This window comes from Sminthopsis crassicaudata, chromosome 4 (genome assembly GCF_048593235.1).
Source record: "Sminthopsis crassicaudata isolate SCR6 chromosome 4, ASM4859323v1, whole genome shotgun sequence".
Taxonomy (NCBI): domain Eukaryota; kingdom Metazoa; phylum Chordata; class Mammalia; order Dasyuromorphia; family Dasyuridae; genus Sminthopsis; species Sminthopsis crassicaudata.
In genome coordinates, this window is record NC_133620.1 from 403,556,094 (window position 1) to 403,627,323 (window position 71,230).

At 34.7% G+C, this 71,230-nt stretch overlaps 1 protein-coding gene across 2 annotated transcripts; it reads right to left on the minus strand.

Annotated features, from left to right (window-relative positions):
- Window positions 1-5,690: 5,690 nt before the first annotated feature.
- On the minus strand, window positions 5,691-60,008 carry FBXO28 (F-box protein 28). 2 transcript variants are annotated; one of them, XM_074262640.1, is made up of 5 exons: window positions 59,703-60,001; window positions 47,732-47,841; window positions 34,926-35,064; window positions 17,295-17,490; window positions 5,691-11,450 (listed from the first exon to the last, which is right to left on the minus strand). In XM_074262640.1, exons 1-5 carry the CDS (start codon window positions 59,967-59,969, stop codon window positions 11,056-11,058), a joined length of 1,107 nt encoding a protein of 368 aa, XP_074118741.1. In that variant the 5' UTR covers window positions 59,970-60,001; the 3' UTR covers window positions 5,691-11,055. The 2 variants fall into 2 exon arrangements, with proteins under 2 accessions (XP_074118741.1, XP_074118742.1); XM_074262641.1 differs by lacking the exon at window positions 17,295-17,490 and having other exon boundaries at window positions 11,295-11,450; window positions 59,703-60,008.
- Between the last annotated feature and the right edge of the window lie 11,222 nt (window positions 60,009-71,230).

Here is a 71,230-nt window from a genome sequence, read left to right on the forward strand (position 1 = left end):
ATTTCCACATTTAGCATGCTGCACAAGAAAAATCAGATGAAAACAGGGAAACATGAGAGAAAAAAAAAGCCAGCAAACAGCAACAACAAAAAGATGAAAATACTATGTTTTATATCCAGTTCCCATAGTTCTCTCTGGGTGCAGATGGCTCCCTCCCTCACATTGGAAATGTGTTTGTTGTCTATTGGAAGTGCACTGAATCATCTCATTGTTGAAAAGATCCACATCCATAATCATATATTGATCATCATATAATCTTGTTGCTATGTACAATGTTCTCTTGGTTCTGCTCACTTCACTTTTTATGTCTAAATCATGAACCCATTTTGACCTCTGGGTATATAGGGTGTGGGTCAGTGCTAGTTACAGTCATACTATTTTCTAATTTTCCCAGCAATTTTTGTCAAATAGAGAATTCTTATTTTAGAACCTGAAGTCTTTGGGTTTATCAAATACTAGATTACTATAATCATTGACTATTTTGTCCTGTGATCCTAATCTATTCCACTGATCCACTACTCAATTTCTTAGCTGGTACCAAATAGTTTTGATGACTGCTGCTTTATAATATAGTTTTGGGTCTGGTACAGCTAGGCCACCTTCTTTGTTTTTTTTTTTTTTTTTTTTTTTTTTTTTTTTTTTAATTCCCTGAAAATCTTGACTTTTTGTTCTTCCACATGAATTTTGTTATTATTTCTTGGCTATCTGGTATAGCACTGAATAAGTAGACTGATTTAGGTAGAATTGTCATTTTTATTATACCCATGAGCATTTGATATTCTTCCAATTGTTTCGATCTAACTTTATTTGAGTGAAAAGTGTTTTGTAATTGTGTTCATGTAGTTCCTGACTTTATTTGGGCAGGAAGACTTCCAAATATTTTATATTATTTATAGTTATTTTGAAGGGAATTTCTCTTTCAACCTCTTGCTGCTGGACTTTGTTGGTAACATATAGAAATGCTGATGATTTATGTGAGTTTATTTTAAACCTGCAACTTTGCTAAAGTTGTTAATTGTTTCTAGTAGTTTTTAAGTTAATTCTCTAGAATTCTCTAAGTTTATCATCATCTGCAAAGAATGATAATTTTGTTTCCTTATAACCTACTTTAATTTCTTCAATTTCTTTTTTTTCTTTTATTGCTAAAGTTTTTTTTTTCCCCCTGAGGCAATTGGGGTTAAGTGACTTGCCCAGGGTCACACAGCTAGGAAGTGTCAAGTGTCTGAGGTCGGATTTGAACTCAGGTCCTCCTGACTTCAGGGCCAGTGCTCTATCCACTATGCCATCTAGCTGCCCCCTATTGCTAAAGTTAACATTTCTAATACAATATTGAATAGTAATGGTGATAGTGGCAACCTGGTTTCACCCCTGATCTTATTGGGAATATTTCTAGGTTATCCCTATTATATGTAATGCTTGCTGATGGTTTTAGATAGATGCTACTGATCATTTTAAAGAAAGTTTCATTTATTGTCATGCTCTGTAGTGCTTTTAATAGGAAGGGGTGATGAATTTTGTCAAATGTTTTTTCTGCATCTATTGGTATAATCATATGATTTGTTAGTTTGGTTATTGCTTATGTTGATAGTTTTCCTGATATTGAACCAGTCTTGGTTCTTGCTATAAATCCCACTTGATTATAATGTATTATCCTGGTGATAAGTTGCTATAGTCTCTTCACTAATATTTTATTTAAAATTTCTGCATCAGTATTCATTAAGGAAATTAATCTATAATTTTCTTTCTTTGTTATGGCCCTTCCTGTTTTAGGTATCAGCAGTATATCTGTATCACAAAGAAAATTTGGTAGGACTCCTTCCTCTATTTTTCCAAATAATTTGTATAGTATTGGAATGAATTGATCTTTAAATGTTTGGTAAAATTCACTTGTAAATCCATATGGCCCTGGAGATTTTTTTTTAGAGAGTTCATTAATAGCTTGTTCAACTTCTTCTTCTAAAATGGTATTATTTAAGTAACTTATTTCCTCCTCTGTTAATCTGGACAATCTATGTTTTTGTAAGTATTCACCCATTTCATTTACATTATCAGACTTATTGGAATACAGTTGGGCAAAAGAGTTCCTAATTATTGCTTTAATTTCCTCTTCATTGATAAGTTCACCCTTATCATTTTTGATACTGGTAATTTGATTTTCTTCCTTCTTTTTTCTAATCAAATTAACTAAAGGTTTATCTATTTTGTTTTTTTTTTTTTTTTTTTCGTAAAATTAACTCTTAGTTTTGCTTTTTTGTTCAATAGTTTTCTTACTTTCAATTTTATTAATATCTCCTTTTATTTTCAGAATTTAAAATTTCATATTTAGTTGAGGAGTTAAATTTTTTTTCTTTTTAGCTTTTTTAGTTGCATGCCCAGTGATCTTCTCTTTCTCTATTTTATCAATGTAAGTGTCTAGAGATATAAAATTTCCCCCAAGGATTACTTTAACTATATTCCATAAATTTTGATATATTATCTCATTATTGTCATTCTCTTGAAATTATTGTTTCTGTGGTTTGTTGTTTCACCAATTCATTCTTTAGGATTAGATTGTTTAGTTTCCAATTAATTTTTGGTCTATTTTTCCAGCCCTTTATTACATGTAATTTTTATTGCATCATGATCTAAAAAGGATGCATTTACTATTTCTACCTTTTTGCATTTAATAGTGAGGTTTTTATGCCCTAATACACAGTCAATTTTTGTGTAGGTTCCATGTACTGGAAAAAAGTATATTTCTTTCTGTCCCTATTCAGTTTTCTCAAAAGGTCTACCATCCCTAACTTTGCAAAAATTCTGTTTATCTCCTTAACATTTTTCTTATTTTGTAGTTTAATTTATCTAGTTTTGATAGAGGGAAGTTGAGATTCTTCATTCATAGTTTTGCTGTGTATTTCTTCCTTCTAGGAATTTGTATGCTATACCACTTGGTGCACAAATGTTTAGAATTGATATTTCATTAAATGTAGTACTCTTTAGCAAAATGTAATTTTCTTCCTTATCTCTTTTAATTAGATCTATTTTTGCTTTTGCTTGATCTGAGATCAGGATTGCTACTCCTACTTTTTTTTTACTTCAGCTGAAGCATAATAGATTCTGTTTCAGCCTTTTACCTTTATTCGGTACAACTCTGCTTCAAATGTGTTTCTTGTAAATAACATGTTATAGGATTCTGGCTTTTAATCCACTCTGCTATTTGCTTCTATTTTATGGGAAAATTCATCCCATTCACATTCACAATTAAAATGACTAACTCTGTATACCTACCAGCTTATTTTTCCAAGGTTATACTTTTCTCTCTCCTTTCCAGCTGGAAAGTTCTGATGATTCAGACTGGTAGAACTTCAAGAAGGTGGCACTTGACCTGAATCTTGACAGAAGAAATCATCCTAAGAGTTGATGAAGAGTGAGTCCATTCCAGGCTTGAAGGATAGGCTCTACAAAAGTATGGCAATGGAGATGGAATAGTGTGAGAAGCAGCAAGATCAATCTGATTGGAACTTAGAGTGAATGGAGATACAGTATAATAGGCCTGGTATGGTTAACTATATTCAGGCTGTCAAAGTTTTTTGGTTTTTTTTTTTTTTTTTTTTGAGGCTGGAGTTAAGTAACTTGCCCAGGGTCACACAGCTAGGAAGGCTGTCAAAGGTTTTAAATGTCAAGCAGAAGAGTTTATATTTGATCCTAAAAAAAACAGGGAAATAGCCACTGGAGCTTATTGAGCAGGGGCTGTGATGGTCAGATCAATTGAAAGTTTTTTTTAAGTTTTTGAAAAACTCACTTGGGAAGATTTACACTTATTTTTCTTCACCCCAAACAGCAGAACTGGTAGTAATAATTGGACATGTTTTCTAAAAGGAGCAGCTCCCTAACCAGTTGTAGAGTTTTCCCAAATTGGAATGGGCTTCCATGTTAGGTTGTGGATTTTCTCTCAATAGATCTTCAGCAAAGGTTAAATAATTACCATAGAATCTTTTATAGACAAAATTCTAGTAAAGGTATAAATTACATTAGGTGGTCTCTTGTAATATTCTTCTCTAAAATGTAATATTCTCTGTGGAGGTTTCTTGGGGTCTTTGGAAGCAGCCTTCCTTTCAGTTCAGTAATCACCATAAATGCAGCCAGGAGTTAAAGTCCAAATCCTTTATTGTCTCTTTCCAAGTCTTGTCTCCTACACTTGGGGCTCGACTAGTTTTTCTGGAGGCCTTCCAGATCTTGGTTTCAGGGGAGAAGTGGAGGCCAGCCTGCCATCACTTCTGTGTCTTCCCTCATTCTTCTTCTGGCTGAGTTTAAACTTGGACAGTTTATATCCTCTCTCATCATAGGTGTGAATCTTTGTGGAACTATAGTAAGTATTAAGTACATGTACTGAACTTCCTGTTAAGCACCAGGCTAAATTATTTGTCACTATCAATTCCACTGACTTACCACCTTGTTTCAAGTTCTGGCCCATAACAGTCTCTGAGGTCCTTTCCTTCTCTGATTTCTCAATTCTGATTTGGTTCAGTGTCTAAGTGGTGCTTTTTTTTTTTTTTTTTTTTTTAATCAAGTTGGAAGCAGGGGATAAGAAAGAATTGTGAATGAGAAATAAGAACACTTGGGTTCTCACTCCAGCTTTACCCTTAATAGCTGTGAAATCTTGAGTAAATCATTGACTCTATCTTTTTATTTCTCAAGTAACTTCAACTTCTATGAATATAAAAAAGCTCTTGAAATGTTTACTCCAAGGTAGACTATTATAAAAGTAGAAAGTCTCCAAGTTTAGATGTCCATATAACATATTTAGGGCTTCTTAAAATGTTTGCTATTATTATTTTCACAATTACACTTAATGTTGACAAGTTAGGTCAAAATCATTAGAAATAACAGATATTTACCATGGTCAAAAGGGGGGAATAGATTTTAAGTTTATTGAACTTCTAAAAAGCACCATTGCTTTATTCTAGTCACATCCTCAAAATTTTAAAATGTCAAAAAAAAAAAAAAATGAACAAAAAGTTGAGAAATCAGGGATCTCTGGCCATTTAGATGTTTCTGATAAAATATATTAAATTTAGTTTGTACCTCTTTAATTCTTTACAACTATTACTTATTTCATTTCCCCCCCCCCCCTAACATTTCTTATTCTTTGAGGAAATGCTTTACCAAAAATATAAAGAATTCATATAATACAGCTACATCTTTTGGGGATGTGACTAGAATAAAGCAATGGTGCTGGACATTCCTACTCTATTTTGAACATCTAGCTTGGCAACTAGGAAAAGCACACCTCAGCAAGTTGCTGCTAGAATATTTTTCTTTTTTTTTTTTTCTCATGGACCTTAATCCTAAGTAACCCATCATCAAGGTGAAAATCCCAAGAAATATATTTGGAGGTGTTCATAAAACTGTAATTTCTTGGTTTCATGTTAAGTGCATATGTCTTGCTACTTTTAGCACTATGGGCCTTGACAGCTTTTCTTCTGAACCAGGAATTAATCTAAGGAATTTGAATATATTGTCATGGTTTACTGCTATTCATCTTTCAAATGGTCATTATCCACTTCTGTTTCTTTTACATCCTTTTTCCCTCCCTCCCCCACCATTTTAAAAGTCTGTGATTAGGTCACAGACTTTAACAATAAAGTATATCTGAATGGTCCATTATCTCCATTTTCTTTGTGTACAAAATAAAAATACAACTAAAACTGGTAATAACACATTTATTGAAGTACCCTGATGTATGACTGGGAGGTGTTTCTTACTTTTCCAATGATTCCATTAGGTCAACATTTAAAATGCAGAAACTAAACCTCTAGTTCATTGTGACATAGGTAAACAGAAATGGTACCACATTAAAAATATTATACTCTTATGACCAGTAATGTCCTTTGGTATGACTCTGAATAAGGACCACATATTCTGTAAGGTCAAAGAACCTAAAGAACACACCAATACTTATCTCACATGTCCTTTTTGATTAAGACTGGTAAGTTTAGATTTAATATTCACCATATATTAGGAACTCAATACAAACTTTTTGGACATATGTATTTTTTACATATTTTAGGGGGTTTAAAAGGCCAATTTTCAAGAGACTAGTATGGACAATGAGCTCAGCCCAGAATTGAGCAGGGAGAAAAGACTCGGCTGGATCACATTTGGGAAATCATGCATACTGATCCCAAACTGTTTGGTGCTACCAAAATCCATTTTTTACATCAATATTTTCTACTGATGCTATATGGCTGTAGATCATGAAACAACTGAAAAAAAAATTCGAAGAAAACCAAAAGGGTAATGGGTACAGAATAAGTATACGTAGGTTGCAGCATATTGTCAGCAATGACTTGCCCATGAGAAATATAAAAAACATCAGTGACAACATGTACAAAGTGGGCTAGTCATGTAGCATGATGGAAGGACAAGTGGATAGCCTGAGTGCTACACTGATTACAAACTATTAAAAAAAAAAAAAAAACCCGAAGAAAGCCTCCAGTAAATGTATGGATGGATCTTCTATAGGGGGACTTCTGTAAAGACATTGACAGGAATTGCACAGGTTGAAGGCATGGAGGAGTTGCTTTCTGCATAGGTGGAGGCAATATCAACATTGATCAGTCAAAATAACCTGGCTCCAGCCTGCAATTTTATCACCAATGTACTCATTTTATCAACACTATTATTGTTAAAAGCTCTCTCAAAGCAAAAACACTATGCAGCTTTTATAGGGTAATTTTCATTATTAGCCTTTTGATTTCAAAGAAAAAGTTAGCGTTTCTTGGTTAAGGAAATTGTACCAAAATGATAAAGCTTGAAAAAGCTACTTTTATCATTAGAAACTAACTCACATGGCTTCCAAATCCAAGGAGTTTCATAGCAAGACCAGACTTCTGAGCTTTCTCCCTATACAGAAAATTGCTTTTTGGGGAACTTTTTAGTTTTAATCTCAACTATTATTTATAGCATTTTTTTTTAAAAAGGTGCCTGATAATAGGGTACTCAAGAATAGACAGAAGTGGATATATATTATGTTGTGCACTACATCTTAAGATTTATGTTGTTTTCACTTTTCCTAACACCACAAACTTACATGCTGTTTGAAATAGGGCAATATATAAGTATTCTCAGAAATCACTATAGCTATCTCAAACAAAAACTTAAAAAGGAAGTCACCTCCAAAAAACTAATTTAATTGGCCAGCATATTGTGCATTTAGTTTCTTTGGAGATTAAAGTGCAGATTTTGAAATGGCATAAATAATGTAAACAGTATCATTGACTTAAATGATCCATAACCAGACATAATGCACATTACACAATCTTTTCATGTGCCATTCATAGATTTTCATGTGATAACTAAATTGTAATATTTCTTTTAACTCTCTAGATTAAAGTATTAATTTCCTTCCTTTATTTTTACCCATGTTGGGAGCCAAATGAAGTATTTCCTTTAGAATTTTAATATTTAAGTCAAAAGCTTCTCTGTTTTGGAGATACTAAGTAGTTTAAGACCAGCTTCTGTAGAAATTTGATACTATAAAAAAGTCAAAACTAAAATCATAATTATAGAAAATGGTGCTTCCAATAGTGGCTATCAAATTTGAGTTTCGGGGAATCCTACAGGGTTCTCTTTAAAATGTGTGATTAATAACATGTTCAAATGTGTTCTGCATCTCTGGAGCCCAAGTACAATAGACAACTTAGGCTTCAGAGCAGGAAAGGATTTTAAAGACCATCTAGAGAGCTGAAATCCTTCACTTTACAGATGAGGAAACTGAGGCTAACAGGTGAAGTGACTTGCCCAAAATAACACAGGTAACAGAATTTGAAAAAAGGTGTTCTAACTCTAAATCCAATACTCATTCCTCCAAACCATAATGTCTTTTCCAATCAGGAGCTTGAAAAAATAATGCAGATAGAGATTTCATAACATGAAATTTGTAAACTATCTCTAAGAAAATAAATAATATTCACATAGAAAAACACAAATAAACGATGCTAGGTTGAAAACCCTAATTTCCTTGTGAGTGCCTTTTTTTTGGTATTATAGCTCAAAATCCATTTTAGCATAATGAACTTACTAGTAAGTGTGGTCCATAAAAACAAATCAATTTCAATGAGAAGCAGGCTCTCTTGGAAAAGGCTCTGAAAAACAGCTGGGATACTGCAGTGCAAACTTATTTATTCTGTCAAGTGATTTCCTAGTATAACATACTTACATCATACTGTTTACCATTCAAATTAATGACAATTCAGAACAATAGGATAGTTTTCTTGAAATTACTGTATATTATCAACTTTTAGTGGATCAAAGTAATTAGTGTTTATCAGAAACTTAAAATAAAAATATCTTATCGCCCAAAGAGGGGAAAAAAAACTCCTATCTTATTTTTTGTTTCCTAGAATTTTTGCAATTAAAAAATGAGCAATGGTGTCTATAGTGCCTAGCCCCCTCCTTTCTCCCTTAAGTGAAAATCTGTTAACAAATGTAATTCAGAAAGTGCTAAATTTAGATATATATAAAATCCCAATATATGAGAAAAAAATTTAAGTTCCTTTTAAGAGAAGGACCTTTTGCTGAAAACAAGTAGCATACAACAACAAAAATTAAAAACAGCATAGAAGAGGCTGGTTTCTTTAGAATTAAAGTATGTCCCATTTGTTCTTGTAAAGAACAGTTCTATGTGATGGAAATACCATGGGAAGGGTAATTTGTAAATGGTAAACTGGTTTTGATGTGCTTAATGTCAGAAGTTGTGATTTGCTGATCATCAATTATTTTCTATTATGCTGATTGCTTATTATAAAACCACCTGTTTACATCCATTAAGGAGAGATCATAATGGTCAAACAAACAGCCTAGACACTTGGGATATTACATAGAAACATAAGAAAAGAAGGTCTGAATGAAGGTGAGTTTAAGAAATAAAAAGTAAATCATAGTGAAACCTTAAGTGGATAGTGTACCAAACAAACCTTTCCCAGGAGTACAGATTTTTTGTAATTCATTAAGATCTGTTAAAGTGTTCCTCTTAATAACAAACTAAGACTGTTAAATGCATAATCATCATAATAGATAAATATATATTCTGTTACTTAAAACAAAATCTCCTGAATTCTAGAAAAGCAGTCTTTAGTAAAGGCCATGGTGTATTCCAGTAGGCCTCCACCCCAGCTATAACATTATGGATAAGTTGATAACAAAAAAGAAAACCAGCTGAGATGAATTCCAACCTGGGACTTTCACCTGTGTTGACAAAGATGTTTCATGGAAATTGTTGATTTATCTCTTCCCAAAACAAATCATCAGCTTAGCTTATAAAAGATCTTTACTTAAAACATACAGTGTAAATGGACTTTCCAAGTTAGGAGCTACTGATAACAAAGTTAAAGACAATTATGAATGGATAGGAAAAATTTTACTTTTGTTGGAACTGAGAAGTATAACTCATTATATTGGACGGATGAAAAAAGATGGTAACCTTGTGCTTTATTAAGCTAAGAGTCTTTTCCATAGACTTAAATTTAGATATCAAACTCCCACAAGGAAATAGATATTTTTCCATGCTACACCTAAATGTACTTTAATTTCACTGAAGCCCAAGTCAAGAGTTGCTTAAAAGAATTTTTAACAGTCAAATGATAGCTATCTAATACACTTAAAAATAAAATAAGGACAATGATATCTGTATGTTTCAAAAATATACAACTGGGAAAAATAATCACTGTACACAACAACTTAGAGGTTGTTAAAGTGACCAATCAGAAGATTGAACAGTGCAAGACATGCTTTTCCAGTTACAAGTTTAAAACAGGAGTGCAAAAAGAAATTAAAGCTTTTGTTTAAAGTTTTAGAATAAGGAAAGCTTAAATATAGCCATTAGTATTAAAAAGCTTCCCTAGGCTATTCTCCCCTCTCCCAATGAAATGCTGTAAATGTCTTTTCATTGTATAACCATTTTCTTGAATGGACTTTGCTTCACTGATGAAAAAGTTACACAGATAAGCAGTGTCCACTACTCAGTCATCACATTTTACCCATGGGCTGACACAGTAGTGTAGTAAGACAGTACTAGTAACCAGAGATCCTACATATACAGAAAGAGCCTTGAAAATTGGGTTTCTGCCTTTGCTAGAGTACTTGAACTCTCCAGGGAATGCATAATGCAACAGTTTGAGTACTGTTCAACCTCCATATAAATAGAGGTCTTATAAAAAAACTAGTACATTTCCCCATTAAAGACTCAAGCTCACCTCTGATTGCTGTAATGAGAGCAGCTGTTAACTAGGGAACTAAGAACTTAGGAACTTCTTTATCAATGGGAAAATCTAGAGGTTCAAGGTCAATACCAGTGCAAGTGCTCTTGAGTGAGCTATAAAGGCAGTGCATGCATCTATCCATGCAAATGTAGGACCTGGTTCCAACAGAGAATTGTAACTGTGTATATAATAGCTGGATGAGTCCCTTGCCAGTAGTCTACAAAAATATATAGTCAATACTGTAGAGGTTTCTTCTGCAGTCAATACTGTAGAAGTCCTTTTCAATCACCCATTACTTCAATACCAAAAAGTATTAACTACTTTTCAGACATTCCAGACAAAGGTCACTTGTAACAAAAAGTTGACTTGTTTTTTACACAAGATAGTGTCCATTTAAAAAGTAGGTCTTTTCTTTCAAGTGAACAGGACATTTTCTGTACTTAAACTTCATTTCTAGTCTGTCAAGATAGGGTTTATTTAAGATCCTTATTTAATGTGCATATATGCAGAAACACAAATAAATTTACTTTAATACATCATCTGCACAGAAAAAAAGGTTAACTCCTCAAAACATGATAGAGTGGGTCTAGTTATTACAAACTAAATTTTTCAAATTAAAAATATCCTGTGCATCAGTCCACCCAGACAGAAAGGGGGAAAATGTCCCAACAATGAGTAATGTCAAAGTCTAAGTTGCGTTCTGAAGACCGAGCAGCCTAAAGGACACCATGCTGCTAAACCCAAGTATCCATATGAGCATGACCGCATAGACCGCTAAGCCATGCTTTTTTTGGAGCTATAACTGAATTCCAAGTTATTTTCTATTTCGAAGGCGTTTAGATTTTCTAAGAGAGTCTATGGCTTCCACTGCCTTTCTCCGTTTCCGAGGAGACTCCTCATTTGGCCCAGACCCTGAGGAATTTCCTACTGCACTTTCCATGACTTCTCGAAGCTTTCGTTCCAGCTCTGCTAAACGAGCATTCTGTTCCCCTATGATTTGGGTTTGCTCTAGCAGTTTCTGGTCCTGATCTTGAAGCTGTTTCTGTTGTTCTTGCACTTTAGTGCGAAGCTCAGAAATTTCACGCCTGAGTACAGTCACACCAGCACCATTTGTTTTCACTTGTTGCTGAAGTTTAGTGACCTCCTGTCTTGAAGGGTTTTGTTTGGAGAAAAGCTGCATTGTTGTTAGAGCTGCAGAAGGTCCTGGGACTGTGGCAAAAGAGAGTTATAAGAGGCACAAATTAATTACTTTTTTTAAAAGTTAGATTTCATAGTATTAGGTTGTAGAAGAACATTTAATGATATATATATTTGTGAAAGCAAAATTTGTAAACATTTTCATTACTTTAATAATTGTTAAGAATTTACTTTAACAGAAGAATTAATAAATAATTATCTGAAAAATAACAATAAAAATAAAATGATTGACTGAAGTGGACACACAGGTTTTGCAGGATATAATGAGAATTATCTCTGAAGACTATAGTCACCTTCTAAGCCAAGTGAAAGGCTATGTAATGGACAAGTTATATATGACCATAACATTTTTTTGACAGTATAGGGAGGTTTGGGAAGACTAAAGTGCCTTTGGAATTGGAATTATTGTTATAAAATAGGTGAATACCATGAAACACAAACATTACATCACTTTTTAAGGTATAAATCTCATTAAACTATAAGGCCATATTTTATACAAACCTTCCACTTATGGAATCAGTGAGCCAAAAGTTACATTAGATATACCTCACCCATACCATTCCTCTTACAGAGAGGGAAGGAGAGATCAGAGAGATGAAGTCATTTTTATATAAGTTCGTACAACTAATGAGGGAGCTTGAGACCAAAATGTAGCTCTTCTTAAGTTTAATACTCTTTCTGCTTTCCTATAATGCTGTTTAAGTAGACAACAAAGGGCTGAAAATGTTTTTTGTCACTTTTCTGTGTCAGGATAAAGTTATACTTAATTCAGTAAGCATTTATTAAATACCTACTATATGCCAAGAGCTGAGTATACAAACAGTCACAGCCTTCAAAGAGTTCTTTACTTTTGTATGGAAAATAAAGTGGATGCAACTACAGGAATACAAATAATTGGACCAACATTGCCAAGTTTGGCAAGATTCAGGGATACCACAAACTTCCTCTAGGAGGTGCTCTTGACCTGAGCTTGGAAGGAAGATGGGGATTTCCTAGGGTACTGATGTGGAAGAAGGGCACATATTACACAAATAGGAGATAGCAAGTGACAAGACAGAGGAGAGATGGGATACTACCATAGAGGAAGAGCAAGGAGATCAAGTTGGTGGTAGCCCAAGAGCACCTGAAAGAGGAATGCTATATATGGTACATTTAGAAAGAAAGCCTGAAGGCAAACTGAGAAGGATTTTAAAAGTCAGGCTAAGACATCTGTATTTGTCTTAATGGCAATAGGAAGACATGGAAATTTCCTGTGCAGAAGGAATAATATGATTAGATCTGTGATTTAAAAATTTCTTTTTGGTTATACCAATCAAACTATCATGAAGTTATTTTATAGAAATAGGAAAAAATGAACTTTATCTGGAGGGGAAAAAAAGGTAAAGAATCTCAGGAAAAATAGTGAAAAAGGGGAGAAGGGAAGACACTAGCACTAGATCACAACATATAGTACAAACCAGTAAACACTGAAGTGATTTAGTACTAGTTAAAGAGAGAGAAGTTGGGGGCAGCTAGGTGGCGCAGTGGATAGAGCACCAGCCCTGAATTCAGAAGGACCTGAATTCAAATCTGGTCTCAGACACTTAACACTTCCTAGCTGTGTGACCCTGGGCAAGTCACTTAACCCCAGCCTCAAAAAAAAAAAAAAAAAAAAAAAAAAAAGAGAAGTCAAAGTAGAACAGAATAAGAATACAACATGCTGAAACAACAACAACAACAAACATGGCAATATAAACCTAAAATATCCCAGTTACTGGGGAAGGGCTACTTTTTGACAAAAATTTCTGGAAAATTCCAGAAATTAGGTATAGATCTAACATATGACACTATAAAACAAAATAACTTACAAAAGGGTACATGACTTAGACTTAAACAGAGATGTCATAATCAAATTAGAGGGGCAAGAAATAAATTTATCTTTCAAATTTTGGATAAGGGAAGGGTTATGATTAAGCAAACATTAGAGAAGATTAAATCAGCAATTCTGATGATATAGAATTTAAAAGTTTTTGTAGGAAAAAAATCTAATGTAGTTAAAATTAAATAGGGAAAAAAAACTTTTAATAAGTTTCTTTATAAAGGTTTCATATCCAAGATATAAGGACCTAATTCAAATTTGTAAGACTAAGAGACATTTTTCAATTTTAGATCAAAGAATATGAAGATGCATTTTTCAAAAGAAGAAACCCAAGCTATCAACTATTATGTAAAAATGTGACAAATAACTAAAAATTAGAGAATCTTAAAGCAACTCTGAGCTCTAATGTCCATCAGATGGGCAAAACTGATAAAAGAAACTCACAAGTGTTGGAGGAGCTACTAGAAAATAGATGCACTAGTACATTATTAGTGAACCTGTAAACTGGTTCAGCTATTTTAAAAAGAAACTTGGAGCTCTGCCTTAAAATTTACTAAACAGCAAACCTTTGACACAGTTATATCACTACTATATCCCATATACCTATATACTATAGGCCTATATACCATAGAGAGGTCAAATAGAGAAAAGAATGTATATGACCAAAAATGCTCATAGAAAGTTTCTTGATAGAAGCCTCAAACCGGAAACTAGAGATGTGCTCACCTATGGGAAATACAAGAAATGACTAAATGGACAGTTTCAGAAGAACTAGGATGACCCCTGTGAGATCAGAATGAAATAGTAGAATAGAATAATTATACAACAACATTACAAATAAAAACAACGTTAAAAGATTTTAGAATTCTGATCCATTCTAAGTATTGAAGATAAAACACACCCCCTACTTCCTACCAAAGAGGTAATAGACATAAAAAACAGTCTAAAATATATTTTTTGGATATGGCCAATGAAGGTTTTTATTTTGTTGGACTATTAATTTCTTTTATGAGGGTTTTTTCTTTTAAAAAAATTTTAATTGGGGGAGTGGTAGGAAAAGACAGTAAATGTTTGTAAAAATAAATATTTAAAATAAGGTGTTTCACTTTTAAGTATGCTGAGGATGGACTAGAAAGGAATAGACTAAAGGCTGGGAGAAGAATTAGGTGCCTATTGGATTGTTCCAGGTGACAAGCAAAGAGTGTTTTATTTAAGGTAGGGGCTATATGGACAGAAAGGACAGATACGAAATATTAATGAGGAAGAAGAATAGACAACACTAGGCAACTGATTGGATGTGAAAGATTGGAGGAGAGGGAAAAATTGACTTGACCTCAAAATTGTGAATTTGGGAATGTTGGTGCCCCTCAACGAAAATGTTAAAAATGGGAATAGGAGAGTTTTGGGGAAAAGACAATGAGTTCACTTTTAGATATGTTAAGTTTGAGATATTTAGGGAACAATTCAGTTGCAGATGCCCAGCAGACAGTGATGTGAAAGTCAAACTTAGGAGAGAGACAAAGTTTCTGTAGGGAGATCTGGTAGAGATCTATAGCAGGGCTTTTTAAACTTTTCTAGTGACCCCTTTTCAACTAAGAAATTTTTATGGGACCCCAGATGTATTGGTATATAAAAGAGGTATACTAATGAAACATTCACTGATAATAAATCATAATTTCATGACCCTCCTCCCTCACCATTCAGTTTCAAGATTCTATATGGGGTCACGAACTATAGTTTAAGAAGCTAGGATCTATATCCACATAATAGTTTAACCCATGAGAACTCAACAATTAGCTTGATTTGGTGATCTCTTCTAGACAGATGCTTAAAAATGAAACCACTTGCTAGCTACTAGAGCTATTATTATTATCTTGATTTTCCATATCAGAATTATTTGTGAGACATATTGAGGGTAACACTGCAGCACCAACTTTCTTTCCTTTCCCTTGATGAAATGTATTTCTTTTAGTCTTTTCTCTGAGCCTACTGCTATTCCATGGTCTACTTCCCTTCTCTTCCAAAAACCTCATCTTTAATAAACTGTTAAAATTAGCTCAACATATCTTTTGGACTTTGATGTGTTATATTAAATGCTAACCAAAAACCAATGCCATGACAGTTTTTCTTTCATCATCCTTACAAAGTCTCTAATCTAATAGTCATAGATAATGCCTAAGAGCTTCTAAATTTATTTGCTTTAGAAGGAATTGACTTATGGATAGTCTCTAGGAAAAATAATGAAATTAAAGAATAAGATTTTCAGCTGAATTAATAAAATCTGTTTTTACACCAATCAAGTATTTATTAAGTAATTACTATGGGGTCAGGCACTGCTAGTAGGCTCTGAGGATATCATAAATAATACCAATTCTCAAAAAGTTCATATTCTAATGAGAGAGACATTATATAGATAAGTAACATGGGATAAATTTAAAGAGAATGAATACAAATACACATGGGCTAATTAAATAATATATATATATACACAGAGAGAGAGAGAGAGAGAGAGAGAGAGAGAGAGAGAGAGACAGAGAGGAGAGAAGCTGGAGAAAGATAGAGACTTCAGCCAGGCTATCAAAAGGCTTTAAGAGAAAAAAATAGAGAAACTGGTATTCTATATTATAGGCAATAGGGAACCACTGAAATTGATTAATAGGAGAATGACATGGTCAGATCTGCCTGAAAGTAAAATTACTGTAACAGTTATGTAGAGAATGACCAAAATGGTGAGAAGCTTTTGAGACAGTCTAATTAGGAGGATACTACAATAATCTAGAGAGGAATGAAATAAGATAACTAAGGTGATAGCTGAGAAAGGGTCTGAAATAAGAGATACTGTGGATGAAAAATGGCAATAGTTGGCAAGTGAATTAAGAAATGGGATAAGAAAAGGTGAGGAATTAAGGATACCAATAAAATCACAAATCTTGAAGAGAAGAACCAGGAAATTTGAAAGGAGTAATTTGATAGGAAAGATCATGAGTTCTGTTATGGACATGTTGAGTCTGAGATGCTTGTGGGACTATCCAATGTCCAATAGTTGGCCCAAGATAAAGCTCAAGGGAAAAACTAGGGCTGCCTATATAAGTCTGAATTTTCTCCTAAAGGAAATGAGCAAACTCCATAAGAGTAAATTTGGTCATCAAGAGTGAGAATATAATCAGAATATGTGGAAACCCACAGTTGACAAAAAAAAGATAAGGACTGGGAAAAACATCAAATTTAGCAACTAAGAGGTCACTGGTGATTTTGAAGAGAGCAGTTTCAGTTAAGTGGTGAGCTTAGAAGCTGAACTAAAGTAGAAAGGACTGAAAAGTAAGAGGAAAAAAAACAAAGGAAAGAGTGTGGACAAGATTTCCAAGGAATTTGGGTGAGAATGGAGGAGAAATAGAGTATGGTAGCATAGGATGGTAGAATATAGTAAAGGTTTTTTAGGTAGGAAAGACCTGGGCATGTTTGAAGGCCATATGGAAGAACCCAATCAAAAAGGTGATGTTTGATAAGGTAATCTGTTGGAAAAAAACAAGAGAGGATGAGATCAAAGGAATACATTTTGGGGTTGACCTTGGCAAGATGAGAAGCTATCTTAGAGAAAAACTAATGGAAAGAAGGAGAGAGGATAATGCCAAGTGGTCTTAAGATGAAGAGAAGGGGAGAATATCATAAATAGAACATCATTTTTGTTTTAAAGAATATCTCTTCCCACTCCCCTATACAGAAATTAAAAAAAAAAAAAAAAAGAAAAAAAAGACATAAAAAGGCAGTGCAGCAAAATTAATATATCAACCAAGTCTGAGAGTATTTGTAGGGGTTTCCACATCCATAATATCTTCACCCCGCCCCCAAAGAAAGGAAGGAAGTTCATTTGCTCTTCTCTGGTCTCAAGTTTAGTCATAGTTACACATCATTCATTCTGGTTGGAAAAGACTGCTTTTAAGTAAAATTTTACAGTTAAATATTAGTGGAAAATTTGATACAATATAAATAGTATATACCTGGAGGAGAGCCTATGAGTCGCCCAGACACATCTGATCCTGGTAATTTCTTCTTTAGAATTGGGACAATCTTCTCATCAAAGTATTCCATTGCCATGGAGGAAATATCCCTTAACTCTTGGAGGACTTCATGAGCCCGTTGTGGGGCTCTGGTAGAATTTACATATCTCAGCACTCGATAAATTTCATCAATTACCTAAAATAATGAATTTCCATTAGTTTTCTAGATTTAAAAAAATTTAAATTGAAAGAGAAAATTTCTCTAGAATTCTAATGTGGTTAATGGATTGGCTATTTATCACAATATCACCTGCTAGTATTATCACAAGACTGTGATAAATTTATGCTTTTAAGTGAATTTGTGCTGACAGTACAAAGCAGCTGTGAGTACTCAGAATTAGGAAGTATATATCAAAGAGTCAGAGGATGGCAGATTTAGAGTTGAAAGAAACCTCAGGGCTCATGTTCCCTTTTTTTAAATAGATGAAGAGGCTGTGGATCACAGAGGTTAAGAGATATTGAGTCCCAGAGCCAAGATGATTCTTTTATAGCAGGAATTAGTTCTGAGAAATGGTTTTTTAAAAAATTGAGAATTCAAAATAATTTATTTCTTTTGTAATCATTTGTATTTTATATTTTGCATTATTTTTGAGAAGGAATACTAAGTTTCACTTATAATGCCAAGAGAATCTGACATGAAAGGTTAAAAATCCTGTTTTATAATATTTTACAAAAGCATTTAAAATGATTAAGAAAAACTGAGTATGAACAAAAAATTTCAGATAAAGTTCCAAGAAATTTATCAAGATGTATGTTATTCTTCTTTATTAATTCAGTGCCTAAATAAAATTTTATACACACATTAAAACTGGGTAAATTTCATGTAAAAATATTGTCAGTTACTCATGGATCATATGGATAAGGAGTATCAGATATCATTCAAATGTCCTTAACTTTACAATCCAATGAAAATCCTACTTTTTTGATTTTCAAAATTAACATAACACATTTTTGGAGGTTATACAAATCAGCAGAGCTTAGAAGAAACTAAGCAAAGTTTAGAAAAAACGTATGTGTCTCATGTTTCTGTTGTTCAGGAGAGCAGCTGATGCTGAATTTTAGTGTGGAAAGGAAGAGACATAAAGATTTAGAAGAATAGATACCTTTTTTTTTTGGGGGGGGGTGTTAAATAGATACCCCACTTGAGACTGAATCCTGGATGATAGGGACTGCTGGATCTGACCACACTGTGATAGTTCTTATGTTTTTATGTTCTTACCATTCAAGGTAGCACTGACCCTTCCAAAGCAGCAACTGAGAGAGTAGATTTTGGAAGGAAGATCTGGCTGCTGGGAGGGGTATATGGCAAAGAATTAGGAAGTACAGGATATTCCAGGTAGAACAAAGGAAAATAAATGACATCTGCTTTCTAATTTTACTTCAAATCTAATGTATAATCAAAGGCTTTAAAATAGTACCTTAAACTCATAATTGAGGTTGGGGAAGTAGTTGATCAGAGTACTTTACCTAAATATTCTAAGATATTACACATATCATATTATAAAATACAAACTTATATTACATATAATTTAATCTTTCTTTCAAAAAAACACTTCAGAATATTGTAGTCTATTCCTTACAGTTCAAGTTAAGGATTTTTAAAAATAAGCTTATAAATCAGATTTTTCTTGGCATTGGTGGGGGAGACAATGGTCATTTGCCTCCCATAAAAGTAGAGAGTAGGGGTAAAAAAATCATTATTTGTGTTCACTGGCTGATATCCCAGATAGCATGAAATGTAATTTATTAAAGTGTTTTACTTGGGGCTATCATTTCCTTTACTTTAGCTTTCTTCCTGTTTATAGTTTCCTTTATTCTACTGGAGATCATTTTATGAAATGTTCTATAATACAAAGTAAGATAGCAGCATAGTTAATTTAGCATGTTAATAGTTAGAATTTAGCATGCAGAATAAACAAAAAAATAAATCGGAAGTTCTACTTTACAACTTCAGTAACTTTATAGTCAAAGTAACATTTAAATGTGGGGGAAGGACAAAATAATTTAAATAACTCCTTTCCTAGCATTTTTCTTGGAAAAGGAGCCAGAGATTTGGATAACTCTACCTTTCACTGAAAACGTCTGAGATTTCCTTCCCATTCAAGTCTCTGGCATCTTCAGAGAAGTAAGGAACCTAACCTCACCAAATCCGTAGAGAGTAAATAATGTATTAAAAGCTCATATAACCAAATCTTTCCTGATTTCACTAAGTTTGCAAATCTTATCCTGCAGGTTATCCCTTGAGGTAGAGCCCTTTGGTGGCCAGGTAGAATATAGACTGCCTTACACTCCGCATCTTCCTGTTGCCCTCTCCCCCACTTAATGCTTCTGTCAGGACAACAGGGGCACAAAGAATTTATTGTCACCTCATGTAGATTTATCTCAGAACCCAGCCCAGAACCAGAGGGATTCTGTACTGGACATCTCAGCAAGTTAGTATCAATTCTAGAGAATAAAGGTGAGGCAATTAGATGGCCCAATGGATAGAGAACTGGCCCCAAGTCGGGAGGTCCTGAGTTCAAATTCGACCTCAGACATTTTATGACCCTGGGCATATCACTTAACCCCAAATGCCCTGCAAATCCCCTCCCCCAAAAGTCCCCCAGAAGAATATTGGTACAAGGGGGCAGCAAGGTGGATAGAGTGAAGGATTTGAATTCAAATCCTGTCTCAGACACTTATTAACTGTGTGACCCTGGACAAATAATTTAGTTCATTTATAAAATAAACTTGGAAGCAAATTATTCCAGTGTCTTTGTTGAGAAAATCCCAAATGGGGTCACAAAGAGTCAGACATGACTAATCAATTTTACAACCATATAATTATAACAAACAATAAAAATCGAAAGATGACAGGCTCTCAGAATGCTAACTAAGACCCTAAAGCATATCCTCCTCTGGAAGCTATGATATCTGAAAATCTCAAGATAAAAATTTCTTGTATATATATGGGCTTTGAGGGAGTATTCTGTGTCCCTTCTGTGCTGGCCCAATGTCTGCCTTGGGGGTGCTCTCTCCTCAGCTCCTGCTCCCTTTTCCCTGGCCACATTGCTGGCCACTCTTTCTGCTGCCCCATTTCATATCAGAGGTCTCTCTGCACTCCCTTCAGCAGTTCTTGGCTAGCCAGCCCTTTGGTAGTTAGTTCATGTTTGACTCTGGAACAAAATTCAACAGTCAATAAAAGGAGATTAACTTAGTCACAGCAGGAGAAAGATAATTACCTAAGGGTATGTGAGCATTGTGGACACCCAGAGTTGATTCAGCTGAACTAAGTTCTCCTGTCCACGGTGCCTATCTCGGTCATTGGCTGACCATCAGGAAGTGCCAGGAGCTCTCTTGGGGCTGTTTTAATACTCTGGAGATCAGGAAGTGATGCTAATAGCCTAAGCTTTAGTCATCTGAGTTAATAAATTAATATGACTGGATGGTTTCAATATCTCTTAAAGGAAAAACTAAGCCCCAAGGGATAGAAGAGATAGATTACACTATTGTTCTCCTTGCTGACACCTAAAGTAAGACTGACATTTCTAAATTAGTTAATACCTAGAGGAAATGTTAAGAGCACTGACTAACCCAATCCTTTTATAATCATATGATCAGAACTATTTAATAATAAACACCTTAAAACACTCCCTTCTAGTCCCCTTTTGATTTGTCCTTTTTAAAACTGTATGCATATAAAGTTTCTTCCTTTAAATGGTTATAGTAATTGAAAAGGCTATTTCAGTTCTGTTCTATTTGTACTTTTTTCATTTCTTAATGTTCTTTGAATTTGTCATTTTAAAACTGCATAATATTTCTTTATATTGATAAGTGACAATTAATTTGTCCACTTCTCATTTGATATACTATTATAAATAAGGCAGTTATGATTACTTTGGAACAAGGTATTTTCTGACTTTTAATTATACCCTTGGGGTCAATGGATCTACAATTAGTTTTATAATCTTATTGATCATGAAAAATATTAACTTATTGTCCTATCAAAGATGTAACTGGCTACAAGTTTCATACAACTTTCCTAAGAGAGTTTCATTACTTTAAATTATTTAAAATTAAACTAAAAATTTCCCCTCTTTGATATATGTTACATGGCATCTTAAAATTGTCATAATATACATTTATATCATCATTAGAGAAGTTAACATAGTAAGGCTATGGAAGCGGAGTCAAAATGGCAGAGTAGTTTGCCCCCATTAAATTCCTCCAAACAGATTTACAAAATACACCAGACTGAATCCTGATGGGGAAATCTGAGAAAAAAAAGTTACAATGAGTCATTTTCACAGACCAGAGATTAAAGACGAAATGGACCTATAGTCAAAAAAATATTTTTGGCAGCTCTTCACAAGGACTTTGAAACTGAAGGGATGCTCAGCAACTGGAGACTGGATAAACAAGTTATAGTATTTGATAGGATAATATTGTGCTGTAAGAAATGAGAAAGGGGATAGTTTCAGTGTTTTGGAGTGTCTGTTACCATATATTAGGTATTTAATAAATATTTGTTGATTGACTGATTGAAAAAGAAGTCGATGATGCCATGAGATAAGAAATAGTAAAACAAAATTTAAAAAAAAAAGAAAATGTAAGGTGTCTCATAGGAAAAACAAATGACCTAGAAAGTGAAGGAGAGGGAAAAAAAAAAAAAATCAAAGAATGAATAGACCACCTGAAAAAAAAAAAAAAAAAAAAAAAAAAAAGAGCTTAGACATCAACTTTTAGGAAATCTTAAAAGAAAACTGCTCAGATCTCCCAGAACCAGAGAGCAAAGAGAAAACAAGAGGAATCCACCACTTATCTTCCAAAAGAAAATCTCCCAATGAAAACTCCCCAAAACAAAATAGGCAAAACCCTGAGTTTCTAACAAATAAATAAACCAAGCAAACAAACAGTGTGTATATGTGTGTGGTGTGTGTGTATTGCAAGCACTCAGGAAGAAAAAATTCAAATACTGAAGAACTATAATCACAAAGCAGCCACCACTGTAAAAAAGCAGAGAGCCTGGTATGTGATATTCTAGACGGCAAAGGATTCTAGCCAAGGATAAATTACACTGAAAAACTGAGTATAATCTTACAAAGGAAAAAAATGGAGCTTTAATGAAAATAGGACTTTCAAGCATTCCTGATGTAGATATCAGCTGTATACAAACTTTGAAGTTCAAACACAGAATAGAAAAGAAAGAGGAAACATTAAAATGGTAAACAAGAATGAACAATGATAAGTGACTAAACTAGGATAAACTGCTGAAATTCTAATATGGGGAGATGAAATATGGTCTCCTCTGAAACCTATAATCTTAGGGGTCAAAGAGATATTCTAATTAGACAAAGCCTGGGAATAGTTCTATTCTGTCTTGATTATCATAAGATTGGAAAGAGGAATGAGGAATACATTATGGGAAGGCAAGGAAAATCACCTCAAAATTATCTCCTAATATAATAAGAATGCATAAGTAGACATTTATACAAACAATCAAGGAGGGGGTAGAGAAATAAACCAGTCAAAAAAGGGAATACACACAACACACACACACACATGTGAGAGATACAGAAATACACTACTTTATCACCCAGTTCTGGGTCACAGATTTAGGGTGGAAAGGTGTGGCTGTAACTGAGTACTGGGTCCTAATTGAGTAGTATGCACAAATTTCTGAAACTGCTGTATGTTTGAGTAAAAGAAGAGAGATATAAAAAAATCCAACTATTTATGAGGTATGATGGTGACAGGGAAGCTCAAGACTAAAACAGAAGACTTTAAAATACCTACAAATAAAGCCTCAAAGAAGAATGCAGACTGGACTTAAGCCCATCAAAAGTTCCTAGAAGAGTTAAAATGCTAAAGAAAGATATGAAAAAAAAAAAAAAAAAAAAAAAAAGTTTAAACTTTGGATAGAAAATGCCATCTGCATCCAAAGAGGGAACTATAGAGACCAAATATAAATCAACACATGGTATGTTCACTTATTTTTTCTTCTGTTTTTTTTTTCCCTTCTCTTGTGATTTTTCCCTTTTATTCTGATTTTTTCTCTCCCAACATGATTCATGAATGTGTATTTAAAAAATTAATGCACATGTATAATACGGAAAAAAAAAAACAAAACAACCCATGTAAGTGATAGAGGAAAAAATGGGAAAAGTAATGAGAATCATCCAAAAAAAGTTATGTAAAGAGAATAAACAGTCTGAAAAAATATATGTATATATACTTTAACATATTTAATATGTATTGGACTACCTGCCATCTGGGGGAAGGGGTGGAAGAAAGGAGGGGAAAAGTTGGAACAGAAGATTTTGCAAGGATCAATGCTGAAAAATTATCCATGCATATATTTTGTAAATAAAAAGCTATAATTAAAAAAAAAAGAAAAGAAAAAAATATATGTAACTTCACTAAAGAAAGTAATTCCTTAAAAATTAGAATTGGTCACATGGAAAATAAGGAATCCATGAGGCATCAGGAAATAACAAAATCAAGTCAAAAGACTGGAGGAAAAAAAAAGAAATTAAGAAAAATTTGATCTGAAAAACAATTGACTTGGAAAACATTGAGGAGAGAAAATTTAAGAAGCAATGTCTATCGGAAAGCCATGAAAAAAAAAAAAAAAGTGTAGACATTGTATTTCACAAAACTGTAAAGGAAAGCTGCCCAGATATCTTAGAACCAGAAAGCAACACAGAAGATGAAAGAATTCACTTAAGAGAAACTCCCAAATGCAAACTCACAGGAATATTTTAAGCAAAATCTAAAACCCTCAAGCCAAAGTCAAAAAGAAAGAATTCAATAATCATAGTCCCACAGACAGGATCACACAATATTTAGGAGTCACCATTATAAAAAATACGATATTCTAAAAGGCAACAGATCTAGAATTACAAGCAAGAATAAACTATAAAACAAAATTTGAGTATAAATCGAGAGGTAAAAATGAGCATTCAATGACATAGAAGACTTCCAAGAATTTCTGATAAAGACCAGAGCTGAATGGAAAATGTGACATTCAAAGACAGCACTTGAAAAAAAAAATAAAATAAAAAGGCAAATTTGAATAAAAAATCAGTTTTCATTATTATATGGGGAGAGGGTATGATATTCCCTCAGAACTTTATCATCACCAGGGGTTGGACAGAGACTTCAACTAAATAAAGAGCCTATGTGTGATTCTGTTTGGATGATCTCAAAAGAAGAATAAAAGGGTAAGAGAAATGCACTGGGAGAGGGGAAAAAGAAGAGGAATATGGAGAAAATTATCTCACATAATTGAAATATGCAAGGAAGTTATACAATGGGCAGGCACAAAAGGGCAAAATGGACAGTACTTGGAAGTTTATTCTCATTTGATCTGGTTTAAGAAGTAGAGAATATACATATACACACAGTTGGATACAGAGATTCATCTTACCGAACAGGATTTAAGAAGGAAAGAGGTTTAGAGAAAGAGAAGTGGATAAAAAGGTAGATAGAATAAGGGAGACAGCAGTCAGAAAAAAACAGATTCTTAAAGGGGTTTGGGGTTATGTGTAATTGAATAGGATGTAAGGAAAACAGCAATAATTGTAAGCATGGATGAGATGAACTCACCAATAAAATGGAAGAGGATATAGCAGCAGGAATTAAAACCAGAATCTAGCAATATACTGTTTACAAGAAACACACTTGAAAAAAGAAACACAGAATTAAAATAAGGGTCTGGAACAGAATCTATTATTCTGTGGAAATAAAAATGACATCTCAAAGCAAAACAACATTTTAATTAAAAAAATTACATTTTACCAGAAGACACTATAATAAATCAGTATCTATCCACGTGTACACCAAATGCCATCACATCTAAATTCTTAAAAGTTGAATTAAAAGAAAGAATTAAAAAGTAAAAACATAACAATGGGGGAACCTCAATCTACCCTTCTTAAACACAGATAAATCTAGCCATAAAAACAAAAACAAGAAAAGTTAATTAGCTAAACAGATATGAGAGACCTCTGGAAAATAATGAATGGGAATTGAAAAAAGTTTACCTCAATCATGCATGGCACCTTCCCAAAAACTTACCATGTATTAGGACATATTTTACAAGCAAATTTAGAAAGGAAGAGTATTAGAAACATCTTTTTTCTGACCATAATGCAAAAAAAAAATTCTTTAATAAAGAGCCTGTGAAGTAAAGATTAAGGATTAATTGGGAACTAAATAATCTAATTCTAAAGAATGAGTAGGTCAAGGATCCCAGAAACAAACAATAGTTTTATTAAAGATAATGACAACAATAAAACATATCAAAATTTGTGGGACAAAGCCAAAGCAGAACTTAGGAGAAAAGTTGTCTCTAAACATATATCAATAAAAATGAGAAAGAGCAGATCAACAAATTGGTCATACAATTAAAAAATTAAAATACAACTAACTAAAAAGTTCTAATTATATATCAAAATATAAATAAAATAAATAAAAATAAATTATAAGAGAGGATGACAAAAGGGAAAGTAAAACAAAGATTAAATAAAACTAGGTGCTAGTTTTCTGGGGGGAAAACCCCCAGTCCTAATAAAATAAACTATTACTTAATTTGATTTTTTTAAAAAAGAAAAAACCCATCAAAATCAAAAATGAAAAAAAGTGAATTCACAACCAATGAAGAAGAAAAAAAAATTTGGAGCTATTTTTGCCCAACTATATGCCAATAAAACCGACAATTTTAATGAAATGGATAAGTATTTACAAAAAATATAAACTGTCCAAAGACTACCAGAAAACAGAATACTTAAAAAAAAAAAAAACACTCTTTTAGAAAAAAGAAATTATGTAAGCCATAAATAAACTCCTTAAGAAAGGACCTAAGGATCAGATGGATTTATAAGCAAATTCTACCAAATAGTTAAAGAACAATTAATTCCAATATTAAATTGGAATACTATTGTTTGAAGAAATCTTTGCAAATTCCTTGTCACAAATATGCTCTTGACACCTAAACTGGGGAGAGTTAAAATAGGAAAAAAATCCAATTTCCCTAATGAATACTGATGCAAATTTTTATTTTATTTTTTAAAATAATAGCTTTTTAATTTTGAAATATATGCAAAGATATTTTCAACATTCACCCTTGGAAAACCTTGTGTTCCAAATTTTTTCCTCTCTTCCTCCCACTCCCTCCCCTAGATGGTAAGTAATCCAATATATATTAAATATGTGCAATATATATATTATATATATATTGGTAAGTAATCCAATATATATTAAATATGTGCAATATATATATTTCCATAATTATCATGCTGCACAAGAAAAATCAGATCAAAAAGAAAAAAAATGAAAAACAAAAAGCAAGCAAACAAAAGAGGAAAACGCTATGCAGTGATCCACATTCAGTTTCCACATTCCTCCCTCTGGGTATAGATGACTCTTTTCATCACAAGTCAGTGGGACTGGCCTCAATCAGCTCATTCTTGAGAAGAGCCACATCCATCAGAATTGATCATTACATAATCTTGTTGCTGTGTAAAATTTTCTTTTGGTTCTGCTCATTTCACTCAGCATCAGTTGATGTAAGTCTCTCCAGGCCTCTCTGAAATCAGCCTGCTCATCATTTCTTATAGAACAATAATATTCTAAAACATTCATATAGTACAACTTGTTCAGTCATTCCCCAACCGATGGGCATCCACTCAGTTTCCAATTCTTTGCCACCATAAAAAAGATGCTACAAATATTTCTGTGAGTCCCTTTCTCTCCTTTAAAGATCTTTTTGGGATGGAGGCCCAGTAGAGACACTGCTGGATCAAAGGGTATGCACAGTTTGATAATCCTTTGGGCATAACTTCAAACTGCTCCTCAGAATGGGTGGATCAATTCACAACTTCACCACTAATGTATTAATGTCCCAGTTTTCCCAGATCCCCTCCAACATTTATCATTATTTTTTTCCTGTTATCTTAGGCAATATATGAGGAGTATAATGTTATCTCAGAATTATCTGATGCAAAAATTTTAAATAAAATACTAGCAAGGTGATTACAGCTACAGATGACAAGAATCATTGAATATGACTGGGTGAATTATGCAAAGAATGCAGGGCTGATTTAACATTAGTTAAATAAGCACAATCGATAACAACAAAAATCATGCCATCATTTCTGTAGATACAGAAAACTTTTGAAAAACTAAATATCCATTTCTGTTAACACTAGAAAACAGGGATAAGTTTAACTTTCCTTAAAATAGTAAATAGTAAATGGATAATATAGAATCTTTCCCAATATAAGATAAAGAGGGAGTGAAACAAGATGTATTTTTATCATTACTACTCAATATAATACAAGAAACTAAAAAGAATAAGATAAAGGTATTGAAGAAATAAGAACAATAAAGAAACAAAACTATCACTTTCTGTAGATGACATGATGGTGTTTTTTGAATCCTAGTGAATCAACTAAAGTTATATGATATAAAATAAACCCACATAAATCATCAGCATTTCTATATATCACAAACAAAAAAGAGATAAGAGAAAATCCATTTAAAATAATTACAGAAGTACTTTGAAGTCTTTCTGCTAGACCCACAGGGAAATAAAATTACAATATGCAATGCAAACAAAAGACAGATAAATAATTGGGAAAATAGTAATTGCTTATGAGTGGCTTTAGCTAATATAATAAAAATGACAATACTACCTAAATTATCTTACTTATTATGCCATACCAATCAAATAATCAAAAAAATTATTTTATAGAATAAGAAAAAAATCATAACAAAATTCATCTGAAGGAGTAATATCAAAGGAATCAATTTAAAATTACCTATTAGATCTATGGAGAGGGGAAGAACTGGTGGGGGGGAGGGGGGAGGAGGTCAGGAGGGCGGGAAGAGACAGTTTCACAGGAAATGAAAAGAATAATTTTGATAAAAGAAAATTTAAAAGTTTTTGTGCAAAACCAATATAGCTAAAATGAGACAAAAAGTGTGAAACTGGGGGTGGGGGGTGGAGAATCTTTGCAATGTTTTTCTGATAAAAGGTCTCATTTCTGAAACATAGAAAACTATCTAATTTATAATAAGAGTCATTTCCCAATTGTCAAAGGATATGAATATGCAATTTCCAGAGGAAGAAATATAAGCTATTAATAATCATTTGAAAAAATGTTCTCTGGGGCAGCTAGGTGGCTCAGTGAATAGAGCACCAGCCCTGAAGTCAGGAGGACCTGAGTTCAAAGCTGATCTCAGACACTTAACACTTTCTACCTGTGTGACCCTGGCCAAATCCTCAGCAAAAGAAAAAAAAAAAAAAAGACTCTCCACTAATAATTAAAGAAATGCAAATTAAAACAATTATTAAGGATCTATTCATTAGACTGGCCAAGATCACAAAAAGGAAAAGGACAAGTGCTGTAGTCGATATGGGAAAATATATGCACTGATGCAGTGTTGGTTGAATTGTGAACTAATTAAACATTTCAGAAAGCAATTTGGAACTGTTACCTAAAAGCTATTAAACTGTACTTATACTTTGACCCAAAGATAACCATGATAAAAGTTCTTTATCTCAAATACATCAAGGAAAATGGAAAAGGACTCATATGTATAAGAATATTTATATCAACTCTTTACAAATAATTGGAAACTGAAGCGATCCCCATCAATTAGGGAATATGAAGGTGACAGAATAGTACTATGCTGCAAGAAATGATAAATGGGGTAATTTCAGAAAAAAACTGGGAAGACTTGTATAAATTAAAGCAAAGTAAGTAATCAGAACCGGAACAACTTATACAATAACAGCAATGCTGTAAAAATAATTAACTTTGAAAGTTTAGTAATTTATCAACACAATGGCTGACCACAATTCTAAAGAACCCATGATGAAACATGTTATCCACCTCCAGAAAGAGAACTAATGGCCTGAAAGTGCATTTTGAAGCTTATTTTTTTTCCTGACTTTTTTTTTTTTTTTTTTTAGGGAATGGGAGGAATGTAGTTAATTTGTAAATGTTCTGCATAACTATACATATCTGTAATAGGATTTTTCTGTCTTCTTACTGGATGGGGGAAAAGGCAAGAGAATTTAGAAGTGAAAAATTAAAATTTATATATAAAAACCACGATAATCAACTCTGAAGGATTTGGTACTCTGATTGACACAATGACCAGCCAAGGTTCTAAAAGACTTACAATGAAACAAGCTATCATCTCCAGAAAGAAAAGTCAACAATGAATTCTGATGCATATTTCTTGATTTTTTCTTTTATTTCTTGTCTTATTAAGTCAAATATTTTCTGTCTGGCCCATTTTACTCTTCAGGATATTCATTTCTTTAATGAGGCTTTCTATCACCTGTTCTAAGATGTCAGCTTTCCTTGTCATTTTTTACTCCCTAGTTTTCCCATTCTTTCTCCAGGTTCTCTCTGTAGCCATAATACCAGTGTTGGGTCAGTTATGAAACCGAGTAGGGTGGGTATAATCTGCCTTAGGCTAATTACAATGGGTTTGGATAAGGCCCTTTCTTTAAGAGGCTCCAGGATTACTCTCTGGTTGAACTCTGCCTGGCGGTTCTCTCTTCATAAGGGCTCTTTCTACTTTATTATATTACATATTATATACCATACAGAAGCTAGGGGTCTGGAGGGATTGGGAGTCAAGGGCTTCTGTTGTGCTAGGTCCCAATTATAGACTTCAGGGACTGTATTTTGTCTTTGGTCTTTCTCTTACATATAGTTAGCACTGTTGCCACAATAAATCTTAACTGGAATGACCAAGATCATTCTCTTTGTTAGACCAGGACTATTTTGGGACTATTGTGACTCTAATGGGGCCAATCTCAGGCTCTATTCTGCTCAGTCCAAGAGCACTACATTGGACCTGGCAGCAGCTCAGGTAGCCAGCCATTGATTGGGAAAATGTTGAGCTCTGATGTTATTATTAAGTATTTACACTGATGCAAGCACTGTGCTAAATCACAGATTTCTAAAGAAAAGTAAAAATATAGTCCCTGCCCTCATAGAGATCACATTGTCATAGAAGGTAACATGCAAACAATTAAGTTCCTACAAGGTATATTTAAATAGGAGGTAATCTCAAAAGAGAAGCACTAGCAATGTGTATGGGGAAAATCAATTAGTTGTTGACATTGCTAATAATTCTATTCCTGTTTCTTATAAAAGTTACAAATTTGATATATAAATTTTAAATAGAAAAATATCCATAATCCTTCCTTTTTAGGATATTAAATATTTCTATTTCCCAGTGAAGTTTGATTTGAATTCACCTTTACTGAATACCATCACTGCTCCAACCATAATGTGACTTTTAGCATTTCAAATGAAATACTTAAATTTTTTAACGTGAAACTTAGCCTGTTTTCTTTTAATGTTATATATATTCAATTACACTTGTCTTCTATTTTTTGCTATACGTAGTAGAAAGTAACAGCTTAGTTTCACAACTCTATCTGTATCTAAACATTACTTTGTTAAATTATGTCATATTCCAATTACTTAAGCTTTTTCTGTTTTTGAAAGAGTGGACAAATCTGGTGATACTGAATGATACCTGATTGTATATAATTAATTTGATTCTTCTTCCTAGCAGCTCTAAGGACTTTTTATTTGTTCAAATCAATTATTAAGTGCTTACTCGGTCTTATGTGTTGTATTCAGTTCTGGGAATACAAAAAAAAAAATAGTTAAAAAAATTCTCAATGAGTTTATATTCAAATGGGGAGAAGAACTATATACATGCAAGATATATATATATATATGATAAATTAGAGGTAATCTCAAAGGGAAAGCTTCAGCATTAGGAGGGACCAGGAAAGGACTGTTTAGGAAGCTAGATTGTAATGGGGACTTGAAGGAAGCCAGGAAAGCTTGGAGGTGAAGATGGGGAGGGAAACACTGTAGACAAGGATAAGAACCCGTGAAAATGAATACAGATGTGTCTTATGGAAGGACAGAAAGGAGACCCATATCACTGGACTGTAAAATACATGGTGGAAAAAATGTAAGAATACTAGAAAATTAGGAGGGGACAAAGTTATGCAGACTTCAAAAGCCAAACAGGTGACACTAGCCAGAGGAAGTGACATATAAGAGAAGTTCTGAAAGGACAATGAACATGACTTGGCAAAAGTTTGGATATAAAAGATCAGAGAGAATAAAGAATTCAAAATAATACTTCAGTGGTAAGCCTGGTTGACTGAAGAATGGTGGTGGTACCCTAGAGAATAATATGGAAGTCAAGATTGAGGGGAAGTGGGAAGGAAGATTAATTTAGTTTTGGACATGATGAATTAATAATATCTATGGGACATTTGACAATGATGTGTCTGGATGAGTTCAATTGTAAATTTCTCCTCAGAGGCCCTCTATGAATTCTTTCTATTTGGAGTGTTCTGGAAGATTTTCTTGAATAATTCCTTAAACTATATTTATTTAACAAATAAATGTATTGCTTGATATATATATATTACTTGAAAATTTATTGAAATACAATGTGCCAGCAATGAAGAACTAGAGAACATTATGAAATGCAAAGTGGATAATTTCGATTATATTAAATTAAAAAGGTTTTGTATAAACAAAACCAATGTAGCCAAGATGAGAAGGAAAGAAGAAAACTGGGGAAAAAATTTTATATCCAAGGATTCTGATAAAGGCCTCATTTATAAAATATATAGAAAACTGACTCAAATTTAAAAGAATACAAGACTTTCCCCAACTGATAAATGGTCAAAGGATACGAACAAACAATTTTTAGATGAATAAATTTCTAGTTATATGAAAAAAATGCTCTAAATCACTACTGATTAGAGAAATGCAAATTAAGATAAATAACTCTGAGGTACTACTATACATCTCAAGATTGGCTAGTATGACAGGAAAAGATAATGATAAATGTTGGAGGGAATGCGGAAAAACTGGTGATTGATGATATATTGATGATAGAAATGTGAAATGATCCAGCCATTCTGGAGAACAATTTGGAACTATGCTCAAAAAGTTTTCAAAGTGTGCATACCCTTTGATCCAGCAGTGTTTCTACTGAGCTTATATCCCAAAGAGATCTTAAAGGAGGGAAAGGGACCCATATGTGCAAAAATATTTGTGGAAGCTCTTTTTTTGTAGTGGCAAGAAACTGGAAACTGAATGAATGTCCATCAGTTGGAGAATGGCTGAATAAATTATAGTATATGAATGTTATGGAATATTATTATTGTGTAAGATGATTTCAGAGAGGCCTGGAGAGACTTGCATGACCTGATGCTAAGTGAAGTGAGTAGAACCAAGAGATTATACATAGCAACAAGATTTTCAATGATCAACTGTGATGGATGTGGCTCTTTTCAACAACGAGATGATTCAGGACAGTTCCAATGGACTTATAATGGAGAAAGCCATTTGCACCCAGAGAGAGGACTGTGGGGACTGAATGTGGACCACAACAAAGAATTTTCACCTTTTTTGTCGTTATATTTGCTTGCTTATTCCCCACGCCCTAATTTTTTTTCCCCTTTTTGATCTGATTTTTCTTGTGCACTATGATAAATGTGAAACTCTGTTTAGAAGAATTACACATGTTTAACATATATTGGATTACTTACTGTCTATGGGAAAGGAAAGGTAGGGAGGGAGAAAGAAAACTAAGAAACATAAAGGTTTTGTAAGAGTGAATCTTGAAAATTATTTTTGCATATATTGTGAAAAATAAAAAAGATATTATATTAAAAAAAAGAAATACAATGGCCGGATTTAGTTTCTTTTTTGCTGTTAAGATTATACTAATAATTCTAAAATTTGTTCTCTCTTGTTCTGCAACTTTATATATTTTCTCTACAACAGTGAAATGAGCTTATTTTCCCAACATACTTGCATTATCTTTTTTTCTTTTTGTTTTTTTTGCTAAGGTGATTGGAGTTAGGTGATTTGCCCAGAGTCACAAAGCTAGGCTGTGTTAAGTGTCTAAGGCCAGATTTGAACTCAGGTTCTCCTGACTTCAGGACTGGTGCCCTAACTACTGTGAATTTGAATGCATTGATATTTTTCTAACTACTGAACATTAAAAAAAAAATAAATCTTATTTTTAAATTTTCATTCAGTGGATGTTTATTATCCAGTTGAGCTTATCTTTTAGGTTTTCTTGAACTAATTTGACTATTCCTTCAATTACTCATTTTTCCTGGTAGTTTTTTCTCCTTTCTTCATTACCCAAATGCCTGCCATCATGCTTCTCCTTCCCACTTCTTCCTTTTTTCATTCCATGTTTTCTCATTTAAAAACACCCCCCCACCCACACTTTTTAGTCTTTTCCATTCATTCTGTTTTATTTATTCTATTTCTTTTGAATTAGACATAGCTTGCTAAAGCTGTATTCTACTCAACATCCTACCCAACATCCAAATCCATCTCACCAATTTTTAATGGATATGAGTAAGGACAAATTTATCTCAGTTATTAGTTATCTTGGTTATGTGTATACTTTGTGCATTTGCATATAAGTACCTGAGACCATAGTTTTTACTGTGGAGCATCATAATAAATGATGTAAATACTGGATTTGGAATCAAAAGTCCTGGTTCCAATAGCTGCCTTGCCATCTATATGAGTCTGAGCAAATCACACAGGGTCACACAGAAAGTAAATGTCTGAGGGAAATTTGACAAATTGTATTGTCACCTATCCATGGGTTATAAGTCAGGAAGGGTAGCAGAGACAATTCATATTTATATAATTCCAAAACCTCACCAACTACTAGTTTCAACCTTTTTCCTTATCAAAACTTTTTGTAAAAATTAATAAGCGGCAAAATAAAGATCAACTTCAGATCTTCTCCTTTTTCCTAAGGCTGGGGTTAAGTGACTTGCCCAGGGTCACACAGCTAGGAAGTGTTAAGTGTCTGAGACCACATTTGAACTCGGGTCCTCCTGAATTCAAGGCTGGTGCTCTATCTACTGTGCCACCTAGCTGCCCCTCTTCTCCTTTTTCCTAAAGTCTACTTGACTTTAAATCATGTGAATTTGGAATCACAGTAATAATGAATAATAATAGCAGTAACAACTAACATTTATAGATTTTTCTTATGTGTTAGGCACTATGTTAAGTGCTTTACAAATATTACCTTATTTGATATAAGTGAGGTAATTGAGGCATACATAAAGTACTTTGACTCCTGAAACATTTTTAAAATATATTAATGAAAGGGACACAGCATGCATATTTCTATATTAAATATTAACTGGATTTAGTTTTGAATGTGTCTCAATAAAGTATTTTCCCCCTCCACAACTCCAGGTTTAGAACTTTACCATGTATCTTTTTGAAACTACAATATGAAAAACATCACACAAGTTCCATTGATAGGAACATTAAGAAAGTTAGAGATTTCAGATATAAACACCTTTAGTTAGTTGAAATATTACTTGAATAGTCATTCAAATATGTGTGTGTACATGTCAATATAAACTTGAATGATAGAGGAAATTTCTAATGAAAATGGTAAAATCCTGCATTTGGTTAAAATAGTTTTACAAAAACTGGATCTACCATTTGGCAGTTCTTACGTCTCCCATTATTTTACCTTTCCTGGAATGAAGCAACAGAGATTGGAATCCACATACTTCATGAAAGTCATATTCAACAAGGAGAGCCTTGTTTCTACAGCAGCAAGGATGTCCGCATGACGAGCTAATGAATGATTTCTCCTTTCTGACTCTCTCCTATAACAGAAAAGGCAACCATCAATACCACTAGAGACTAAAATTTCAAGCAGCCTAAGTGTCTCAATGAAACAACCTTCCTATTATTTAAAGAATAATGAATTAAACTCTGAGATACCACCTCACACTTCTCAGATTGGTTAACATGATAAGAAAAGATAATGATAAATGTTGGAGGGGATATGGAAGAACTGGGACACTAATGCATTATTGGTGAAATTGTGATTTTATTGTGGAAAGCAGTTTGGAATTATGCCCAAAAGATTATAAAATGTGTATATCCTTTGATCCAGCAGTCTGGGTCTGTCATTATAGGTCTGTAGCCCAAAGAGACCATAGAAGAAGGAAAGGGACTTACATATACAAAAATGTTTATATCATTTCTTTTTGTGGTGGCAAGGAATTGGAAATTGGATGGGTGCTATCAACTGAAGAATAACTAAATAAGTTATGGCATATGAATGTAATACAATATAATAAATGATAAGCAAGCTGATTTCAGAAAAATCTGGAAAGACTTGCATGAATTGATGCTGAGGAACTAGGAGAACATTGTACACAGTAACAGCAAGATTATGTGATGAACAATTTTAACAGATTTAGTTCTTCTCAGCAATGTGGTGATCCAAGATAATTTCAATAGACTTGGAATGGAAAATGCCATCTGCATCCAGAGGGATAAGTATGGAGAATAAATATGGATTGAAGCATACTATTTTCACCATTTTTTGCTTTTTCTTTCTCATGGTTTTTTCCCTTCTGATTTTTCTTTCACAACATGACAAATGTAGAAATATATTTAAAATTACTGCAGATACATAATCTATATCAGATTGCTTTTCTTGGGAAGGGAGAAGAAAAAATTTGTAATTCAAAATCTTATAACTTTAAAACTTATAATTCACAAAAGTGAATGTTGAAAACTATCTTTACAGATAATTGGAAAAATAAATTACTATTGGGTTTTAGTAAAGAAAAAAAAGAATAATGGTTCAAATTATGATTAGGTCATAGCTAATGTATTACTGTAAACAAATGGTTAGTGTGGACGGGCAGAGTGGCCTAGCAGAGAGATAGACTCAGAGTTAGGACTAAATTAAAATCCTAACTGACATATATGGGCTGTGTGCCACTGGACAAACTACCAAGTATCTCACTGGCCCTATCATTACACAAACTATAAACTATAGAACAATTGCAGATCTCTTTTAGTAGAGGGAGTTTCCTCACCAGAGTGTTCATACTTATCAATTAAGGTCCCTACTAAAAAAATGTTTCACTATATATCCAGATTAATAGGACTGATTGGATGAAGTATTTCTCAAAATTGTCACATGATCCCTGTTTCCAAAACTGGGACCTTGGGGAGGTTATTTGATCTCTGGAAGAATGAACTTTGAAAGTGGGATACAGGAAGTTGCAGGAAGTGACATGACCTGTGGGAGGGAATCAGCATTGGTGACCACTGGTCAAGGATGGTTATGTCCTTTTAGTCTATCCAATGAGAAAACTTGAGTCTTCTGTTTTTAAACCCTGGACAAGCTGGAAGCTGGCCAGATTCCAGGAACACATGGTGAGAGTTGGGGTGGTTCCTGGTGTGTCTGGGCCTCTTCCCTGCAGGGATTAAATAAACGCTTTCTCTTTGTATCTGGTGATGTCTCTGATTGGTTAATTGGGAAGTTAACTATCCCACACGTTTATGGGGGCTTGTCCAGGATCTGGCTTCCCAGAGAGGTGGCTTGGGTCCCTGATTCAAATTCATTATTTGAAATATGATAGCAAAAGCAGTTTTATATTATCGGTAATTTAAAGTTGTATTTGATTGGATTTTAAGTTAAGATATAGGTTATTAAAATAAAATGCCAATAACTTACCTTGGGGAGGAGGTCGTGTTTGTATCTCCCTACTTAGATGGTATGTTGCTTTCTAGAAGTATTGGCTAATTTGTAAACTGAGTTATGCCTTAAAAAATTTGTCAGCTCTGTTGGGTATATGTATACGTTTTATGAAATTTAGTTCTAAGTTATTCGCAAATCTTGAAGTTTGAGGGAAAAAAGTGATTTAAAGACAAGGGACAAGAAAGATTATTTGCAAAAGCAATTAATAGTTTAAATGAAGCATCTACTATTGGTCTGGGATGTTTAAGTATGTTGGAGAAGTTTTGAGCAAGTAGGTATTGTGAGGAGAGAGACAGAGATGGGATGGGAAGAGATGGTGTGAGAGGAGGTTCTGGTGTTCCCAGAAATGGGGAACAAAAAGGCACAAACCCCTAGTGAATTTGCCATTGGAAAGGAGATACTCCATGAGATTGGAGCCTATCTGTCTTTAGCTCCAAACATTAATTGTTCTATTGTTTAAAGGAATAGCTTACATGGTGTTAGTAACTGCATGTTTTTCTTTTCAAGAAGTTTGTTTTTTCTAAGAAGTTTGTTAGAACTGTGAGTTTTCTGAAAGCAAATTATTTCTACTAAGATATCCCATCTGTTGTCAGCAAATTATTTAATATTTAAGTGCATAATAGTCTCCTTGTTTAAGGAATATGATGATTAAAAAAAAAAAAAAAACCAAACAAACCTCGAGCCGAATTTTAATCTGATCTGATAATTTGATAGGGTTATTTCCAAAAGTTTCAATTTTTTTTTTTTTTTAGAATGAAGATATTAATGTTAAATATAAAATTTCTTTTATGGGAAAACAGGATGTACAATATGCAATTTAGAATCTTTCTCTGTATTGAGTATTTTATTTTATTTTATTTTTTATTTTTTATTTTTTTTGCATTTTTTTTTATTATATATATATATATATATATATTTTATAATATTATCCCTTGTATTCATTTTTCCAATTTACCCCCCCTCCCTCTATTCCCTCCCCCCGACGACAGGCAATACCATACATTTTACATGTGTTACAATATAGTCTAGGTACAATACATGTGTGCGAATATCACTTTCTTGTTGCACAATAAACATTAGAATCCGAAGGTACATGCAACCTGGGCAGACAGATATTAGTGCTAACAATTTTCATTCCCCTCCCAGTGTTCCTTCTCTGGGTATAGTTATTTCTGTCCATCATTGATCAACTGGAAGTGAGTTGGATCTTCTTTATGTTGAAGATTTCCACTTCCATCAGAATACATCCTCATACAGTATTGTTGTTGAAGTGTACAGTGATCTTCTGGTTCTGCTCATTTCACTCAGCATCAGTTGATTTAAGTCTCTCCAGGCCTCTCTATATTCCTCCTGCTGGTCATTTCTTACCGAGCAATAATATTCCATAACCTTCATATACCACTGTATTGAGTATTTTAAAAGCAAAATGATTTGTGTAATGTTGAACCTAGAACCATCTACTTAGATATGAAAGATAAGCTATATAAGCTGTGAACTTTCTAGGATGAAACTCTTACTTTAATCCTTGAGAGTTAGATTCACAATGATGGACAGAAACAGCTACACCCAGAGAAAGAACACTAGGAAAGGAGTGTAAAATGTTTGCACTATTGTCTTTATACCCAGATTACTTATACCTTCGGAATCCAATTCTTACCGTGCAACAAGAAATTTGATTTTACACACATATATTGTATCTAGGTTATACTGTAACACATTTAATATATATGGGATTGCCTGTCATCTAGGGGAGGGGGTGGAGGGAGGAAGGGGAAAATTTGGAAAAGTGAATACAAGGGATAATGTTATAAAAAAAAATTACATGTTCTATCTATTGCACCTACTCCTTTAAGGAAACAAAAGCAAGAATTTTGAGAAAAACATTTTTTGGTATCTATCCTAGAAAAGCTGTTTGGATGAGAGGCATCTTTGATAGCCTCATCTGTCCCCCCAGCCTCCTTCCGGGTGGGTTTCCTGGTTACTGTCCTTAGTAACCTCTTCATTAACTCTATTTTTGTTTATTCTTTCTCTTTTGCTCATATTTAGTCCTTGCATTTTAATATACATGTGAGACTTGCTTCTTCCAGACTCTGAGCCATGAAATTCCAACTACTTGGTCATCCTGAAAATCACTGACACCTGATTCTGACATTCAGGAGCAGATGCTGTTGCTATGAGTGCCCCCACCTACAACTCACTCATCTCGCCTTTTCAGTCCAGACCCCACTGGGTAGGGCCAGCTAAACACCCCTGGTCAACCTGAAGCAGCTCCTTTGTCCTTTTGTCCCAAATGAGTCTGGGTCTGGACTGCTTGAGGTGGGATTATTATAAACATAGGGGGATATAGAAGGCCATTACCTAATACCTTTTTAATAAGTCAATTATGATGCATTTAATTAAGATGCTAACCCTGACTAGGATAAGATTTAAATTTCTGTTTACCACCATTTCATACAGAAATGGGAATGAAGCAAACAGTTTCCAAAGCAAGAATGCCCAAAGATTATATAAAAAAATTTAGCAGGCATATCTATCAAGAAAAGTAATACTGTAGTCAGGGTAGTGCTAGTTTAGAGTTTATTTTCAGAACATTATAGAAGAGAATGGAAAATTATTAGTAGTACTGTTTCATAAAATGGCAAAAAGCAGAGTGGGAAAAAAAGCCTATGAAAAGCATGGAGTGAGACTCAAGTAGGCCAAATCATCATAAGTACATTTATAGATAAAACCAAAAAGAGGACAACAAATATATTAAAAATAGGACATAAGCCACCATTTTTACAACAACCTCTTCTCATGGAACTGTATTTTCACTTAATTATCACAAAGTCTGGTGTGTTAACAATTAAGGAGAAATAGCACTTAAGATGAAGTCAGGAAAAGTAAATCAACCATACCAAATATACACAAAAGAAACTGATGTGGAAGTGACAATTTTGAAAATACTGAGGGACTGATTTTCAAGCTAACTCTCAAGGGGGAAGGTATCAAATGAATGGGAAGATAATCATGAAGAACATTATTATGAACAAAAAAGGGCGATAAAGAAAACACCAGTAATTACCAATCCATATGCCTACTTTCTCCTCCCTATAAAACCTTTATGAGTTAAGCACATATCAGAGATAGCCTTAATGAAAATGAGACAGGACATAGGATAATAAGATCATAGATATGAGTTGGAATGAGTCTTGGAGATCATATAATTGAACCCCCTCATTTTACAGAGGAGGAAACAGGTCCACAGACTTTAAGTGACTTACTCAAAGTTACATAAGTAATAAATAGCAGAGCTGGGACTTGAAATTAGCTCATCTAACTCTGAGGGTTTTTTCCATTTACATTGTACTGTTTCACTAATGAAGATGACTTTCTACAGGAGAAGGCAACTTTAAAGATCCAATGACTGAGGGGTACAGAAAGTACCTTTATTCAGCAAAGCAAAAAGCCATGGACATGTTAAGATCATAGAAGACTCCATGATAGGCACAATCTTAAGAGATCATTTGTTCAATGAGTATATAATTTCCAAAGCAAGAATGCCCAAAGATTATATAAAAAAATTTAGCAGGCATATCTATCAAGAAAAGTAATACTGTAGTCAGGGTAGTGCTAGTTTAGAGTTTATTTTCAGAACATTATAGAAGAGAATGGAAAATTATTAGTAGTACTGTTTCATAAAATGACAAATCTAACAATGCTCAGATTAAAAACAAAATTAATTAGGATCGTCTATCATCCATACTATGCATAGGAAATGTAGCCTACAGAATTAATCCATCAGTACATTAATGTTTTGGAGGTACAGTAAAGTGACACTGAGCTGGGCCCAGAATTGAGCAGGAAGACAAAAGCAGGCTAGACTGTATTTGGGAAACTACAGTACTTTCAACAACATCAAAGTACTCTGATACAAAAACCCAATTTTTAAAAAACTATAAACTATTAAAGAAATAATCAAATACAAGAAAAATGGTAAAATCTTACTGCTAAATATTAAGACCTTTAGTATTTAACAAGACAGAAATGAATAAAAAGAGAAGTAAATAATTTTTCAGCTTTTTGTTTTGTTTTGCTGAGGCAACTGGGGTTAAGTGACTTGCTCAGGGTCACACAGCCAATGAAGTGTCAAGTATCTGAGACCAAATTTGAACTCAGGTCCTCCTGACTTCGGGGCTGGTACTCTATCCATTACACCAACTAGCTGCCCCTATTTTTCAGCTTTTAAAAACATCAATATATTCCTATAGGTTCTTCACTATTGTAAATGATAGAATAGCAAACTCACAAATCTAAGAGCAATGGAGAACATAAGTAGGCTGCAGCACAGTGTCAAGAACCATTTTCATGCAAAAAGTGATAAAAAGAACATTAAGAAAATTTATGGTTGGTAAAGATGGTGGCATGATTGATGATGCTCAAGAAATTGTAATGTCTAGAAGAACTTCAGCTTACTGAATGGCTCTTCTTTGGAGATAATGGAAAAATATCAACAAGAATTGTTCACAAGATGAGGGCAAAGACAGTTTGCAATGTATGTTAGCATAGGGAATAGCATATGGATGAGATCAGTCATTGAAAATTTTATTACTAACGTCTTCTTTCTCAGAGATGGGTCTACTTAAATTATAGTAATCTATCTGTGGTGGTTTTGGTCATTTATAGCCTATAATATATAGTCTGTTAGGATTATGACTATGAGTTATGCAATGTCGATTTCAGAGAATTAATCATTAAGAACCACCCAAGGGACAATGGAGACATATATAATAGTTCTAACTAATTTGCTACTCTTTACCATCAAAGAATTGCAAGGAAGAAGCAGCTTAAAGGCATAAAGATTGACTTTTCTTAGTCCTCATTTTTGATAGGAAGTTCCTTTTTTATGTTTTGAGATAGTGAGGTGGCATAGTGAGGAGAAGCATTGACCCACAGTCCAGAAATTTAAAGTTTCAACCCATCTTCAACCTCAATCTTGGTTAAGTCACTTAACATCTGCCTCAGTTTTCTCAAAGGCAACATGGGGTTAATAATACTTACCTCATAGGGTTGTTGTAAAGTCAACTGAGATAATATCTGTAAAAGTGCTTCATGCGGTGGTTAGCTCACAGCACTATATAAATCCATGTTCCTTTCTATCACACCACTCTTTTATCAGTATCCTCGGTTGAAGCATTGTCTATGTACCATTCCCTATGTGTAAGTACATCTCACTTAGATCCTAGGGATCTGTGCTCTTCTTTCTCCATGAACTGTTCTCTCTTAGCAATATTGACAAATATATACTGATTTATCATTTTTGTAATGGCTTCCAAATATCTTGCTCCCAAACTCCAGCCTCATATCACTAAATAATGGACATCTTTAAAAGTACATTAAGTGGTATCCTTGTCCCTAGTCTCCAACTATCCTATCCTCCACACAGCTGTTGAAGTAGCATTTTTTTAAATTTATTTTTATTTTTATTTTTAATTTTTATTCATTTTTCCAAATTATCCCCTCCCTCCCTCCACTCCCTCCCCCCGATGGCAGGTAATCCCATACATTTTACATGTGTTACAATATAACCTAGATACAATATATGTGTGTAAATACCTTTTTCTTGTTGCACATTAATTATTAGCTTCCGAAGGTATAAGTAACCTAGGTAGATAGACAGTAGTGCTAACAATTTACATTCGCTTCCCAGTGTTCCTTCTCTGGGTATAGTTATTTCTGTCCATCATTGATCAACTGGAAGTGAGTTGGATCTTCTTTATGTTGAAGATTTCCATGAAGTAGCATTTTTAAAGCAAGACTTGACCATCTTACTACTCTGAACAAGAAGCTCCAGTGGTTCCCTTCTCTCTCTAGGATAGAATCTAAGTTCAGTGCTTAAAGTCTTCCACAATCTGATAAATACATCATATTGTTCCCTATTACATATTCTATGTTTAGCCAAATATGCTTGTTTGCTTTTCCCTGTATACACATCTGCACCTTTGCAAAGGTTTTTTCCTGTGTATGTCATGTACTATCTTCTCACTTCTAATTCTCGGAATCCCTAGCTTCCTTTAAGGCTAAGCTCCAACCGCTACTTTCTATATTCAGCCATTCTTGATCTTTTCCCTGCCCTGTAGTTAGTTTTCCTCCCTATCTTCCTAAATGTACTCTGTATTAATTTTATTTATTGCATGAATATTTTCTCCTAAGTAGAACATGACTTCTTAAGGGCAAAAAATGATGTGTTTTTAATCACTGTCTCTAGTGCTTAGTATAAAGTATTGCACTCTGCAGGTGCTTAATAAATACTATATACAGTAAAGGATATAATCATAGAGACATGACTGAAAAAGGAAGAATAGGCAATTACCAATGGATAAGTAAAATTCTCCATTTGTATTCATGAAATATCAAAAGAAGAGGTAGCAAATTTGTAAACCCTTGTAGAATATTTAGAAGAAAATATAAACAAGAATCATATAGAACTAGAAGTCATGAATAGGTCTTGCTAGGTGCTGGTGAAAATTGTGCCAAAGTCAAAGAGATCACAGATCAAAGAAATTTATTAGAATATATCTGTACTTCATATTTCCTAGTGATATTAATCTCTTTTGTGTTTTGTCTTCTAATCTTGGTTATTATGTTTTCTTTCTCCTTTTAAAAAATTACTTTTGTCAATGATTTATAAATGTTATCAATCTTTTTGAAAGTTGAGCTCAACTGCATCATTTCAATTTTTTCATACACTATTTCTGCCTTTTTTCTACTTTCCTTTTGGACTATTTTCTTTTTTGTCATTTATGCATCTGTTAACAGTTTTCTTAAAAAAATTCAGAATAGATGATTTCTTTGTTAGTCTTTTCATTAGATAAGTCATATTTTTACAAGAGGAAGAACACTGGTAAGCTGGACAATGTTCAGAGGAAGGCAATAAAGATGTTTGTAGGATTGAAGTTCATGGCATAGGAGATCAGTTTAAGGGAAATGATTGAGATGTTTATCCCAAAGAAGAGTAGATTTATGGAAGAATACAATAGATATCTTCAAGTAAATAAAGGCTATCATGTGAGAAATAGTTTCTGCTAACTAGGCAGAAAAAAAGTGCAATGGGTGGAAGTTCAAAGATGAATATCTCAGTTTGATATGAGCTACTCCAAGAGGTAGTAGATCTTATGTTACCAGAAGTTGCATAGCATACCCAACCTACTGATTTAAATCTAGTTAATCTGTATGTTCATGTTTAAGGTGTTTAGCGTAAGTAGCAAATGGATTGGGTTTTTTTTAATCTAAGACACAACATTTTTTTGGGAGGCAATCAGTATTTAGTGACTTGCCCAGAGTCATACAGCTAACAGGTGTTTGAGAATGGATTTGAACTCAGGTCCTCCTAAAGCTGATGAATTATCCATACACATCATCTAGCTGTCCCTATGACACAACCTTTAAAATATAAATAAGGTCATTCGAAATTAATATCTGAAATGAAATCAATTTTGTCTTGGTGAATTTTTTCCTTTTATCTATTTTTTTCTCAATGTCAAAGAGGAATTTGACCTTTTTTATTGTAACTATTTTTAATATTAAAGTTAACTAACTTTAACAAAACTCTAGTCATTTAGAATACTCTGGATGCTTTATAATTCTTTGATGCTTTACTTCTTTTTTTGACTAAAGGTTTTGTTTTGGGGATTACCAAGACCACACACACCGCCTCCCCCCACCCCCCACAAAGTATAATTCTTTATTTGCTGTTTCTAAATAGCTATGTGATGAAGTGCAAAGTGTACTAGACTTAGAACCAAGACCTAGGTTCAAATGAGATAACGTGTAAAGTACTTTGCAAACCTTAAAGCATCATATATCAATATTTGCTGTTATTGTTTGTCAATTACAAATTTTACTCACAAATATGGATGTCTTAATTCTATTTTTTGCTAATTTGAATACTAAATTATTTCTATTTCACTTATAAAGACATATATGCATTATATATAGAGATTTTTAACTATAGGTAATAATATTAACATATGCTATTATTTTTAATATCACTAAATTATTTTATATTAGTGACAAAATATTAAGTAGTTTTTCATTTTGGAGTTTTACTGATCAACTAATTGAGGAGAGTTTTTGAATGTTATTCTCTTATCTTCAAGATCACATGCTTAAATTTGTTATGCCTTTAAGACTTCTATAGGATGATATTTCAATTAGTGGTTTTGACAGGTAATATTCTTTTTTCCCCCTCAATACTTGAGTTTTCTTTATCCTTATGACACTAAGTTTTAACAATTATATTCCCAAGAATTTTGCATTTTGGACCTTTTCACATTATTGTAGTCTTATGAATTGTTTCTAATCATAGCATCTTTTCTATTCTTGTCTGATTTGATAAGTTTTCTCCAATTCTTTTTCTTGAAAAAAAGGAATTCATAGTGATTTAAGGTCTAATCTTCTTGTTTTGTCTTTCAGGTCTTATTTTGGACTGTTTGTCCATTAATTATTCTTAATCTGTTACATTCTGGATTTTTCTTCTATTTTAGTTTTCTACTAATTTTTTGCTTAAATATATTTATTCTGCTTTTTTGTTGCTTTTATTCATATTCTTATTTCTTCCAGGTTACTTTGTATATTTTATAATTATTCTTTTATTACTTGCTATGCACCTTTGATTGAATTAGTCTTTGTAAATTTTTATCATCTATGTGTAGGGCTTTAAGATTTTACAAAATACTCTTCACAAATGCCCTTCCCTTTTTACCTTCAACTGAATCTTGTAAGGTATTAAAGATGGGTATAATTATATCAATGAACCTATTATTAAATATATTTCTTCCATTCCATTCACATTACCTACAATGCTTTTATTGATGTTTCAGTCTATATCGCTGTAGATATTTTATCCCTTGACATTTTATCTTCCTAGAATTTTCCTTTCATTCTATTTTCTCTCTTGCTACCTTTTCTAATTTATGAAAAAAAGTTTTGAATGAGGGAAATGAAAGATCTAAGTTCCTCATAACTTAAGAATCAATGGTCACTACTGTAGTAGAAAGGGACACCAGGAGGAAAAAGGACCCACATGTTCAAAAATGTTTGTAGCTGCTCTTCCTGCATTGGCAAGGAACTGGGAAATGATGAGCCCTTCAATTGAGAAATATTATTGTTCTATAAAAAATGATGAGGCTGGTTTCAGAAAAAGTTGGAAAAACTTACATGAAGTGATGCTGAATGAAGTGAACAGAATCAGGAGAACATTCTACATAGTAACAAGATTATAAGATGATCAATTATGATACAGACTTGGCTCTTCTCAACAATATACTGATCCAAGACAATTCCAATAATTTTCAGATGGAAAATATCATACGCATCCAGAGAAAAGAGCTATGAAGCTTGACTATGGATTGAAGCATACTATTTTCACCTTTTTTTTGGTGTGCTTTTTTTTCTTGTGGTTTTTCCCTTTTGTTCTGATTTTCCTTGCACAAGACTAATATGGAAATATGTTTAAAATGACTGTACATATATAACCTATTATCAGATTTGTCTGCTATGTTGGGGAGGAGAAAGGGGAGAGAGGGAGAAAAAAATCTTATGCTGAAAGCTATCTTTACATGTAATTGGAATAGATATCACTGAATTTTAAAAACTTATACAAAAAAAAAAAAGAAAAGAAAAAAGATATCAAGATACTATGTTGTCTGTAATCTCCTGATCTTTCCTTTGAAATGGGGAATTATAGCAGTTCCTGAAAGAGGGTATGATTTTTTTTGTTGTTTTTGGTTATTTATTTTGGTCTCCCTCTTGCTATTTTCTCTTGCTTTTTTTCCCCACTGGTCCCTCCTCTCTTCTTTTAAACTTAGTGACAGTAGTATTGCAGACTGTTCTTATTACCATTCATACTGGTTATTAGAAACCAATACATTTCTATCTAATTTTTGTTTTTCTGCCTCATCAGCTTTAACAACCTCTCATAATATATTCAAGTAACTGAAATCTATAAAATATCTATAAAAAAACAAATTTATTTGATCTTCCCCTTATCTAGTCAGAAGAGTTAACAATTAAGTGACAAACAATATAAAGGAAAAAAAAAGACGAACAATCTAAAAATGGATAAACAGCTCTTAAATAAGAAAGTAGTACTTGTATAATTTATAAGGTATTTAAAACAGAAAGATAAAAAGGTTTGTTTGTTTGCTTTCTAGCCTATGAGGACTAAAATAATATATGTGTATGGAAAAACATATACAAACCAATTTTTAGTTGCCGTTTTACTATTTAATAAATTCTTAATGACAAAGGACCAAATATCCTGACTTAGGAGAAAAATAAAAGATAAAGCTAAATAACTAAAGCTTGTCTTTAATCATGCTGGACTGTGATTATCTGTTAAAAATCTATTGAAAAAGAAGGCCATTTAAAAACTCTGATCAACACAATGATGATTCTCCAAGACTCATGTCCACTTTACTTAGCACCTACTGAAAGAGAAGTAGGTAATGCAATCTGATATAGATATTTTTTGGACATGTCCAACATGGGAATTATTTTTGCTTGACTAAGGATATTTGGCATAAAAGTTTTTTTTTCCTACTTAACATAGGAAGGAAGAGAAAAATTGTTAATTGAAAAAAGATTAAATTTAATTAAAAAAAGAATAATGTCAAGCAATACCAGAAATTGCTAGTGTAAAACTTTTGGAGATCACTCCTTAAACATCTGGACCTTTGCAAAGGCCTAAATTTTTTTTTTACAAAGTCTTTGCTCTACTCTCTACATACCTTGGAAGTTGTGCTTTAACTTGTTTTTGACACAGGTTGTGATATCTTTCCACTTTCAGAAATCCCTGATTCAACATTCTCTGGCAGACTAAGTCCATTCGCTTGCAAACCTATAGGATAGAGAGGGAACAAAGCAAAAACACATGTTATTAGTTCAAATTCAATACTGGCCAAAAAGTCTCTTGCATTTTTCTAGTCTCCCTTTTACCACTTACACAAGTTTACTAGTCTGGCTCTTTATCAATATATGTAAGCAAATCCTCGACCATATATTCTTTTCATAATATTCTAAATATACTTCCGGTTTGTTTGTAAGTAATTGTTGAGATGAAATTAGTTTTCATATTTCAGTTTGACTTGCCAACCATTTAAGTCTCTACTAGGTGCTAAATTTAGGAACAAAAAAGCAATCCTAACTCTCAAGGAACTTACAGTTTCTACTATAATAACCTGAATGTGTCTTCAATAGAATTATGGCCTGTGGCATAGATAAAATTTTTGTAAAAGAAATTAGCTTTTTTATATATGTGGCGATATGATGATACACACAGGTTCTAATCATAAAATCATAAATTTAGAACTGGAAGGGACCTCAGAGCTCATCTGATCCAACTCTCTCATGTTATATAAGAAGACACTGGGGGAAATTTCTTGCTCTAGGACCTGGTAGCAGGACTCTTTACCTGTCCCCTAGATCCCATACCCTTTCTACTTAAAAACAAACAACCCCCTTTTTGTTATTATGGACTTGTTAAACATCAATTAATAGGAATATTTCCTATTAGTTAGGAACAGGAAATGAGAGTGTATATAATACTGTGGTCCTCTATGTACATCCTGTTTTTCAAAAGTATAAATAAAATTAACTTCTAGGTTCTCCTATCTGTCTGACTCCTACAATACTGTCTGGATTATGTCCCTCTTCTTTTGCTGTCCTTAGAATATCTTAAAAATGCTTAGTTGACACTTCTGTCTGGGGAAAAAAAAAAAAAAAAAAAAAAAATATATATATATATATATCTCCCGCATCGTTAGTCCACAGAAACTCAATCAACATATGAGAAGCATGATACAGCATCAGTATTCTGGGGTCATGAGTGATTGCTGCATTGATCATAGTTCTTTTCCATTACAATGGTGTAATCACTGTACAAATTATTTTTCTGCTTTGGCTCACTATACTGCGCACTACATTATAAACTCCTCCATTTCTAGGAAATGGCACATAATACTGTTACATTCATATAACAATGTATTCAGACATTCCTCATATATTCTTAAGATTCCAATTTTTTTTTTCTTTTACCACAAAAACAACTGCTACATATATATATATATATATATATATATATATATATATATATATATATATATATATATATATATATATATATATATATATATATACACACACACACACACACACAGTGTCCTCTTTCTTTGATTTTTTGGGACCATAATCTAGTGTTAATTTATTACTAAAGTATTCATAGTTTAGTAACTTTTTGGTTATAGTTCCAATTTGCTTTCAATGACTGGCTGGACCAATTCACAGCTTCATTAACAATGTCTATCCTCCAAAAGTTGTCATTTTCTATTTTTGTCATCTTTGTCAATCAGATGAGTTTGAAATGAAAAGTCATATTTTTTTCATTTTCATTTCTAATATTAGTGATTTGGAAGAACTTTTTCAAGAAATTATTGATAGTTTGCTTTTTTTCTCTTTAGAACTGCTTATATCTTTACTGATCTAATGGAGATAGTTTTTGTTCTTAAGTATTTTATTAATTCCTTATATATCTTAAATATAAGGCATATAAGACATATATCTTAGCCAGCTAAGCTATTTTCATTTTCCACAAAAGACCTGTCAGAAAAATGTGTTGCAAGAAAACTTTCCCAGTTCACTGTTTCTCTTCCTTTTAAAAAATTTATTTTATTCTTAAAATAACAGAATGTTTAAAAAAGAGCGAGAAAGAAAAACAGAAAAGGAATACAAAACAAAATGAAACAAAAGAGAACATTATCATGTGCCCAGGGAAAATTCAAAATATATAATAAATTACCAGATCAAGAAAGGATATATATTATGTTTCTCTTCTAATTGCATTGTATTTGTGCAAAAATTCGTAAATATTATTTTCCATTTTTCTTTTCCATCACTTCTATCTCTTATTTGGTCAAGAGGTCTTCCTCTATCCATTGTAGTGAAAGAGGTCTCCTTCCTTATTCTGTCATCCATTTGAAATTTATTAATTTCTGTCAGACTGCTTTCCAGTTTTTTCAATGGATTTGTCAATCATGAGACTTACCAGAGAAGTTGTAATTCTTAAGTTTACCAAACACTGATACTATGTTTGATTGCTTTTAAATCTCCTCCTATTGAATTTTCTTCTCTCTTCCCCCTAGCTACAGAATTCTTTCATCCTATCTATAAACACACTCAGTTCTTCCTCTTTAAAAATCCAAAACAAACCATCTCACTGTTTTGTCCTACATTATCAAGTGGGGAAAGGGTGACATAGTCATATCCATACCAAAAAATTGTTTTGGCAGCTGTGTGGAGAGAACAAGAAGCAAGAAGAAGATTAATTAGGAAGCTATTGCAAGAATCCAGGGAAAGGTGATGATAGCTTGATGTTAGAAACTATAAAAATGAAAAGGAAATATATGCAGGAAATATGAGGTTAGATTAATAAGATTTAGATATGTGGCAAGAGTGAATGAGAAGCTGAAAATGACATGGACACTATAAACTTGGGTAAGAAGAAGAATCCTGTTGCTTTTTTCAGAAATACAGACATCTGGAACGAGGAGACAATTTGGGGAGAAAGATAATAAACTGTTTTTTTTAAAATGCTCAGGTGGAGATGCTTACTGGACATAAAGCTCTAACTGTCCAATAGATAGCTGCTGATGAAGGACTGAGGCACAGGAGACTAGGGTTGGAAACAGGTATGGGAATTATCTGCAGAAAAATAATTGAACTTGTGGGAACTGATGAGATCATTGAGAGACAACATATATACAGAGAAAGGACCCAGAGTCTTGGAGGACATTCTCAGTTAGTGTGACTAGTAGTTAGTTAATTATATGGGGATGTAGCAAAGGAATATGAGAAGAGGCTGTCAGACAAACAAAAAAACTCTAAAGTAGTATCATGAAAACCAAGAGATGTGAGAGTATCCAGGGTGAAATGGTGGTCAACACTGTCAAATGCTGCACAGATGAAAAAAGAATGGATTATGAAAAAAATTTTAAGATTTAGTATTAGGAGATCATTGGGGGGCAGCTAGATGGTGCGGTGGACAGAGCACCAGTACTGAAGTGAGGAGGACCTGTGTTCAAATCTGGCCTCAGACACTTAACATTTCCTAGCTATGTGACCCTGGACAAGTCACTTAACCCCAATTGCCCCCCCCCCCCCGGGGGGAGAACCAGAAACCATTAATTACTTTGGATAGAATAATTATATGACAAGACCCAAAGCCTGACTGACCCCAAAGGGTTTAAAAGAGGAGCGGAAATGGAAGTAGTAAGTATAGACATTTTTTTTCCCCAAAAGCATTTTGCTGAAAAAGGGAGGAGATAAAGAAAAGCTAGTAAGGGGATAAACTCTAGTGAGGGTCTTTTAAAGTTCAGGGAGAAGTGAATATATTTGTAGGCAATAGGGGAAGAAACCTATTAGGGAGACTCTCAATCAGAGATATTGGGGGAAATCTCTTGGAGAAGATGAGAGGGGACAGAACTAAGGATTTATGTTGAGGCACTGGCCTTGGCAAGAGGTCACTTCTTCCTCAAAGAATAGAGTGAAAGAGGAGACAGTGGAAGATCTTGTTAGTAAAGGTGAGGTCCTTGGGGGATGATCTGAGATAGTACTCAGGAAAGATGAAGAGAAGAACAGGGCTGAGCACAGTAAGAGAGAGAAAGATGGACTGATAAAAGATGAGCATATAAAGGAACTTGGGAATTCTTGCATAAGGATCTCCTTAGGGTGGCGGCAGTACTCCAAAGTATAGCCATTCCTTTGTGTCGCTGAAATGGAATGGACAAAGTACAAGGGAGTTTTGTAGACTAAAAAACTAGGATGTTTTGGTATTTAAAGGACATAGCATGTTTATGGGATTCCCCCAAGAAGACAGGAACTGTGGGTAGAAAGGGAGATTAAGTTGTCACTAAACTCATTAACAAAAAAGGGAGAATGTCTTGGGATACCAGTAGATAAAAACCATCAGCCTTTAGGATCTGCATTACGATAAATTTGGATAGTTTGAATCTCTAAGGAACGTAAGTTGCTGAAAGACACAAAGAAAATCTGAAAATAGCAATAAAGAGTAAGGAGTCTTTTATTCCCCCAGTGGAACCCCTGAGTTGACAGAGTAGAAAATAAAATACAACCACTACTAAAAAGGACATCCAGGGAGGTGATGTCTTCCTAAGAGAGCCTGTTTCAGTAAGTGCCAGAAAATGGAAGGACAAAGAGAGAAAGAGTTTTAAAATGAAAGGAAACTTTTCATAATGGAAGGGAAACTGCAAAAGGGGCAGTAGGAAGGGGCAAGTAAATTTAGGGCAGGACAATGGAGGTGGGGACAGCAATGAAGTGAGCAGGAATGAGATTGGATGGCTAGAGTCGGGGTGTGTGTAATGCACACACATGCATGCAAAAATAATTGTTCTTTTCTAGTCATATCTTTGGTCTCATTGGAATAGGGGATGAGAAAATGCTACCTACTGGGAAATGAGTCCAGGAAGAATATCAGTGGCTAGGGAGAGCCTTGTGACAAGTGGTACTGCTGAATCCTTTGGGTTTGGGTTAAGTCAAAGCACAAGAAGGCATGAGTTATGGTAGTATGTTGGCAACCATGTGGAAGCTGAGGCAGGCGAATTCTCAGAAAACCCACCTAAGGCAAGCAAGAAAATATTAGGAAATTTTGGAAGAATAGCAAAGCAGTAGGAAATGGTTATGTTCAGGAAGCTTGGCCAGGAGGTCAGAAATGCTGCATTCTTGGAGCGCCCCCCCCCCCCCCCCCCGCCCCGCCAATTTCTCAGTCTGCAGGAATTGAGCCTCGATTCCTCCTGAAGGAGTTGTAACCTGGGCCACCCGCAAAGACACTGCTAAGAGGCAGCATGTCTACAAGGTGGTATATCTTAGAGCTTATATCTCTTCAAGCAAAAAAAAAGGTAACTTCCTCAAAGGAAGCATAACTTTTAGGTATGCTGGGAGTTTAGAGAGGGAGCAAGAGGTGATGAGTCTATGAGCTTCCAGTCTATTCATGAGTCCAGGTTTTGATTGATTACTAAATCTTGTTCTTGTTTTTCTTTTCTAAGTAGCCTCTAAATGTAGAAATACCTTCATTCTCATGGAAGTAATCTCTCTGAATCATTTGCTTTCTATCTTTCTTTTTGACAAAGCTGAATAAATAAATCATTTAAAAAAGACTTTAAAATTTCTAAACTCATTTTTAAAAATATGGTAGCTTTCTTTGAATCACTCTTAAGTTCTGAAGGAATCTTCTAAATAAGGCAGAGTTAGTCTAATTGTAAACACCATGGTCTGAACAAACCCAATGGATTATTGTCCTATCTAGAATTACTTAGGAGGAATAGGGGTTGGAGACAAGGGGAAAAAACAGAAGAGGAGAAACAGGGACTTCTCTTGAAAATCTGTTCTATAGGGGCAGCTAGGTGGTATAGTGGATAGAACACCAGCCCTGAAGTCAGGAGGACCTAAGTTCACATCTGGAATCAGACACTTAACACTTCATAGTTGTGTAATCCTGGGCAAGTCACTTAACCCTAATTGCCTCAGCAAAAAAAAAAAAAAAAAAACACCAAGAAAATTGTTTGATGGTGCAACTGAGAATTCATTGGATAATATGACATGAGCTTATGTGTTCTTTACATTTCAATGGATAATATGAAGAATTTCTAATATATTCCTTGTACTTCATTGAATAATATGACATAAATTTATATTACTTGCACTACTTTCTCAGATACAGAGGAATTCTATGTCTATAAACAATGAATCATTTAACAATGAAATTTCATTTTTTTCTACAGAAATCAAAATGAAAAGTAATACTTTTTATAGTTAAAAAAAAATTTACAATTTGGATGTCTGAAACCTAAGGAATAAATGTAGAGCTACACCAAGCTAACAATCTGAAGTCAACTTCAATCAATTTCTCTTCTTTGAATCCTTATTCAATCCACCATCTCCTAATTCTTTCAGGAAGCATTCCAGAGAGGGCTGCTTCTAACATGTCTACAATCACACCATCTTAGTCCAGGTAATGATAACATCTTATTCCTTGACTGCATTTATTCCAGATGGTGACATTACCTCATATATAGTTTACAACAGCACCTAGGATGCTCTCTGCCCTTAAGATCTCCCTCTAAATAATAGGAAAACAAATTTTGCTTTATATTCTTTCCTCCTATTCAAGAATGTAGTGACTCACCTTTGTAAGATCTCCAAATAACTCCCACCTAGTCAAGCATATTCTATGTTGTTTCCATTTTTCCCAGATTAGAATAAGAATGTTTTGTTATTGAAAAGAGAAATATGTACTTCTTTAACCTAAGTGTTGTTAACTATACTATAACTATACTATACTATAACTATACTAGAAAAAAGTATAGGATTATACTATCAGTGGCTGAATACTATGCTAAGCACTGAGAAAAGAAAGGCAAGAAAAAAATTCCTGCCCTCAAGGAGCTCATAATCTCATGAGAGCCTACATGCAAAGATTTGTACAAGATAGATACAGAATAACTTGGGAGTGATCTCAGAGGGAAGGCGCTAGCATTAAAAGAGAGACTAAGAAAGTGTTCTTCAGTGTTCTTGAAGAGAGTGGTATTTTAGCTGAGACTTAAAAGTGAAAAAAGTCACTTTCCTTCTGAGTCTGTTTCCTTATCTGTTAAAACAAGAAAATCAGATTATTTTTGTGCAGTTCACCAAGGCCCTTTGCTTTTCCCAAGTTCATGTGTTCCTATATCTCACTTAAATAGTTCCCACCATTTTTGAATATGCCTTTTCTATCTAGACTGCACAAGCCTATCCTTAAAAATCTGAGTAAAGACTCACTTCCTATAAGAACCTTCCCATAATGAGCCCCAAGTGACTTTTCCCAGTACTTGCATATTCATTTTGTTCTTTTGCATTTGCTGACATACTTTGTGAACATACTATTACATGTATTGTATCTATTTGATATATAATAAATGCAAAAAAGAACAGATAAACAAACGCTATTCATTAATATTGTATATAAGCATAACATGGAGAATGATTTCTGTATATATATGTTTTTGCATACAAATAGTGCTGTTAATAAGACCCTTCACTAAAGTTCTACCCAGATACTTTATTGTGAAATACAAGTGGCCCTGGATTCTTAAAAAAGCAAAAACACTGCTAGATCTTATCATGCTAGAAATGTTTCAAGTTTAGACTATTTGTTGACCTGCACTGGATATGGCCAAAACCAATTTCTCTAGGTGCTTTTCTTTTCTTTTGGCGAGGAAATTGGAGTTAAGTGACTTGATCAGGGTCACAAAGCTATCTGAGCTAATCCAAAGCAGGATTAGAACTCAGTTCCTCCTGAATCCAGGGCCAGTGCTATGCCCACTGCACCATCTATTGCCCTAACCAATTTCTGTAAATGTTCAGATACTAACTCAAACTCACAAGTAAGAAGCGAGAAATCTGAACTTCAAAATTGGTCAAATTATTCTATTACATGAATTAAAGTTCTTAAAGACCAAACCTAAAAAGTAGCTTGAGGGGACAGCTAGGTGCCGCAGTGGATAGAGCAACAGCCCTGAATTCGGGAGGACCTGAGTTCAAATTTGGTCTCAGACACTTAACACTTCCTAGCTGTGTGACCCTGGGCAAGTCACTTAACCCCAGCCTCAGGGGGGGGAAAAAAGTAGCTTGATCTTATTATACTTATTCAACTTCAAAGAAAAGAATTTTTGTGATAGCAAAGTCAACTCTCACATCTGTACCAGTATCTAACATGGTAGCAATTCATATGGGAGGTACACTCATACACAAGTTGAATATAATTATCATAGCATTTGAAACCCACTATTCATATATTCTCTAATTGGATTTTAGGCCACTAATAGTCTAAAAGAAGATGGAAATGAAGTATAAAGCTATCTACACTTTTCAACGTCAAACATAAGTTATCTTCATATTCCTCAATACTTTGTTCTTGGCTGCTCATTCCTACAGATACAAAAACAAAAAAGACTACACTAAAACAAATATAGGTCTAGAAAAAATTCTCTATAGTACATTTCTAAGAATTAAACTTTCTATGCATGTTTCTATTTTTAAATAGGTCAAAGACTGGTACTTCTGGATCCAGGATTATAGATTCCAAACTAGTTTCCATCTTTTCAACAGCCAAAGGCCTCAGCCAATTGTTTCAAAAATGGATGACCAATTACTTGTCAGAGATTCTGCTCAATCCCTGTTGGACCACATTGTTTCCAAGGTAACTTTTAACTAAGAGATTCTGTTCCCCATCCCAAGAGAACAGATAAGACTACTGAACAGCACAAAATCCATTGGCTCTATCAGAAAAGCAATTCAAAGTACTTGCCCTACTGATAGTTATTTGAAAAAATTTGTGTAAGACAAATAACATTAAATGCATTGAGAATTGGAAGGTATGGAGAGATAAATACTATTTTTAAAAATTCTATGAGGAACAATTTGAATAAATCTGAATTTCTACTTAACAGGGTATGTTTAAAGCAATATATATATGACAGTAATCAAAATATTTGTATAGCCAAATTTTCCAAGGATTGAGTGCAGTTAATGAAGCAATATCCATTACAATTTAACATCAACAAACATTATTATGTACAGAATACTGACCTAGGGAAGGTACAAAGTTCAACTAAAGCAATAACAGTCTTCATGGAATTTATTACTTCCTAGAGTTCAAAAGATTCACAAGCAATTAAAATATGAATTTTATCTCAAGTTGAGACCATGTGCCTGGCATAGTGTTGGTGCACACGGTAGCAAAATAGCTAGCACACAAAAGATGCTTAATAAGTACTTGTTTCCCCATTCCTTACAAAAAGATACATTCAAATAATGGGAGAAGTTTGCTATTTGAGATTCAAAGGAAGAACTGTTGCTAATGGGAATAGGGAGAGAGAAAGTAACTTTTGAGCTGAGTGTTAAAGGAAGGTTCCAATTTCAAGTAGAAGCAGAAGAGGTTTTGGGGACAAAATAACAGCTTGGATAGTAAAGGACATATATGGAGAACAGTGAGTACTCCAGGCTGGCATACTTAGAATAGTATAAGTTTTAAAAAGTATTATGGAAGGCTTTGAATGATAATTTATATACCTTGTAATTTATTTAGTACATAGCAAGGAGCCAACAGACAGTTTTCCGCAGAGGAGAATGATGTATTCAGATATGTCCATAAAGAAAATTAATCAGGCAGTTGGAGCTGTTAGAGGATAGAACACAACTGGGGGCTTACAATTGTGGTTAAAGTGTTAGGTAATGAGGGACAATATTTAAAATTGGCACTGGGAATACAGATGAGAAAGTCTTGAAAGGTGTAGAGAAAAAAATAAGACTTGATAATGACTGGAGGTCTATCTGAGGTTATAGAGTAAAATCAACAATTATAATAAAGTTTCAAACAAGACCAACTAGTTGAATGGGGGTATCATTGAAACAAAGAGTCAAGTTTTTGGAGAAACGTGTAGCTTTGGACATCAGGGACTTTTAAATTACTAATGGCACATGCACATGATAATTTCCCATAGAGTCTGAGACATAAGTATGAAGTTTAGATGGGGTTAATCAGGACTAGAGAGACTTGGAAAGCAAGGGAGAAACAAAGAAAGTCTGTCAACTTGCTAAACTACACACGAAAACCTCATTTTAGCAATTTCAACTTCTTCTGTTAAATGTTCTATAGGCCATGGACATGAATAATGTTTGAATCTGGCCTGTTATCTAAGTCTGACTACTATCTAATTAGGATGCTAACTATAATAAAATTTCTAAAAAGTGGTAAAAGAATAAAGGGGACATAATAGCTCATAAGAGACTATATTGTGGCTGTGACACTAACAGAACAATAATTATGGGGATGATATTCAAAACGGCAAAATATTGTATAGTTTAAATAGTTGGACTTAATACTGCTCAAAAAACAAAATACCAAGCCCCTAGTTTACAATAGAAGGAAGCTTAGGTACCAACATATAGAATGAATTTTTATCATTATTATTTTTTTTGGAAAATTAAGCTTATTAGATAAATTGTTACTTTAGGTGAAAAGGCAAATAAAGCTTCCAAACAAGGTCTATTTTTCTGCCAATATCCACAAAAAGAAAGATAATAATCAAGATAGTGCTGACATCTACTGGCAAAAGAGAAGAATCTCTGAGGACCGTAAGGTAGAGGCCCCACAATAAAGGCCTATCTATACCTAAGGATTCACCTCAACTTCCCTACAAAAGATAAATCGAGCAGTGTACTATATCATGTTTTATAGATAAGCATAAAAATGTGACTGTGAAGATCTGGGGGAAAACTGCAGATAGATGGGGAATTTTAAGAGATGAGGTAAGAGCTTAGGGAGAGGGAATCCTTCCATGAGATCATGTCTGACTAAACCTGCTAATTAAAAAAATTCAAACACAAGTCTCTAGGTTTTATATCAGACTTCTAAAGAAACGATGTCTTAAAATCATTCTAAACTTGTAAAATTCCTCCCAATTTGTTTTTAAATCGCCAGCAATAAAAATGTCCAAAGCCACTGGCCAAAAGCAATACATATTAGGCCAATTTTCAGAAATCACAAAGGTACATGACCTCAGGGAAGAATTCCTATTTTTTGGGAAAAAATTTAACGAATATTTAAACATCATAAATGTAGAGTGGAATTTACTTGGAAAACAGGGCCAGCCTTGTTTACAATTTATTCTTCAGCAGAAGAATGTTGTATCATGCAGAGCCTGGCACAGCTGACTAGAAGGGCTTCGACTTTATGCGCTTTCTTCCTCACACTGGGGTGATGTGCACAGAGACAAAATTCGAACCCACTCTACGTGGCCACACACTCTGCACCACAGAAAGCGCCAGCACACCCAAGTGCGATGTCTTTGTCTTCTAGAAACAGCCCGCAGTTTTCGCTTCTTACTCATACTGTGGTTTTTTCAAACCGCACACCAAAATGCCCACCTTCTGTAATCTTCTCCTTAGCCCATTCAGAGAGAAAATCACTGAAAGGAAGCAGAACGGGCGTGAGCGGGATCGTGGCCAGCCCGAGCCAAGCCCCCATGACAGGTTCTGTAACTCTCCGAGGGAGCCGGACGCGGTCCGGAATCAAAGGTTCCACACAAGGGGTGGAAGTAAAGGACTCTCAGTTGGAGGAGAAGGGCCGGAGGGGGGGGAGGGGGGCGGCGAATGTCCCAAAGCCTCCTTTCCCGGGGTTTCCGGAAGGCTCCGGTGGGCCCCGGGGCAGGGCGGGGGAAACACACTCCAGTGGCCCCGGGTCGCGGGGCTCGCGGGTAAAGGCGCGGGGGTTTTAGCCCAGCTGCCCGGGGGACGGGGAGCTAGTGGGAAACAATACCTCCCACCCTCCCACTCCAGCGAGAGGAAGCCGGCCCGTCCCGACAGGAGACAGGGGACAGACTTGAAGCCCCGGCCCCCGGACGAGAGGGCAGGACTGGGTGCGCAGGAGCGGGGCGGCCCTGGGCCGCTCTGGGCAGGGGGGAAAGGGAGGCCGTGTCCCGGCACCAGGACCTTACCGGAGCGGGTCGCCCCGGGGGAGGGGGCGCCGGGCACGCCCCTCCCTCCCCGCCCTCGGTGGTTGGACGCGGGGCCGGGGGTGTGTGGGGGAGGAGTCCCTCCCCCACAGCCCGGCAGGCGGGGGCGAGGCCGGGCCGGGGGTAGGGGGAGCCTTACCAGGCGGAGCTGGCTGATCTCGTCGTAGGACATAAAGCTGAGGATGTTCTCGATGGCCACGATGGGCAACGCCACCAGCGTGTTGTTGTGAGGCAGCTGGTCCAAGGCCAGAGACGGGGAGGCCGGCGACTGGGGTCCCAGCAGCGGCGGCTGCGGCGGGGGCAGCGGCGACAGCCTCTGGGACGCCCCCGCGGCCAGAGAAGAGCCGCCGCCGCAGCTGCCACCGCCTCCTTCCTCCGCCATCCACTCCTCCGTCACCGCCGCCATCTTGGGGGGAGGGTTGGATGCCTTCCCCCTGCTGCAAGGGGAAAAGGGACACTTCCTGTACGTCACTTCCTCCTCCTCTGCCCTCTTCCCTCCTCCTCCACCGAGGGTGGGGGTGCACTGCGGGGAGAGAGAAGAGCCGAGAACTGGGCGGGGGAGGAGGGAGGAGCGAGGCGTGTCCCTCAGGAGGCGAAGTCACTTGCGCTGGAGGGGATCTTCGAGTCCCGAGCCACTTCCTTCATTCGGTAGCGGACACCCGCCCTGACACCAGGAGCGCTCCGGCCTAGCTCTCCCAGGTCCTGAGGGGGCCAATCAGTATTTGAATCTGGATCCTCTGCCTCCAGCAATCATTAAGCGCCTACTGTGTGCCAGGCACTGTGCTAAGCCAGAGGCGGAGGCTGTCCTCAAGGAGCTTAGCATCCAAGGGGGCCCAAACTAGCAGACCAAAGGACACAAAGTAGCTATATGCAAGCTAAATAGCGAATAATTAATAGATAGAAAGCGCTGGAATGAGGCGCAGCTGGGTAAGACTTCCTGGAGAAGGTGGGATTTTTGTCCAGAAGGTCGGTGGTCAGAGAAGCGAGAGCCGTGGGGGAGGGGACAACGGAAGGCCACTTTTTGTTGTATTGAATGGACTATTGTGTTTGAGAGAGAAAGAATGGGCCTGGCAGCAGCAGGGAGGATCTGGGTTCAAGTTCTGACACGTGGCTGTGTGTCCATGGGCAAGTCACTTCTCCACAGTAGCCCAGGCCATTCTCTAACCACCGCCCCTAGGGAGAGCGAGGGGCGTGAGCAGGATTGTTCTCTTTACCCCCCCCCCCTCCCAGTACTGACTCACTACCAGACTCAAACTTCGGTCCAGACTCCTGGGGGCCTCTGAAACCCTTTCAGAAGGGCTTCAAATTAAAAATTAATTTTTATTTCTGACATGGTAAATATCCATAACTGTAATCTACAAATATCTATAAAATATTTATAAATATATAAATACAATTTTTAAATTTATAACATGGCAAATGTGCATAAATTATCTATTAATGTAATTTTTATTTTGAAGAAGGTAAATACCTATAAATATAATCTAAATATCTACAAATATAATATTTATAAAAACATAAGTATAATTTCACTTTTAATATGATAAATGTCCATAAATATAATCTACAAATATCTACATAAAACTTATAAATCTATATTTTTATTTTGAATATGGCAAAATATCTTTTTTTTCTTTTTTTTTTCTGAGGCCAGGGTCACACAGCTAGGAAGTGTTAAGTGTCCGGGATCAGATTTGAACTCTGGTCCTCCTGAATTTAAGGCTGGTACTCTATCCACTGCGCCCCCTAGCTACCCCCATGGCAAAATATCTATAAATATAACAAACTCTGGATAGATCCTCAGTAAAGAGATACTGCGAATAAAAGTTTGAGAATCACTGTCCTAGATGGATTTCCTAGTTTATACGCCACATCTGTGCTTTGGGAAGTTGTATCAAAGAATATATAATTTTTTTCAAAAACATTTTTTAGCTCCAAGCCCCCAGAGATATGTTCTGGCAAAACACCTCTTCATTAAGTATCTCTCTTTCCTATCCTTTCCACTTAGCTACTTCTTCAATTGCCTTCTCACTGTAAGTATACTCAGAGTAGTCGATCTCTGTGGATAAATGTTTATAAAGACAAAATAAATTCTTAAAGAAAGGCAAACCCAGTCTGCCTCTACAAGAGGGAAAAGCTCCAAGATCCCAGGAGGGAGCCCAAGGAAGGGAATAACCCCTTTGGGGTCTGTGATGGTGGTAGGAGGGTAATGCAGTTACATATTCATCTCAACACTGTTCGTGATTATTTAGTTTGTACAGCCTTTTTCCCAAAGTCTTAGACCAGAGTTCTCAAACTAGGGCCCTGGGTCAGATGCGGCCCTGAGGACGTTTATACGGCCCACCCGGTTATGGCAAATGGGCTGAGGGGCGGAGACAGAATGTGAGCTTTTGTTTTTACTCTAGTCCGGCCTCCCACAGTCTGAGGGACAGTGAACTGGCCCCCTATTTAAAAAGTTTGAGGACCATTGGTCTATATAATAAGATATACATAAACAACAGCACATATAATCAAATATGCAAGCAACAAAATTATTCGTGAATAACAGGCAAATTACTTGCGATGTATAAATATTCAATAATTACCATATTCATCAATGAACATATTCAATTACTTAAGTGCAAGACATCTTTCATAGTTAAACATTATTGTTATCTGATTTCAATTCTCTCTATACCAATGCTTCAGAATTTGTCCAATCTTAACTACTTTTTTGATTTCCAGACTCATATCTTCAATTGCCTATTAGACAGTCTCAACAAGTTCAAAACTGAACTCATTATCTTATGCACACTCCTCACTTCCCAACTTCTTTTTTTCTGTCATGGATGCCCATTTTCCTAGTTGCCCAGGCTCCCATCCTTGATGTCATCCTCATTTCTCACTCTCCCTCATCTCCAATAAGCTGTTTTGACTTGAATAACATTTCTTGTATACTTCTTGTACTACAACCACTCTGGTGAGGGTCCTGACATCACCTCATGCCTAGATTATTGCAGTAGCTTGCTGGTTTCTCTTCAGACATTCCCACCTTCTGACTGATTACCTGAGTTTTTACTGGCCATGCCTCGGTCCTGGAATTCTCTTCATTTTTGTCTCCCAGATTCCTTGACTTAGTTCAAGTCTCAACTAAAAGCCATATGCTGCAAGAAGCCTTTTTTAGTCTTCTCTTCCCAGGGCCCTCCGTCTGAGACTACCCTCAATTCTTGTTTGCACATAGTTGTTTTCATGTTATACTCCCCATTAGAGTGAGCTCCTTGAACACGGACACTTTTTGTTCTGTGCCTATTTGTATAGTTAGTGCATAGTATAATGCCAGAGTCTCCTTAAACTGCCCTACCTCAGTCATTCTACCCCAAACCTCAGACTATCATACCACCCTTCCCTCTTGATCATCAGAATAATTGATAAGAATAAAAGCTCTTATATTTTAGAATATCAGATGCTGTTCCCCATCCCAATCTATTAGAATATCAGATACTTTTCCTCATCAGAATATCAGGTAATCTTCTCATCTCAGGTGACTCCCCATCATGTCATCCTCACCCATTATGTCAATGTCTCTGACTCCCTATAAAGAATCTTTATACTCCACATTCGACACTTGGGAAACCAGAGACCAATCCAGTCAACTGGCTTACTCTCCAACAAATTAAATAATTATAACTCTCTAACATCTATCTCCTCTCAGTTTCTTTGGCATTACAATAGTTAGCTTTGAAAACAATGAATAATAAGATATATGTGGGTGTGTGTATATGTGTATGTGTTATATGTAGGTAATAAAAAGCAAACAGTCTGCAATGGTAATTTTTTGGTTTTATATTGGATCCTTTATGTTCTGCTATGTACGTAGACATTTTTTAAATTTGGTATTTGTTTAAAATGTTTAAAAAAGATTGTACAAGGCATGCCATGTGTCCACTGAGATTATTGTTCTCATCTCATTGTCTCTAAAATGTTCAGTGCTTGGGCTGTGAGCCCTCTTTAGGGTGATAAAGTGTACTTCTGGATTCCTGGATGCTAACCAACGCTATTGTCTGTTAGTACACTGTAGAGGACCAGGCCTAAGTGCTAAACTCGGAAAGCCTGGGGTTAAAAGGGACTGTACCAGGAAGGGGCAGGCCAGTTTTCCCAAAGCCCCCCGGCTGTGAATCATAACACTTCTTAAGGAATTGCAAATCAGCCTTTACTAACAGGCTGGCAGATATTGCTTGTGAATTGTAAATGAATAACTCAGAGGGAAGAGGAGAGAGGTCAGAGAACACAACTGCCTCTCAGTCTCCTAGTACCATTATCATCCTCTCACATGAAGGGATCTATTCTGCTGGTCAGAATTAGATCCCCAGAAGCCATTAGCAGGTGGCTCCCTGTAACAGTATACTTTAAAAGTCTTAGTCCTAGACAAGATGGATCCTGGAAATCCATGTAATCCTTTTAATCTTTTTTTCTGAGCTACTTAACAACTAAGAAAGCTTTATGGTTCCTGATTGGATATGGTTGGGCACTTCTTATTGACCTGTTAATCTTCAAAATACAGTTTATATATTTTTTATTATCATAGCTTTTTATTTATATAGATGAGGATACCAAGGCAAACAGGGTTAAGTGACTTGCCTAGGGTCACACAACTAGTAAATGTCTGAAGCTATAGTTGAACTCAGGTTTGCTGACTCCAAGTCTGGTACTCTATCCACTGCACCTCCCCATCTCTCCGCAGCTTTCCTATGTACTGGTACTTAGGGATAAAGAATCTATGTACCATAAGCAAGATTCAAACATAATATTGCCTATGTGTCGACTGAGGGTTTTTTCTCTACTTCAATACCTGATTAGATTTATCATCAAAAAATGCCTACATGTCACAGAGAAGAGAATTTTTGATCATGAAAGACATGCATATGTTTAAAATTTGTTTCTTGTCTTTTTCTTAGTCTTAGTCTTTGGACTAGGAGACTGTAGATTGCAAAGTCATTGGTTTTTAGATTAATATTGTTGCGCCACAGTTCTCTTTTAATGTCCTGACCCAGTTCCCTAATTGTTCTATTCAGTTACTCTGCCTCAGGTTATAACCATTCCCTCTTAAAGTTAGGATAAAGATCTTGTATCTTAGACCTTAGGCTATATTTATTCCCTCTTAATGTTTATCCATTTTAGACATCATTAGAATATCAGGAGCCTCTCTAGTACTTCCCTCCATTATGCCTGCCTCCATTATATCATCCTCATCCTGGGGTCCTCCCCCCCATTAGGTCATCCCCATCCAGGCACCTCCTCCATTATGTCATTGTTCTTGTTACCCTATAAAAGAATGCTGTATCCGATATTCAAGGCTGGATTCTTTGAGATGATAGTCTCCTTCAGCCCTGGGACCAAACATGGATCCATTGGTCCCAGTAAATCTCTCCTTTTAATAAATTCTGTATTGAATACTCTCTAATCTCTGTCTTGCTCAGTTTCTCCAGCATTACAATATTCCTTGAGGTCAGGCAGCTTCTTGTCTACAGTGGTTCAATAAATAATGATGACACCTCAGATATGTATGGGTTTTTTTATTTTGCTAAGCGTTTTCAACCATTTTGGTTTTTTGCATTCTATTATGAAATGAAGTTTGCAAAGCAAAAAAAGTATTTAAAATAACTGTGTCCTCTGGGAAGAGAGTATAATATAGTCTGCTTTTAGAGTGCTCATTTTGGAGTTCTGGAGCAGTGTCAAAAATACAGTATCTGAAGATCACAAGAGAAATAAGCAAAAAGCTATAAAAATAGTGAGAGGGGACTAGAACATTCAAGTGCTAATGGGAAAAAAGAGCATGTGAAAAATGGGCAGAGAAGATCAATTTGAAATATCAAGGTGAAAGAGGGTCAACTCATAAAGGGGTTTGTTAAAACTGCATTCAGAGATTTGGCATTCTTTTCTCATTGACTAGGGACAGTTAGGTGGTGCAGTGGATAGAGCACTGATAGTTTGGAATTCAAATCCAGCCTTAAGCACTTATTAGCTATGTGATCTTGGGCAAGACACTATTTGCCTCAGTTTCCTCATCTGTAAAATGAGCTAGAGAAGGAAATGACAAGCCACTACTGTATCCTTGCTAAGAATACTCCAAATGGGGTCATGAATAGTGGTACATGACTGAAACAATTAAGTAATAACTCCATTGACTGAACAAATTGTCAACTCTTTCAGACTTGAACTATTACAAAAATCCTTAGCCTTCTACCTTGAGTATTTGGTCTTATGTACATTTCATTGCTGACATATGTTTACATAATCTATTGTGCTCTTCTCCATTGCCCTTTAGATCCTTTATAATTTTGATTCTTTAAAGATTATTTTTTTCATAATATAGCCACATAACATGATTGGAGGACATTTTTGTTTACCTAGATATGATTTCCACAATGTGGAAACTGCCTCACCAATGTAGGTCTACAAGTGCTCTATAATTTATGATATTAAGAGAATTGTCTGGAAGGTCTTAGAAGTGAAATGCTTTTTCTTAGGTCACACAAAAGGCAGAATTGGAATCCAGGTTTTTCTGGCTTGAAGATTAGCTCTCTATTGTTATGGACCACAACTTGAAACAAGGTGCTAAGTCAGTGGAATTGATAGAGACAATGGTTGTTTAGTATAATGTTTAACAGTTCACTAGTTCAGTACATGTACTTAGTACATGTTCCACAAGATTCACACCTATGAGGACAGAAGATGTAAGCTTGGACAAGCTCAGTCAGAAGGAGAACTAGGGAAGAACAGAGAAGTAGTGGCAGTCCTCCTGCCTCCCCCACAGAAACCGAGACACATTCAGCAGGACCTCAAGAAGCTGGCAGAAGCAGAGAAGACAAAGGACTGGCGGCAGGAGCCAAGGAGAGAGATAGGCCTCTAAGAAAGCTAACTGGAACCCAGGAAAGGAGACAAGACTTGGAAAGAGACAATAAAGGATTTGGACTTTAATTCCTGGCTGCACTTGTGATTACTGAACTGAAAGGAAGGCTGCTCCCAGAGACCCCAAGGAAACCCCAACAAGAGAATAATATTACATTTTACAGAGAGAATATTACACTCTATCCATATAATTATATCTCATACATATAGCATGTTATGATTTCCAAAGAATCTAAACATATAATTTGATCATCCTGTGAGGGAGATATTATTATCCACATATTTTCCCCATAAGGTAAACAGAAGCTCCTAATATTAAAGAAAGTTACCAGGAACAAACAGCTAGTGTCTAAGGAAGAATTTGAATCCAGGTCTTCCTGACTACACATTCAGGACTCTTCACTAAATTTTATTGTGTCTCTCCATCAGGAGAATATCTGTGTTTTTGAAAATGGCCTTTGTATCAGGGTTTTAATTTGCTTCATGTGAATGCATTACATCATTTTTCAAAAACAACCCAATCCTCTCTTTTTATTGGTTACTTCTGGGTTTAACTCATTGCCTATCTGCAGTACCCATTCAAGGCAGGCACTAAGAGCTATGTAGTAGAAAGACCACTGGTTCTGGAGGTAGAAGTCCTGGGACCATATTCTACATCTTATGCTACTTACTGCCTTTTTGATTTTGGGCAAGTCATAACCTCCCCAAATTTTGATTTTTTTTTTTTTTTTTAATCTATAAAAAGCTTCTGAGGTCTCTTCTAGCTTTAGATCTATGTTCCTAACTGGGCCTCAGTTTCCCCATCTATAATATGAGAGGATTGGACTATTGGATACAATCGGCCTATGGTATCTCCAAATCTGTGATCCATCTCAGATACTTACTAGCTATATGTGACCTTGGATAAGGTCACTTAACCTTGTTTGCCTCAGTTTCCTTAGCCATAAAATGAGCTGGAGAAGGAAATGGCAAAGCACTTCAGTATCTCTGCCAAGAAAATCCTAAATGGGGTCACAAAGAGTCAGATGTGACTGAAACAACTCAGCAACAGCTAAATTTTCATAAACAGAATTGTGCTTTATATGACTCATTGGAGTTCTCTACAGAGAATCTCTTAGAGAATACTTTTTTTTTTTGGTAGGGTGAACAAATCACAACTTTATTTATTTTGCCAATTCAGATTTGTATATCTATAATGAGTTTGTTTAAAAAAAAAAAAAATTGAGTGGAAACTTTCCTGAATGAGTGCTCTGTCTTATTCTTAGCTCTTCAGAAAGCAACATTTTCCATTAGTTAGAATCTAGGCTACTCTAAACTTTAAACAACAACAATTTGAATAACTTTTCTTCAGCTATTCTCTCTTTACCTGTGTTCTAAGCTAAAAGGATCTGGGTTTCTATTTCTCAAAGGGATCAGAACTTAATTATTTTTTCCCAACCAGAGTGTTCCAAAAGTCACTTTCTTTTGATAGTTGAAGCCAAAACTTATTTTGGAAATGGTTGAGAAAACAAAATTTGCAGTTTTAGCAGTTCTGCATTCTAGACAATATTAGTCTCTACCTCTTGGCTTCCTTCAAATCAAAGTCAAAATCCCACCTTCTTCAAGAAGCCTTTTTAACTTTGTCTTAATATTAGTACTTCCCAATGAGATGATTTCCAAACTATCCTGTATGTATCTTTTATATTCAAAGGTATGTGCATGCTGTCTTCTCTGGTAGAATATGAACTCCCTGAAGGCAGAGAATATTTTGCCTTTTTTGGTAACAGATGACAGATGTTAAGTGTTTAATAGTTGCTTGTTAACTATGTAAGTTTTCCATCTCTCCGCCAAATATGTTTCATCCTTTGTCCTCTGGGATCAAGACTGGTGATTATAATCAGCCCATCTGACTGCCTTTCTGTGTTTTCATTTACAATATTATATTGTATTGTTCTATATGTCCTTGTATGTGTTGTTCTATAATTTTGCTTACTTTGTAAAGTAAAGTTCATACAGGTGTTTCCCATGCTTCTCTAAAATCTTCATTTTCATTTTTTTATTGTGGCACAATAATATACATTGTGTCAATGTGCCACAATATATTCAAATCTCCCAATCAATAGTTACTCACTCTCTTTTTAGCACAAAAGGTAATATTATAAATATAGGGATAGGCATGTTAGAAAGTAGAGTGTGCCCCAGTTTGGGAGAACTTTTTGTATGTTAGTTCTTGTTATATCTTTCCAGTAAATATCTTTGTATAAAAGCAAATTGATGTTAATTGGTTAAATTGATAGTGGAATGACAATCAATGGTATTAAAGATATAAAAGTTGATATTGAAACCTCTAGAATCTGGGTCAATAGTATTTTTAAAATTGCACTGTCCCTTAAGTGTGCTGCTAGGATCCTGAAGGATAACTGAACTCTAGATCTTTTTCCTAATACAATATGGCTTGGGAATGTAATTCTAGTACCTTGCTGTATATGTATGTCAAGTATTCAATCTGTAGTAGTTGCTTAATAAATGCTTGTTGAATAAACTAGTGTCATGTAAAAATACACAACATATACAGTCATCTTTTTATTCCTTATGTATCTCAAATAATGAGAAGCCATGTAGTAGAATAGATAGGCAAATCTGGATTCAAATATGGCCTGATATATACAGTGTGACCCTGGACAAGCCACTTATCCATTCCCTTAGCCTCTGTGCTCTGGGCAACTCTCTAAGGTTATAAGTTACAGGTGCTGAACTACACTGGTAGGAGTTTCCCAATATCAATGAAATATCAGGTATAGTTCTTATCCTTATATTTGAAAGTATATTTTCTCTCCTATATTGAAAAGTTTATGTAATCTAACAAGATTTTAAAAATAATTGAAATGAGAAAAAAGAAGCAAAATGGTTTCCGTATCACTTCAGTTAGAAAAATAGGAAAATGACATAGTTTAAACCATAGAGACTGATGATACCTATGTTGCTTAAGGTGCTCTGAAAAGGAGGATAGCATTTTGCTTCATCTTATTCCACTGTAAATACTTGGCCTAATATAGACTCCAAACATTTAACAATCCCAGAACAAACCAATTATTGGGGCTTTTGTTTCATGTCCTGTGGCTTCCCAGATTTATTTTAAAACTTCTTCCATCATCATAATATAATGAGTTCATTTATAAGTCATTAGTATTCTAGTACGCCAGCCAGTGATTCTTCATCAATGACACAACTAACTTTCTCAGTTTTGCCTCTGAATTTAGTGTTCAAGGATTTAAATTTCATTTAGAAGGCAGATTGAAAAGTTATATTTCAAAATAAGAAAACACTAGCTTGATCAAATAGTTGGAACATAATGTTTTCTAATATCCAAATTTTAAAGTAGTGGAACAGGAAAAAGATCTATGTATTCTAAGAAGCAACTAGAGTAGGCTGTAATATATTTCCAATCCAATCCAATAAGCATTTATCATATGCCTACAATGTGCAAGGCATTGTATTAGATACTAGGGAAAACAGTCCTTATCTTGTATGAGTTTGTTCTACATGCAAGAAGTTACTTAAGAGATAACAATGAGGATATGAATGTTTGAAAATTTTCTAGATAAGTAGAAAGAATTGGGAAAGTAACATGAGAATAGTTCAAATGTTGCATTGCCATCCCTGAAATAGAAAAAAGAGCTAGAACAGTTTCTTCAGTGGGAATAATATAAATAGGAACATGGAAAAATATACCTAATGAAATAATAACAATTGACTACACTGATTGAGGGAATAATCACATTAAAGTGATCACAAATACTCTGAAGAATTGAAGTCTTGGAGTATTAAAGAACAAGTGATGGGAGAATGTAGGTCAGAGACCCATGGAACAAATTTAATTTAAATAAGGAGGGAAGTAGCACTTGAGTTAATTTAATTAGGTAAATCTAGACATCAAACTATTACAGCAATTAAGTAAATCTAGACACCAAACTATTACAGAAAGATAGTGATAATACAATAAACATAATATTACATTTCATCTTGGTTTCAATTCAAGTATCAACAAATATTTATTATTAGAAACAGAGCATTGAATTTAAACCCAAATTCATACATTTTCACAAATGCTATAATTATTAATGATCAGTTTGTAGGAAATAGTAGGAAGAAAGAGAAGAGAATGAAAGATGTGAAAAAAACAAAGCAAAGTTCTTAACCTAAGATCTGTGACCTTGGTTTTAAAAAATATTTTGATATTTTTATTTCAATATAAGTTATCTTTGTACTCCTATCTATTTTATACATTGAAAAACATTATTCTGACAAGGGATCCATAGGCTTTGTGTATTGTCAAAAGGGGTCCTTTACATAAAAAAAGCCAAGTATCTTTGTTTAAAGTGGGAGGAAGATCTTGAAATTTGAGTTATGAGAAATGAGGGAGGAAGAGAAATTATAATAGTGGCCATAGGCCTCTGATAATAATTGTTTATATGAAACACATGTGAAAACAAGATGATGGATTTTGTCTTTAAGCACCACAGTGCATTAGGGAGAGTTGCTCTTACCTAGGAAGTCTGCACATTTCCTACTAGGCAGGAGTACTAAATGCTATCTTCCCTATGGTTACCAGAGAGTCAGGATGCTTCTATTTCATCTCTTCCTGCAGGGTTATTGTCGAATTTGCAAACTGCCCAATTAACATTATCTCTGAGCACTTATTGGGAAAACCTAACCTTCTTGTGAATTTGTTGTAGTTGAATGAGCAAAGATGTATCCATTTAATGCTTGACTCACTAGACAAAGAAACAGAAAATCTGG

Bases quoted from the DNA above. Each gene is read 5' to 3' on its own strand.
- FBXO28 (XM_074262640.1), bottom strand. From the start codon at position 59,969: ATGGCGGCGGTGACGGAGGAGTGGATGGCGGAGGAAGGAGGCGGTGGC. The intron at 47,842-59,702 runs GTAAGGCTCCCC...TCTATCCTATAG, and splicing joins AGATCAGCCAGCTCCGCCTG to GTTTGCAAGCGAATGGACTT. The intron at 17,491-34,925 runs GTAAAATAATGG...TCATTATTTTAG, and splicing joins GTTGCTTCATTCCAGGAAAG to GTAATTGATGAAATTTATCG.